The following is a 69,080-nucleotide window of genomic DNA, read 5'->3' as shown; positions in this document are numbered from 1 at the left end:
AACACAACACAGAGAATTGGCTGACTGTTCCCAGATGGAGCGCTGACCCCTGAGAGCGAGAAGCCAACCTCCCAGCTCGCTCTCTCCCAGCCTGCAGGCCTCTGGACTACCGTGGTGCCGGAGGAGGGTCCGCGGGGCTGCTTGCTTGGTTGGGTCCAGTGTCCTGCTTCTCGGTACCTGGTGTAGCAGGACACCCTGGGACCTATTCCTGGGGCTAGAAAACCGAGGGACCCGGGGCGGAACTCCCTGCAGGACTCCCGAGGGGCAGGCGGGAGTCGGTTCTCCTCTCTGGTTCCTTCAGTTTGGGTCCGGGCTGGTTGTCCGGTTGCCTTGGTGAGGGCAGTGCCAGGGCCGGTGGTGTGTTCGGGGGAGGAGGCGGCGCCGGGCCGGGCTCCTCTGGGAAGCTCCGTGTTCGTGAGTTCTCAGCAGACGTGCGGGGTGCTCATTTATGCTTTTTATGCTCCAGAAGATGTCATCCCAGCTTGAGAACAGAAATTAAAATATGTATCCTTCAGGTGCAAAGCCGCCGTGCTTAGTTTTACTGTTTCTCAGCAGGGGGCCTCCATCAATCTTGTAGCAGCCAAATTCCTAAGGAAATTAATTCCCTCCACTTGGGGTAGTTCTCAGCTGGTCTTTGGGGGCGGAGTCTCCTGGAGGAGAGCCGGCCTCCTTCTTGAGGGGCGCGGTTCTTCAAGCCGGGCTTCTGGCCCTCAGAGCCCCCCTCTCATGCTCCCCCTCCCAGGAGCCTCCACGCCTCTCCCTGGCAGGGTTTGCAGTCTCCAGGATCAGCTGGGAGCGCACGGCACCCCAGCTGTGGCCTCTCTGCCCGGCACACCTCCCTCCACCCCAGTCAGTTCAGACTTTTCATCCAGCCGGCAAAGTCCGCCAGCCTTTCAGTTCCCCAGGCCAGCGCCCAAAGGCCCAGGTCTGGTTCCCAGGCTCCTGGCCCCTGAAGGGCCGCCTGATCGTCCCCTCCTTCTCAGGCTGTGCTGTGAGGGACAGGGCACAGGCGGCTGTGAGGGCACTTCCACAAGTGGATGAACCCGCGGGGACCCGGCCGAAGTTGGCCCAGAACCGTGCTTTCCTGTGTCTTTGGGCTTTGGAGAAACCCCAGGGTCAGGAGGGAAAACCAAGTGCAAGAGTTTTCTGTAACAGGCCAGCCCACCGCCTCTGGCAATGACCAGCTCCTCCCACTGTGAGAGCCCAAAGGAGGGGGAGCCCTGCCCAGCACTGGCTGCTGGGGGCGGCTGTGAGATGAGCCGGAGGCAGCAAAGGGGCGGGGGTCCGGGCAGGTTCCTTAGCTCTAAGGTGGGGGTGCGCAGTGATGCACCTCATCAGCCTGGAGGGAGCGGGAGCGCAGAGTGAGGACTGTGGACACTCACGTTGGTGGCCCTGCGTAGACCTGAGCCGCCCAGTCCCGCTGGCCCAGGAGTGTTTGCTGCAGAGCCTAGGAGAGCTGAGAGGTCATTGCTGACTTCTCAGTGGGCTGGGTGTGGCACAGGCAGAGTTGGCCAGGTGTTTTCTTTAAGTAGGGCTCGGGGTGCAACCGCCTGCTACCCCCAGCAGTCAGCGACACCCACTGTGTTGTAACAAACTCACCCTGGCACACTTCTCTCCCGATTTCCAATTTCTCTCTTTTTTTTAATCACAAAGGCGGTCCTCTCTGAACACGTGCACATCTCACAGTATTTAGGCGACAGCGAGCTCCTGTTTTCACTCTGGGGGTGGGACAAGCTCTCCCACTTGGGGAACACCTTCCTGGAGACTGTTGGGGTACAGAAAACAAACCCCCAGGGCAGGCTTCGGCCGCCTCTGAAGCAAGGTTGCTCTCGCCCTTCTGCCCTCCCGGCTCCTGCTCCTCCCTCACCCTGCAGGGCAGGCACAGAAGCTGGAAGTTCTTCCCCCAGGCAGGGCGCAGGAACTAGGAGCTACCTCTCCTCCCCCTCCCCAATCCAACGATAAAGCCTAAAAATATTCCTCTAATCTCCCCGCCCCCAGCTAAGAACTCCTCGACCTAGCTTGTCTGATGGAGCCTGACCTTTAGAGGGGTCTTGCCCCATTACGGGGGCGGGGGGGGGAGCGCTGCAGAGAGGCGGAGGGCGTCTGCCTCACTCCGTCCCATCCTGCCCTTTCTGTGCAGTCACACTTCCACGCTGCCGTTGCTCTGGGCCTTCCGGTCTGCAGGCTGAGGGTGCTCCGTGTTAGACTTTTGTTCACTTGTCTTTGGGTTATAGGAGTGTTGGCCAGGACCCTTGATAAAAATTCTGACATGTACTAAATTGAACGATAAAGGCTGCGGACAGAGAGGAGGCCAGATGGGGCAGTCGGTTAACTTTTACTAGCTGCAAGCCAGAAGAGAGTGTTTCACCTTCTGAACATACTTGCACTCTTCACTCAGAGCCTGCCATGGCCCTGAGGCCACTGCCTTCTGCCTACAGCCCCAGACAATGCAGAAGTCCACAGCGCTGCTCGGTTCAGCTCTGCTAACCTCGACTTCTGGGCATCCCACGCCTCTTGAGTCAACGTGAACAACAGATGCTTTCCTGCCCGGGGTTCTTCTTCTAAAACACTTATTTATTGAAAGGCAGAGTTACACAGAGAGAGACAGCAAAGAGAGAGGTCTTCCATCTGCTGGTTCACTCCCCAAACGGCTGCAATGGCAGGACCTGGGCCAGACTGAATTCAGGAACCAGGATTTTCTTCTGGGTCTCCCACATGGGTGCAGGGGCCCAAGCACTTGGGCCATCTTTTGCTGCTTTCCCAGGTGCATTAGCAGGGAGCTGGATTGGAAGAGGAGCAGTCGGGACTCGAACCGGTGTCCATAAGCGATGCCATTGCTGCAGACAGAGACTTTAACCCACTACGCCACAGTGCTGCACCCCTCCCCCAAGATTCTTATAAAAATACCCTCATCTCTGCGTGGAGTGGACACACTTCTAGACGCTCTCTAGGCCTGCTGCTCTTCTCACAGGAACGTGTCCCCGGGCCTGGGCCTTTTTGGGGTCTAGCATCTGCATCAGCTCAGTAAACCCATGGATCTCAGAGAGGCTTTGGTCTCGTTTTGCTTTAATGCCCTTTATGGTAGGCGGAAGGGCATCACTTCCTTTTCTGTCCCTGTAAGACCTTTTACTACGCTACATATATAATTCAGCTATATATATTTTGTTTACTTATAATTCTATGCTTAAAAACGGTAATAGGCATATACTTGTACATCCAATTTATGGCATGTTTTTTAAAACTAAACTTTTATTTTAAAATAAGTGTAGATTCACATACAGTTGTAAAGAAAAACAACACAGGCCAGCTTTGATGGCACAGCGGCTTAAGCTGCGGTGACACCTGCTTCTGTATGGGCGCCAGTTCGTGTCCCAGCTGCCCCACTTTCGATCCAGCTCTCTGCCATGGCCTGAGAAAGCAGTGGAAGATGGACCACATGCCTGGGCCCCTGCACCCACTTGGAGACCTGGATGAAGCTCCTGGATCCTGGCTTCGGCCTGGCGGTGCCAGGCTGTTTCAGCTACTTGGGGAGTGAACCAGCAGATGGAAGACCTCTTTCTGTCTCTCCATCTCTCAAATAAATAAATCTTAAAAAAAAAAACCAAAAACCAAAAACCAAACAAACCAGGAAGATCCCATGTACATTTTCTCCAATGGTAACATCTTGCACAACGTGTACTGCAGCACCACAACCAGGATGTCAGCATCTCTACACAATCCACCATCTTTTCCAGATTTCCTGCTTTGCTTGTGCTTGTGTGTGTATGTGTGTCAGAGAGAGAGAGAAGAGAGAGCGCATGAGCGAGCCGTGTGCATGCTTAGCTCTATTCAATCATCTTTAGGTTCATGCATCTACCAGCACAGCCAAGGTACAAGATAGTTCTCACCCTCCTGCTGCACTTTTTAAAGGATTACTTTTATTTATTTTTAGATTTATTTATTTGAAAGAGTTACAGATGGAGAGAGACTGACAGAAAATTTTTTTAATAAAAAGATTATTTATTTTATTTGAAAGGCAGAGTTGCAGAGAGAGAGAGAGAGACAGAGAGAATCTTCCATTTGCTGGTTCTCCCCAAATGGCCACAATGGCTGGAGCTGGGCCAGATCAAAGCCAGGAGCCAGGAGCTTCTTCCAGGTTTCCCATGCGGGTGCAGGGGCCCAAGCACTTGGGCCATCTTCTACTGCTTTCCCAGGCACATTAGCAGGAAGCTGGATTGGAAGTGGAGCAGCCAGGACTAGAAAGGGCGCCCACATGGGATGCCTGAGCTGCAGGCAGTGGCTTAACCCGCTGGGCCACAGCGCCACCTGAGGGAATTTCCAACTACTGGTTCACCTCCGAGAAGGCTGCAATGGCTGGGGCTGGGCCAGGCAGAGCCAGCAGCTTTATTTGGGTCTCCCATGTATGCAGCAGAGGCTCAAATACTTGGGCTGGGCTATCTTCCATCAGCAGGGAGCTGGGTCGGAAGTAGTGCAGCTGGGACTTGTCTATGTGATGCGGGTGGCTTTACCTGCCACGCCAGGTAAGGTGTCCGCCGGCCCCTCCTACTGCATTTTAAATAATTTACCATTTTCAGTGACGTCTGTGAACATGAGGCACAGGTACAATGGCTCCTAAAGGCTGATTTTCTTTTCTTTCATTTTTTAAAAAGATTTATTTACTTATTTGAAAGTCAGAGTTACACAGAGAGAGAGAAGGAGAGAGGTCTTCCATCTGCTAGTTCACTCCCCAATTGGCTGCAACGGCTAGAGCTGTGCCGATCCGAAGCCAAGAGACAGGAGCTTCTTCCAGGTCTTCAAGTGGGTGCAGGGGCCCAAGGACTTGGGCCATCTTCCACTGCTTTCCCAGGCCATAGCAGAGAGCTGGATCGGAAGTGGAGCAGCCGGGTCTTGAACCAGCGTCCATATGGGATGCCAGCACTGCAGGCACTGGCCCCAAGGCTGCTTCTCATCACTAGGGCTGGGGAACGGAAGGCGGTGTGGGTTAGCCGTCGTGGCGCAGAGGTCAGACCAGCCTCGGGACGCCCCCATCCCAGTCGGACTGCGGATCCAGCTTCTTTCTAAGCAGCAGATGGTGGCCCGAAGGGCACTGCTCAGGCAGGGAACCCCACTGGATCGTGAGCTCCCGGTCTGGCCTGGCCCCGCCCTGGCTTTAGCAGCCATTTGGGTACTAAACCAATGGAAGGAAGCTCTCTCTCTCTCTCTCTCTCTCTCTCTGTGTCACTCTGCCCTTCAAGTAAAATAAACTTTCAAAAATTTCACAAAAAGAAATGTATCCAAAACAATTCAACATGCAATCCGTGTATAGATTATTAATTTTTTTGGAAGACATCTTTGAAATCCGGCCAGTGCAGTTCCCAGCCAGCCTCCGGCCACTGAGGGGCAGCTCGGTTCTGGTTATCGTCCAGGCATCTGCAGATGCCCTCCTGCCCACCCTGACAGCGGCCTAGGAGACAGGCACAGGAAGAAGCAGCCACGGTGGAGCAAGCACGGGGCACCCCGTGGACCCAGAGCTAGCTGGGGAGGTTCCGTGGGGACCCCTGAGGGCCAGGGACCCCACAGTCAGGAGCCCCGAGGGCCAGGGACCCCACAGTCCGGAGCCCCGAGGGCCAGGGACCCCACAGTCAGGACCCCCCAGGGCCAGGGACCCCACAGTCAGGACCCCCGAGGGCCAGGGACCCCACAGTCAGGACCCCCGAGGGCCAGGGACCCCACAGCCAGGAGCCCCGAGGGCCAGGGACGCCACAGTCAAGAGCCCCGAGGGCCAGGGACCCCACAGTCCGCAGCCCCGAGGGCCAGGGACCCCACAGTCAGGAGCCCCGAGGGCCAGGGACCCCACAGTCCTCAGCCCCGAGGGCCAGGGACCCCACAGTCAGGAGCCCCGAGGGCCAGGGACCCCACAGTCAGGACCCCCGAGGGCCAGGGACCTCACAGTCAGGACCCCCGGGGGCCAGGGACCCCACAGTCAGGACCCCCGAGGGCCAGGGACCCCACAGTCCGCAGCCCCGAGGGCCAGGGACCCCACAGTCAGGACCCCCGAGGGCCAGGGACCCCACAGTCAGGAGCCCCGAGGGCCAGGGACCCCACAGTCAGGACCCCCGAGGGCCAGGGACCCCACAGTCCGCAGCCCCGAGGGCCAGGGACCCCACAGTCAGGAGCCCCGAGGGTCAGGGACCCCACAGTCAGGAGCCCCGAGGGCCAGGGACCCCACAGTCAGGAGCCCCGAGGGCCAGGGACCCCACAGTCCGCAGCCCCGAGGGCCAGGGACCCCACAGTCAGGACCCCCGAGGGCCAGGGACCCCACAGTCAGGAGCCCCGAGGGCCAGGGACCCCACAGTCCGCAGCCCCGAGGGCCAGGGACCCCACAGTCAGGAGCCCCGAGGGCCAGGGACCCCACAGTCAGGAGCCCCGAGGGTCAGGGACCCCACAGTCAGGACCCCCGAGGGTCAGGGACCCCACAGTCAGGAGCCCCGAGGGTCAGGGACCCCACAGTCAGGACCCCCGAGGGTCAGGGACCCCACAGTCAGGAGCCCCGAGGGCCAGGGACCCCACAGTCAGGACCCCCGAGGGCCAGGGACCCCACAGTCAGGAGCCCCGAGGGTCAGGGACCCCACAGTCAGGACCCCCGAGGGCCAGGGACCCCACAGTCCGCAGCCCCGAGGGCCAGGGACCCCACAGTCAGGAGCCCCGAGGGCCAGGGACCCCACAGTCAGGACCCCCGAGGGCCAGGGACCCCACAGTCCGCAGCCCCGAGGGCCAGGGACCCCACAGTCAGGACCCCCGAGGGCCAGGGACCCCACAGTCAGGAGCCCCGAGGGTCAGGGACCCCACAGTCAGGACCCCCGAGGGCCAGGGACCCCACAGTCAGGACCCCCGAGGGCCAGGGACCCCACAGTCCGCAGCCCCGAGGGCCAGGGACCCCACAGTCAGGACCCCCGAGGGCCAGGGACCCCACAGTCCGCAGCCCCGAGGGCCAGGGACCCCACAGTCAGGAGCCCCGAGGGCCAGGGACCCCACAGTCCGCAGCCCCGAGGGCCAGGGACCCCACAGTCAGGAGCCCCGAGGGCCAGGGACCCCACAGTCCGCAGCCCCGAGGGCCAGGGACCCCACAGTCAGGACCCCCGAGGGCCAGGGACCCCACAGTCAGGAGCCCCGAGGGTCAGGGACCCCACAGTCAGGACCCCCGAGGGCCAGGGACCCCACAGTCAGGAGCCCCGAGGGCCAGGGACCCCACAGTCCGCAGCCCCGAGGGCCAGGGACCCCACAGTCAGGACCCCCGAGGGCCAGGGACCCCACAGTCCGCAGCCCCGAGGGCCAGGGACCCCACAGTCAGGACCCCCGAGGGCCAGGGACCCCACAGTCAGGAGCCCCGAGGGTCAGGGACCCCACAGTCAGGACCCCCGAGGGCCAGGGACCCCACAGTCAGGAGCCCCGAGGGCCAGGGACCCCACAGTCCGCAGCCCCGAGGGCCAGGGACCCCACAGTCCGCAGCCCCGAGGGCAAGGGACCCCACAGTCAGGAGCCCTAGGGCCAGGGACCCCACAGTCAGGACCCCCGAGGGCCAGGGACCCCACAGTCCGCAGCCCCGAGGGCCAGGGACCCCACAGTCAGGACCCCCGAGGGCCAGGGACCCCACAGTCAGGAGCCCCGAGGGCCAGGGACCCCACAGTCAGGACCCCCGAGGGCCAGGGACCCCACAGTCAGGAGCCCCGAGGGCCAGGGACCCCACAGTCCGCAGCCCCGAGGGCCAGGGACCCCACAGTCAGGACCCCCGAGGGCCAGGGACCCCACAGTCAGGACCCCCGAGGGCCAGGGACCCCACAGTCCGCAGCCCCGAGGGCCAGGGACCCCACAGTCAGGAGCCCCGAGGGCCAGGGACCCCACAGTCAGGAGCCCCGAGGGTCAGGGACTCCACAGTCAGGACCCCCGAGGGCCAGGGACCCCACAGTCAGGACCCCCGAGGGCCAGGGACCCCACAGTCCGCAGCCCCGAGGGCCAGGGACCCCACAGTCCGCAGCCCCGAGGGCCAGGGACCCCACAGTCCGCAGCCCCGAGGGCCAGGGACCCCACAGTCAGGACCCCCGAGGGCCAGGGACCCCACAGTCAGGAGCCCCGAGGGCCAGGGACCCCACAGTCCGCAGCCCCGAGGGCCAGGGACCCCACAGTCAGGAGCCCCGAGGGCCAGGGACCCCACAGTCCGCAGCCCCGAGGGCCAGGGACCCCACAGTCAGGACCCCCGAGGGCCAGGGACCCCACAGTCCGCAGCCCCGAGGGCCAGGGACCCCACAGTCAGGAGCCCCGAGGGCCAGGGACCCCACAGTCAGGACCCCCGAGGGCCAGGGACCCCACAGTCAGGAGCCCCGAGGGTCAGGGACCCCACAGTCAGGACCCCCGAGGGCCAGGGACCCCACAGTCAGGAGCCCCGAGGGCCAGGGACCCCACAGTCAGGAGCCCCGAGGGCCAGGGACCCCACAGTCCGCAGCCCCGAGGGCCAGGGACCCCACAGTCAGGACCCCCGAGGGCCAGGGACCCCACAGTCAGGACCCCCGAGGGCCAGGGACCCCACAGTCAGGAGCCCCGAGGGTCAGGGACCCCACAGTCAGGAGCCCCGAGGGCCAGGGACCCCACAGTCCGCAGCCCCGAGGGCCAGGGACCCCACAGTCAGGACCCCCGAGGGCCAGGGACCCCACAGTCCGCAGCCCCGAGGGCCAGGGACCCCACAGTCAGGAGCCCCGAGGGCCAGGGACCCCACAGTCAGGACCCCCGAGGGCCAGGGACCCCACAGTCAGGACCCCCGAGGGCCAGGGACCCCACAGTCAGGAGCCCCGAGGGCCAGGGACCCCACAGTCCGCAGCCCCGAGGGCCAGGGACCCCACAGTCAGGACCCCCGAGGGCCAGGGACCCCACAGTCAGGACCCCCGAGGGCCAGGGACCCCACAGTCAGGAGCCCCGAGGGCCAGGGACCCCACAGTCCGCAGCCCCGAGGGCCAGGGACCCCACAGTCAGGACCCCCGAGGGCCAGGGACCCCACAGTCCGGAGTTCAGGGGTCAGGAAGCCCGAGGCCCAGCAGCCCCGGTGCCAGAGCCCAGCGCCCCGAGCCCGCACAGCTCCGCCGCTGGCGCCGCCGCCCATTTCCCAGGCTCCTCAGCCGCCGGCGGGCCGGGGGCGGGGCTTTCGTGCGCGCAGCCGCCTTGGGCGCCGCGGCCCCGCCCCGATCGAGCCGCCCGCCGTCGACTGCTCCTGTCTGGCGGCGGCAGCATGGCGGCGGGGGCGGCCGAGGCGGCCGAGGCGGCGGCGGCGGTGGTGGAGGTCGGCTCTGCCCGGCAGTTTGAGGAGCTGCTGCGCCTCAAAGCCAAGTAAGCGGGGCGGCGGGCGGCGGTGGGCAGTGCGTGCGGGCGCAGAGGGCCGCGCGGCGGGCGGCTCGCCTCGGCCCCGGGGGACGGGCCGGGGTCGCCCGCGGCGCCCCGGAGCCCCCGAGCCCGGCAGCCAGCGAAGCCGCCGGAGCCCGCGCCGCCGCCCGGCGGAGCGGCCCGCAGGCGGGGGGCGCGGCGGGCGGGGGCCGGGGCGGCCTGGACCCTGCGGCCCCGCCCCTGCGGCCCCCGGCCCGGGCGGCGGCGGTGACTCAGCTCTGCGGCGGGCGGGGGTCCCGCGGGCCCGCGGTCGCCTTGGCCTTCGCACCCGCTGCCCGGCTCACGCTGGGTCGCCGCTGCCCGCGGAGGAGGCCGGGCCGGGTCCCGCTGGCGCGGGGGCTCCGTGCCCGTCTGACCTCGGCCCTGGGGCGGGCTCAGGCGGCGCCCTCGTCCCAGAGCTGGCCCGCGGAGGGTCCGTCGGGCTGGGCGCACGTGCTGCTCGCCCTCGGGAGCCGCGGCGGGACCCGTGGGCCCGCGTCTTGCGGGGAGAGGGGCGCTCGCGCAGCCTGCGTGCGCCCAGCGGTTGCCCGAGCCGCGCGCTTGGCGGTTGGGTGGGCGCTCGCTCTGGTGTCCGGGGGCCACCCGGGGCCAGCCCGCAGCCCCGCCGCCTGCTGGCCACGTGACCGAGCCTCGGCGTGCCCCACGGCTCCCGCATACGCTGCTGCGCGTGGCCTGCGGGAGGCGCCCCGAGCGGGCCGTGTGGGGCTCGCAGGCGGAATCGCGCGCCCGGGCCTGGGGCCGGGGGGCCCGCTGCTTGGAAGCCGCGAGGGTGGAGTGTTTAGCAGGCAGCCCCTTGGGCATTCGGGTCTCCTTGGGATGTGCGAGCGAGCGAGCGAGGCGAGGGCGGGCGGTGCGCTGCGCTGCGCTCCCGGGTGGAAGCTGGGATCTGCTCGTCCCGGACTGGCAGGAGCAGAGCAGTGGGGAGGCCCCGCAGGGCGCAGGGCTCGTGTGGACCTCGCCTTGCTGGCCGGCTTGCAGCTCGCTGAGGGTAACTGCGTGCTTCACTGTGTTTGGTGCCTGTTTGAGCCGTCCTGACAGGTTCCTGACAGGTCAAAGTTCACATAGAAAAGCCACTCGGATGTATTTCGGGCCCTGGTCAGGGAGCCGTGTGCCCTGCGCGGTGGCTGATGGGGGTCTGAGGGCCGAGCAGGTGCAGACGGAAGCACTGACTGCTTGGCCAGGCCTCCAGTCAGACCCCTACTCACTGACCCTCGCTGCCCCGCGGGCCCTGGGAGTGTGGGTGCGCTCTGGGTGGGAGCGGGGTCGCCTGCGGGGCAGTGGCTGGACGGAACCGTGCTAGCAGGAGGCCGTGTGGGGCGCCGCTCACTTTCCTGATGCGGACCTGGGTTAATGAGGTCCTCCACCTTGGTCCGATCTCCTCCTCCTCTTCTCTGGAGGCTCCCTCCAGCAGTGCCTCAGTGTTGGGCTGCCCTGCTGGTGGGGGGAGGCTGTCCCCTGAATCCCAGAGGGTGGCCCATGGGTGTTTGCTCCAGGTGTGTCTCGATCGGGGGCGTGTGTGCTGAATTGAAAAATGGAGGTTAGGACATGGAAACATGGGTGTGTCGTGGCTAGGGCAGAACAGCCATCAAAGCTGCTAGAATGTCAGGTGTTCGAGGCCTTTTTGTGTGTTTGGTCTTTCCGCCATCCCGAGGTGGTAGGCGTTGCCGTTTTACAAGTGTGGAGTTACTGTTCAAAACTGCATTGGGGCCGGCGCCGCGGCTCACTAGGCTAATCCTCCGCCTTGCGGCGCCGGCACACCGGGTTCTAGTCCCGGTCGGGGCACCGATCCTGTCCCGGTTGCTCCTCTTCCAGGCCAGCTCTCTGCTGTGGCCAGGGAGTGCAGTGGAGGATGGCCCAAGTGCTTGGGCCCTGCACCCCCTGGGAGACCAGGAGAAGCACCTGGCTCCTGGCTTCGGATCAGCGTGGTGCGCTGGCCGCAGCGGCCATTGGAGGGTGAACCAACGGCAAAAAGGAAGACCTTTCTCTCTGTCTCTCTCTCACTGTCCACTCTGCCTGTCAAAAAACAAAAAACAAAACAAAACAAAACAAAACAAAAAAACACTGCATTGGTAGTAATGGAACTGAAACTGGAATCCAGATTCTACCCATATGCTTTTTTCTTTTTTACGTATTTGCACTCATACTGTTACAAAGCTTGATAATTTATCTTAATTTTTAAAACATGTAATCATATTTTGAACATTTTACTGTGGCATTAACAATTCTTTTAAAACTTGATTTTTAGTGGCTTTACATATATTTTAATGGCCGTTAAAAATCTGTATTGTTAGATGTTCCCAGCTATTTGCTTTGTAAAATAGTGGTGAAATATCCACATACATAAATCTTTACCACTTTAGTTACTTTTTCAGGATATTTTCATATTTTAAGAAATTTCTGAAGGATCCCAATTTAAACCAGCAGGATATGGTGCTTCTCACCATCTTATCATTAAATATCATGATTTAAATAATCCTTTGTGAATTTGATGAAAAGTGATTGTCTAGCTTTTTAAAAAGTTGAGATTGATTACATACATTAATGAAATGCACAAGTCTTGATTCTCTGATAGATGAGTTTTTAAAATTTATTTATTTGAAAGACAGAGTGACAGAGGGAAATGGTGGCGGGGGGGCGGTGGAGAGAAAGAGAGAGAGAAATCTTCCATTCACTGGTTCATGCCTCAGATGCCCACAACAGCCAGGGCTGGGCTAGTCTGTTTTCACAAACTCCATCCTGGTCTCCTATGTGGGTACAGGAATTCGAGTACTTGGGCCATCATCTGCTGTCTCCCAGGCACATGAGCAGGAAACTGGGTTGGAAGAGCTGGGACTGTACCCAGGCTGTCTGATATGGGATGTGGGCCTGCCAAGTGGCAGCTTCACCTCTGTGCCATAGTGCCTTCTCCAAGACAGGGTGAATTTTTTTCTTTTTAAAATTTATGCACTTGAAAGGCAGAGGTACAGAGAGAGGTGGGGAGAGAGAGTGAGCTTCTGTCTGCTAGTTTAATCCCCAAATGGCTGCAATGGTCTGGCCCAGCCTAAGCTGAAGCCAGGAGCTTGTAACTCCATCCAGGTCTCCCATGTGGGTGACGGGCCAAAGCAGTTGGGCCATCTTCCTCTGCCTTCCCAGGCACATTAGCAGGGAGCTGGATCTAAAGTGGAGCAGCCAGGACTGGAACCAGTGCTCACAGGGGATGCCGGCCTTGTAGGTGGCAAGCTTAACCCTCTGCGCCACAGCGGCACTCCTGGCAGGGATGTTTAAAGCTGTATGCATACCAGTAACCAGCATTCAGAAGAGAATTGGGCCCCGGAAAGTTCTTGGGCCCTTGCCTTGACCGCTGATCTGTGGTTGCTGTAGTTGAGCTTTCCCTGTTCTTGGACTTGATGTAATAGTGTCATGTGGTTTCTTTTGTGTTTGGCACCTTTTGCTCAGCGTTTCAAGATTGATCCATGGTGTGTGTGTCTGCAGTTGGTCCCTTTGCTGCATGAGTGTGTGACATTGTGCGAGTGTACACTGCTTTCAGCCACGTGTAGGTGTCGTGAGACTGTTATGTGTGAGGCTGCCCTGAGCGTCTTGCACAGGCCTCTCTGGACTTCTCTGCGACCCTCCTTGCCGTCATTAGGCCTCGGAGACCCCTAGGTACTGCTGGCCGGTGAGGCTTGAATAGGCGCAGGTTCATTACGGGGCAAGGAGGGGGACGCGGTTTAGGGGTCAGGCCTGGATCCCACTGGCCAGAACTCACTTCCAGGCTCCCAGACACACAAACCTGCAGTGTGGCTGAATGCCCTGGAGGAAGCGCAGTGTGGTCTCTGCCTAGAACGCAGCAGGCTTGCTCGCTGGAGCGCTGGACTTTGCGGGTGCCGGCTCCTCGGCTGCGGCCCTGCTGCTTTCCCGTTGTTTCTTGCACAGCTCTCCCCTCGTCCTTCCTCCGTCTGGGATCTCTGTTCTCCATCTCCTTGGTTTCAGCGAATGACTTGAGAAAGCAGGACTTCGGGTTGCCTTCCTGAGTCCCCTTGACCGCTCTGCCAGTCCCTTTCCCTCCCTTGGCTCCTGACCGGAGAAGCTGCCGTCTTGTGCAAGCCGAGTTCTCAGCTGAGATTCACCCTCTGCTGCCTTCAGAGGCCTGGCGTCCACTGCTGTCTTCTGGGTCTTCAGCTTCTGCCTCTCCATTTGCACTGTGAAGAGTCTCTTGTATTCAAAACAGAAGCGGCGCGTCCCTTGGTCCTGTCTTTTCCTCTGGCTGGACAGGATTTCTAGCAGTCCCTGCTCGGCCCTCAGCTCAGCCCTCCGGTGCGCTTGCACCTGCGCTTCGCCGCTTCCCACTGCGGTTGGTGTTGCCGCTGCTTTCTTCTCGTGACCTCTGTGAAGCGCTCTGCCTGTCCCGGGCCCCAGGACCTTCTCTCTGCTGCAGGATCTGCGCTCCTTGTCCTGCCTGTCTTAACGTGGGTGAGCTCCTCGGACGCTGCACGCGAGGGTCTCCTCTTGGTCCCCTGCGGCACGGTGCCAGTGCTGTCTGGATTCCAGAATCTGGAGATGGAGCGCAGACTTCCTTCACTGGGGCACCAGCGGACAGCACACTGGACCCCCTTTCCTCTCAGGTCGGCAGCTTCTGTGCCAGGGCTGGAGGGGAGTGCCACCCGACCCGGCAGTCTCTAAGCCAGAACTTGGGGTCCCATGTCCTGCCTCTGACTTCCTCCCAGAGCTTCTCTCACTGCACTTCCTGTTCTTTGTTGGGAGTCCCGCCCCCGCCCCCCCCCATGCTGTTTTATACTTTCCCATCCGCTTGCTTGCCACAGTCTAGTTGTCCTTAATTTTTCATGTAACTTTTTCTGATTTTTCTTTGGAGGGGAGATTGTATATAAACTTAAAAACCTATAAAGTTGAAGCTCTTTTCAGTTGTATGTGAGGATAGACTTACAGTTACCTTTCACAGGGTAGTTTTCTATGGAAATAGTAAAGACAGATAAATACTGAGATCCTTAAGAATTTAATCAATAATTTATTTATTTATTTTATTTGAAAGAGTTACAGGGAGAGGTAGAGAGAGAGAGATCTTCCATCTGCTGGTTCACTCCCCAAATGTCTACAACGGCTGGAACTGAGCTCGATCCAAAGTCAGGAGCCAGGAGCTGCTTCTGGGTCTCCCACATGGGTGCAGGGGCCCAAGGACTTGGGCCATCCTCCACTGCTTTCCCAGGCCACAGCAGAGAGCTGGATCAGAAGAGGAGCAGCCGGGACTCGAACCGGCGCCCATATGGGATTGCAGTGCTTCAGACCAGGGCTTTAACCTGCTGTGCCACAGTGCCGGCCCCCGTGTAGTCAATAATTTATCAAACTATTTTTTAAAAATTATTTTCATTTTATTTGGAAGGCAGAGAGACAGAGATCTTCTATTTGCTGTTTCAGTTAGCAAATGTCTACAATCGTCAGGCTGAATCTAGGAGCTCAGAACTCAGTTGGGGTCTCCCATGGGTAGCAGGGACCCAGGTCCTCAAGTTACCACTGCTGCCTCCCAGGGTGTGTGTTAGTAGGAAGTTGGAATGGGGAGCATAATCGGTACTTGAACCTGGTGTTCTGGTCTGTGATGTGGGTGCTTTAACCAGTGGCTTAACCACTAGGCCAAATGCCCACTGTGCAGTATCTTTATATTCCATTTTCCCATGAACTTTCTGACATCTCTCCATACATGTTTAGAAGATCTTTTACAGCATAAGATAAAAGGGTGTCTTTGTAAAGAGCGTTAGCATTTTCCCTGTGTTTCTGGTGGCGTGTCTTGTCTTGAACATCTTACTGCTGATCCTGTGGTCATGGTCATGTTCTTCATCACAGTACCATTTTTAAAAAGTAAATTCTGACTCTGGCAGGAATCCTGCAGCCGATACCATTCTCACAAGCATCGTGCCTCCTAACTCCCCTGCTTTCCTCTGGGGTCTGAAAATACGGCTGATTTGCATACCTTAGTGGAGATGGATGAATATTCAGAACCACCTCATATGCACTAAATGTTGACTCAGAAAATATCATTAACTTGAAAATGCATCCGTGAGGGTCTCGAAACCTCACCGTGTTCAATACAACAAAATCTAGCAGAACACAGTTCACGCAAGTCTTGGAGATTTCTTGGTAGTAGAATTTATATCATATTCACTCGTTTCCAGAGTTAATATATTTTTAAAAAATGTGTTTTGTTGATGGACAGATCCCTCCTTGTGGTCCACTTCTGGGCACCATGGGCTCCCCAGTGCGCGCAGATGAACGACGTCATGGCAGAGCTGGCTAAAGAGCACCTGCAGGTGTCATTTGTCAAGGTGAGACGTTCTCAGGGTCGTCTTCTTACACTTAATTCTGATTTACGTGTTAGGCTCGAGTTTATTAACTGATTTAAGGGGAGAGTGGTGTGAGGCTTCAAGTGTTTATTGTTGTTGCTGGGATTTGTTATTTTTGCAGATTTAACTTAGAGACCCTGACGTAGTTTTGCATTTCTTAAGTAGTGTAAAAATCACCACACTTTTCCTTGAGATCCTTGGGTGGGAGGACAGAGCCATGAATATGCGCATGGGCAGAGCAGAAGCAGACTGGACCACTGGCTGTGGGTGATTGATTTTAAGACCCTTGTGATATTGACGAGATTGCTTCAGCGGGAAGCTGGGTGTCAGGTGGAGGATCCTGGGTCGAGAAAGGGTGTAGCCGCAGCCAAGGACAGGGCGTGGGAGGAAGCTGCTGTCTGGAGTTGGATAAATGCACACCTGCAGGTAACATGGAAATCCTCCCGACCTGTTCGGGATGCGGAGAAGGGAAGCGGAGAAGTCTTGCTGGCTGCCGCCGCGGCTCTCTCCTGTTTGTGTGTTTCTCAGTCCTCATCTCTCCTGAGTGCGTAGGTACTAGGAGAGTGTGGCCCTAGGTGAGCTCACTTGGCCTAGCACATTTACTGTCATCATTCAGGACTTAGCTCTGGCTTGAGCAAAAAGCCAAGAGTTGAGATTGATACATTATTGGGAAGGGGGGCACATCTTTACTCAAAAGCCTGAATTCCTAGAAATGAACAAAAACTCAAAGCCTTATTTTTTTTATTTTTTTTGGGGGGGGGGGACAGGCAGAGTGGACAGTGAGAGAGAGAGACAGAGAGAAAGGTCTTCCTTTGCCGTTGGTTCACCCTCCAATGGCCGGCGCGCTGCGCTGATCCGAAGGCAGGAGCCAGGTGCTTATTCTGGTCTCCCATGGGGTGCAGGGCCCAAGCACTTGGGCCATCCTCCACTGCACTCCCTGGCCACAGCAGAGAGCTGGCCTGGAAGAAGGGCAACCGGGACAGAATCTGGTGCCCCAACCGGGACTAGAGCCCGGTGTGCTGGTGCCGCAAGGCGGAGGATTAGTCTATTGAGCCACGGCGCTGGCCTCAAAGCCTTATTTTTTAAAACCAGAATTTGAGTTCAGAGTACATGTTAGCAAGTATACCCATATATATCGTTGAACAGGACATCAGCTGTATTTGTGAGTGTGCTCTCTGGGTAAACAGCAGAATGCCGGCAGGCTGTATATTTGAATTGTAACTGATAACAGTTTCAGGTGACTTCTGACTAGGAAGTTTGCTGTGACTTCCTAGGCTGTTAGTACTCACGTGGCTCACAAGTGCAGTGTAGGAGGTGTTTACCGTGGAGGCTCCCTCCTCCAGTCAGCCCTGTCACCCTGCTCCCTAGGTAGCGGCTTACGTCAATTTTGTATGAATCTTTCCTGTTTCTTTGTGCAGATAGAGTAAATACAAATATAATAGTTAGCTTTTTAAAGTTTAAGAGCTTATTAAAATACCAGTGAAAGTATAATGTAACTTTAGGCTAACCCTAAAATGTCCGATATAAATAATGGAAAGGGGACATTAAAGCTGCATGTTTGTTCAGTGATAAAAGATAGCGATTACAAGTGAAATGAATGATTAAACATTTCAGTTCTAAGATTAATTAAGATGATGGTAATTGTTCTCAGTCTGCTTTGTGTGTACTGTGTGACTGGTTTAGGTGACATGTTGTTCTCAGCTGCCATCTGAATGATTTATTTAAAGTGACTCTAGAATTACTTCTCACAATGAGATTTCGGGCTCAGTGAGCCAAGGGCGGCAAGCCCTCCGTGCACTTGGGTTGGGGACGCCTAGCTTGGTTACCTGGGACTTTGTTGGGCGTGACCGCAGTGTCAGATTGGTTATTGTTCAGAGAAACTCCCCGAGGCACAGCTTCTCTTTCCTTGTCTATCTGCCATCAAGGGCAAAGTTGCGTGGAGTCTGTGAGGTGGTGACTCAGGCACTTGCTGGACAGTGTCGAGCAAAGCAGTGAAAGACCGGAGAGATTGTTGGCGTCTCCAGTAGGAGGCGTGCAGTTCGTTTCAAGACCTTTTGTTAATGAGGCTTCTGGGAATTTCTAGAATATAGAACTAACATTCTACTACCCCATGTATGTCTTTTAATTTGATTTCTTTCTTAAGTTTATTTTTATTTTTTGAATGATGCAATGGTTGGCCATTTTTGATTTGTGGAATATAGGGATTAGTCCATTTTTTTGTGACTGAGACTTGGAAAATCATTTAAGTCAGAGATCTTAAATGAGGTATTTTAGCACATTGTAAGGCTTTATGATGAGCAACCATTTCTTATTTTGTAGGAGACGATAAAATACCACTTTAGAAACATTGGTGGTAGGTTTTTGATTGGAGTAGTTAGAGCTCGTTGGAACTGAATGCTTCAAGACCAGCTCTTTGCATTTGCTGTGCCTGGGTCCTGCGTCTGCTGGGCTGGCGATGGGCTGTCAAGGCCGTCCCTGCTCCTCTGTGGGCCACACCTGTGGCAGGTGGTGTTCCGCCCGCCTGAATCACCACACATGTAGTCACATCCTGAGGCCCCTGTACCTCCCAGAGCCCGGAGATGAGTTATTTGTGCTGGCTAAGAGTCTCATAGAAGCCGTGGGTTGATTCAGAATAAAATATTGAGTTAAAAATGCCAGGTGCCTTTGCTTTTCAGATTACGTGGTTTGTTAGTACTTAATTTTGTGCTGATCCTGTTAATATGTCATTCCCTAAAATACGAATATGCTGTTACTGTTGGATTGTTTGACAGAACCTCCAAGGCACAATGTCTGTGCAGGGAGTGGGAAGAGGAAGCGTGGTAAGGCGCTGTTGTGATGAGAAAGTTGGGTGCCTCTGGCACTGTCTGAGGCCGGAGCCCCATCTGTTTTGCTAAAATCTCCTTTTGTTCTTGTGGCTTTTTTCCTTTGAACTTAGTCTGTGCCATTGGGTGGCCGTTGTTCAGGAGTGGCCTGCGTCTGTCTGTGACGTGATTCCTGTAGTTCTCACTTTCTTTGTTGCTGTCCTTTGTCAGGTGGCTCTTACCTCCCAGGCCAGCCTCCTCCCACCCCACCCAGCCTGGCCCTGGTCACTTTACTGTGTAATTCCTGCCAGTGTGGAAGTTCTCGGACTTGGGGCCGGCTGGCTGTGAGAGTTCATGCCGTTGTGCTTCCTTTGGTAGGAATCCTTCATTTGTAGCTACTGTACTTGCATTTTATTTCCATTGCAATTTGAGATGCAAGGTCAAGAGTATGGAGCAGGTATATATTTAAATTTGCATTTTTTTATTTCTTGAAAAATAGGAATCTTCATAGTTTGATTTATTCTGAAATATGCAACTGTCTTAAAGATACAGTTCCCATGGTTTGATTTCTAGAGGTCTATACATTAGTGTGAACAGTCACAAGAGAGACAGCGCTCATGCACTGGTACAGTCTCCGAATGCCCGCACCAACACCATGCTGGGGCCAAAGCCTGGGGCTGGAGCACAGTCCAGGGCTTCTGTCACGTGGGTGACAGGAAGCCAACCGCTGAGCCATCATCGTGGCCTCTCGTTGTCGGCGTTAGCAGGAAGCTGCATTCAGAATGGAGCCTGGTATTCAACCCAGGCACTCAGATGTGGGACGATGGGCAACTGAGCCACTAGGAGAAGTATTTGGCATCTTAGTACATGTAGGATTCTGTTTTATAGGAACTGTAAAAATTCCTCTTAGATAATTCTAGTAGAATGGTTGAATCATTTTATTAACCTAGATTTGACCTATGTTGTCTTGGTAATGAAAAAATACTGACCCACAAGTAATATGGTTTATTAGCTATTTTGGGTCTAAGTTTGGCAAGCATTTTTAAAAAGTTATGAACGATGTTACTTTAAATATCCTTTGAAATTGAGCAAGCACAGGTGTTGCAGGTGCTGGTGGCAGGGAAGGAGGGAGGGTGACTTGAGGTTGGATTGGTGGCAGGGGCCATGTGGCCTGTGGACAGTGGAGAAGAGTTCAGGTCTTGCTCCAGGTCGAGTAGGGGTGGCACTATCCCATTCCAGCTTTAAGTTAGTTAGGGCTAGGGGGCCATTTACTTCCTTAGGTCAGGGAGAAGTGTGCTGGGCCCTGGGGAGTGAGAATGCTGAAATGGATATCATGGTTTACATTTTGGAGGGAAGCTCAGAAAACCTTGGTGGATTGGGTACAAGGGCTGAAGGAAATGGATTGGTCAAGGTTGTCTCCTTTGTAGATTTTGTGGACAGAGAGGCTGAGAGAGGAACAGGTTTACTGGGAGCTGCTCAGCAAAGCTTGGGTGCAGGTGTTGAGAGCATTCTGGAGGGAAGAGGCCGGGCTGGGAAGTGTTGTCAGGACTCAGAACCCCCGGAGCGCAATGCCTGGCCGAGGCCTAGGGCCTATTCTTTTTTTTTTTTTTTTTAAATTTTTTTTAAAGATTTGTTTATTTATTTGAGAGGCAGAGTTACAGAGAGAGAGAGAGAGAGACAGAGAGACAGAGAGAAAGGTCTTCCATCCACTGGTTTGCTCCCAAATGGCTGTAGCAGCCGGAGCTGGGCCGATGCAGAGCCAGGAGCTTCTTCTAGGTCTCCCACGCCGATGCAGGGGCCAAAGCACTTGAGCCATCTTCTGTGCTTTCTCAGGCCACAGCAGGGAGCTGGATCAGAAGTGTGTGGGAAGCAAGTAATTTCTACTGAAGGCATTCTGTCTGGATTCCATCATGGTTATGTTTATGTTGGTCCGAAAATCATGTATAAATCCTATCTTTGAAATATAATCTTTTTTGCTTGTGGTAATAGAAAACTTAACCATGGTATAGTGAGAAAAGCCCAGGTTTGGTAGTCAAACTTGGATACCATGTCTTTGGGCAAGTTACTCAAGTGACCTCCTGTGTTCCTCCAGAGAGGCAGAACCAACAGGCCAGCCGAAGAGATGGGACAGGGGGATTGATTATGAGGTCAGTTCACACCGCGAAGCCCCCTGTCTGGAGCCAGCACAGCTGGTGGCAGTCTCCGCCCGAGAACCTGGAGATGGGATGTTCCGGTGCAGAAGGGGGGGGGACTGAAGTTGCTTTTCTTCCTTCTTGTTCTGTTTTAGTCCTCGTCCCATTGGATGGTACCCACCTGGGTGGGTGAGGATGGATCTTCTTCAACCCACTGATTCATATCTCAATTTTTTTCTGGAAAACCTTCATAGACACACGCAGGAAAAATGTTTCACCAACTATGTGGTTGTTCCTTAACCATCTCAAGCTGACACCTAAAATTAATCTTCACACCTCTTTTTTACATAGCTGTCCTCTGAAGTTGAAGTGGCATCACGCTACCTGCCAGTCAAAGTTGTAAGTAGGCGAGGCAGTTTTATGGAAAGGACCTATGGAGGTTTATGGCATGGAGTAAGCTGCCTATTTAGGGTACTGCTTTATTTATTTATTTTTAATTGGAGTAGTCACTCTTCCTATACCACCTTTTTTTTTTTTTTTTTTGAGAGGCAGAGTGGATAGTGAGAGACAGAGAGAAAGATCTTCTTTTTTGCCGTTGGTTCACCCTCCGATGGCCGCTGCGGCTGGCGCATCTCGCCGATCGGAAGCCAGGAGCCAGGTGCTTCTCCTGGTCTCCCATGCGGGTGCAGGGCCATCCTCCACTGCCTTCCTGGGCCATAGCAGAGAGCTGGCCTGGAAGAGGGGCAACCGGGATAGAATCCGGCGCCCCAACCGGGACTAGAACCCGGTGTGCCAGCACCGCAAGGTGGAGGATTAGCCTGTTAAGCCACGGTGCCGGCCCTATACCTTCTTAAAATAAGATTTATTTATTTTCAAGGCAGTCAAACACACACACGCACATCGCAGAGGGAGAGAAAGAGAGCGAGATGGACCTTCTGTCTGCTGGGTCACTCCCCCAGTGGCAGCAACAACTGGGTCTGGGCCAGGGTGAAGCCAAGAACTCCTTTCGGTTCTCTCATGTGGGTGACAGGGACTCAAATACCTGAGTTGTCATCTGCTGCTTCCCGGGTGCACTAGCAGGGAGCTGGATTGGAAGTGGATTGAACTAGCACTCTGATGTACAATGTGAGTATCCCAAGCAGCGGTTTAACCCTCTGTGCCACAGTCCTGGCCCATTTTAATTAAAAAAAAAAAAATTCATTTCATTTGAAAGGCAGAGAAACAGATACACATGGAGAGACATGTTCCATCTGCTGGTTCGCTCCTAAGTGCCTGCTGTAGTTGGAACCATCAGGCTGAAGTTAGGCGCCTGGAACTCACCCTGGGTCTCCCAGGTGGCTGGCAGGGACCCGAGTACTTGAGCATCACTTGCTGCCTCCTGGGCTGCTCATTACCAGGAAGCTGGGTTGGAAGCCGAGAAGCTGGGACTCCAGCTGGACACTTCTTTATGGGATATGGCATCTTAACCACTGTGCCAGACTCCCAGCCTGAAGGTACTTATGGCATCTTAACCACTGTGCCAGACTCCAGCCTGAAGGTACTTATGGCATCTTAACCACTGTGCCAGACTCCCAGCCTGAAGGTACTTACGGCATCTTAACCACTGTGCCAGACTCCCAGCCTGAAGGTACTTACGGCATCTTAACCACTGTGCCAGACTCCCAGCCTGAAGGTACTTATGGCATCTTAACCACTGTGCCAGACTCCCAGCCTGAAGGTACTTACGGCATCTTAACCACTGTGCCAGACTCCCAGCCTGAAGGTACTTACGGCATCTTAACCACTGTGCCAGACTCCCAGCCTGAAGGTACTTATTGCTGATCATCTTTAAGTTCTGAATGCAGACCATTTAAAAGTATTTGTTGGGGCCAGTGTTGTGGCGCATGGACCACCATCTGTGATGTGTGTCCCAGGAGCAGCGTCCTGGCTGCTGCATTTCCAGTCCAGCTCCCTGCTGAAAAAAGCAGGGAGAAAGCAGTGGAGGATGACCCAGGTGCTGGGGCCCCTGCACCCGTGTGGGAGACCAGGATGGAGCTCCAGGCTCCTGGCTTCAGCCTGGCCCTTGACAGCTATTTAGGGAGTGAACCAGCAGGTGGAAGGTCTTTCCCTCTCACTCTTTCCCTCTCTCTCTCCCTGTGACATTTCAAATATGTAAATCTTATTTTCATTTTCATTTTGGTAACTGTGTTAGATCTGACAAGAATGTTTACAAAGAATTTGAATCAAGATTTTGGAACTGGGAGTGTCCTGGAGTTCTGGAGGAGCAGTGCTGTTCCTCTGTGGCTCTCCTGTCCCTTGTGAGAGGGACTCTGTCACTCTTCCGAGTCTTCTAGGAGTCGGGGAAAAGGGGCCCTGCTGGACACCCACAGCAGTGTGGACAGACTGGCTATGTAGGAGTTTGTCTTTTTTTTTTTTTTTTTTAAGATTTATTTGTTTATTTGAAAGTCAGAGTTACACAGAGAGAGAGAGAGAGAAAGAGGTCTTCATCCGCTGGTTCACTCCCCAGATGGCCTCAATGGCCGAAACTCAGCTGATCCGAAGCCAGGAGCCGGGAGCTTCTTTCATGTCTTCCCGTGCAGGGGCCCCAGCACTTGGGCCATCTTCTACTGCTTTCCCGGGCCACAGCAGAGAGCTGGATCAGAGGTGAAGCAGCTGGGACTAGAACCAGTGCCCATTTGGGATGCTGGCACTGCAGGCGGAGGCTTTACCTGCTACGCCACAGCTTCGGCCCCAGGACTTTGTCTTTATGAGTCAGGGCGCTACCCATTTGGCTCTGGTTTAAGACCATATTACCTTGCATCTGTTATAGTATGACCTTTTTGGATTTGTATTCGTCTTATGTTTAGAATCTGGTAGTGCTTGGCCGGCGCCATGGCTTAACAGGCTAATCCTCCGCCTTGTGGCGCCGGCACACCGGGTTCTAGTCCCGGTTGGGGCGCCGGATTCTATCCCGGTTGCCCCTCTTCCAGGCCAGCTCTCTGCTGCGGCCCGGGAAGGCAGTGGAGGATGGCCCAAGTGCTTGGGCCCTGCACCCGCATGGGAGACCAGGAGAAGCACCTGGCTCCTGGCTTCGGATCAGCGTGGTGCGCCAGCCGCAGCGGCCATTGGAGGGTGAACCAACGGCAAAAAGGAAGACCTTTCTCTCTGTCTCTCTCTCTCTCACTATCCACTCTGCCTCTCAAAAAAAAAAAAAAAAAAAAAGGTAGTGCTAATGTAGCCTGGTCCAGTGCCCAAGGTGAGGTGGCCCTCGGGAGGGTCAGGGTGTAGGCGTGCCCTTGCTGTGAGCTTCTCTGGACACGAGCATTCTGGTGTGGAGTTGTGTGCGTGGCAGCTCGCAGGGCTTTAGACAGTCTGTGCGGAACAGCGTCTCAGACGGCTTTGTCTGCCGCCTTTTCTTCCTGCGCTATTGGACAGTGAATGTCGAATTAACATTTATAGAAATTTCACGTAAAATACATTTAAAAATGAAATAATTAAAAATACTGTTGCCAAAAGGTGTTCTAGAAAATAAAAAATAAGATAGCAAAAGCATCTGAGAATACGTGACAGAAGATACAAACCAGAGACACACGGCTCTGCTTCCCTCCTGACTGTCAAGCTGGGTAAAACGCCTGATGAAAATGGTGTTTCAGGCCCAGTGGAGACCTTTGGTTCCTGGGAAATACAGCATAGGCGTTTTAACAATCTTAACAATATGATTTATCAGTACGTGTTATTTCCTACAGGTATAATGTGAATACAGATTTTTATTGGTTTCAAAAAGTGTATATTAAATTGACAGTCCTTTGAGGAAAAATATATTTTAGCTTTTCTCAAAGTGTATTGTTTATAAAGACCTACATAAATAGCTTATAATAATTGTATTCTAACTATTTAGAACTTGTGCTGCTATGTTTGAGTCCTGTGTCAGATATCCCAGCATAGCTTGTTGAGGGCCTCAGGGTATCGGACCATGCAGTCGTTCACACTCCTGAACAGACTCCAGGAGGGACCTGCCCGGAGCCCTGCTTACTGTCCAGCAGCCTTGCAGGGGTTAAAAGAAAAATTTATCAGACATCAATAGTTTATTGAAGAAATACTCCTTTTGCTTCATAATTTGCGGAAGGCTGCAGCTGTCAGTCATGATGTACTGCCTCCTGAAATTAGTCAATAGAGCAAACAGCCAGAACTGCTGTGGGCAGAAAATAAGCACTGTAATCATGACATAACTGGGGTCAGTGATTTATGGATTTCAATATAGTAGTCGCTGCATATGATTGAAAATTTACTAGGTCACTAGTGCACCAGAAATTTTATTCACAGCCTCCAGGCATCTTGAAATGTGCAACCAAATAAAAACCTCTGAGCCTGTTCCCATGCTGCAGGCTCGTGGGTGACACGCCAGCCAGCCCAGTGAGCCTCATTTACATGTAAACGTGTCAGAGGCTTGGTGCTGCCTCTCCAGTGCTTGAAGGGGTAATGCGTGTGAAACTGATTCCATCTTGAGTAGTGAAAAGTCATCTTTTAATAATCCAGCTTGAATTCTTTTGTTTTACAGTTGGAAGCTGAAGCTGTTCCTGAAGTGTCTGAGAAATACGAGATTAGTTCTGTTCCCACCTTTCTGTTTTTCAAGGTAGGGACAAAGGTTGGGGAAGAGACCCTCCGTCTGCAGTGGGCCCTGGGCAGAAGGCGTTGGTTGTTCCAGGCCTTGCTGCTTTCTCTGGTAGTCTCGTTCCTGGCCCTGGTGCTGAAGAGCAGTGCTGAGCTGGGTGCCTGCTGTGGCCCTGGGATGTCCTCCGCTGGAGAGCCCACAGCCAGAAGTGGGACATTTTGGTCACTCCAGATCCTGGCTGTAGACCCCCATTGTCTGCGAGTTGGGTCACATGCTGGTTGTTCAGGGCATGTGCCTGGGCATAATGAAACATCTGGCTGGTTCTGGTTTGATTAATGACTCTTTATGAAGTGGGTGCAGATCTGTGCTTCAGGGCACTGGTGGGTGTTGCCATTGTTGGCCTGAACCTCATTTCTACTTAATAATAGATTCCTCCCAAGGAGGGCGGAGAGGTCCTTTCTGTTTTAGGTTAGGCTCTGATCTGGTTTCACTTTGAGGTGTTAGTGTGTTTTCCCAGAATGTTCCCAAGGGAAAAAAAATTATGTATTTCTCAAATTGATGTGCAGTGCAGACAATTGATAATCCGATTTCTCTGATAAGTAGCATTTGTTAATTTAAAAAATCAGCTATAACTGTGTACTGGTTACGGTTTTGGAGAGTAAAATGTGGAGATAATGAGGGAATGCACATGTGTTCTAAATGGCTTTTAAACTTCAGAATTCTCAGAAAATTGACCGGTTAGATGGCGCACATGCTCCAGAACTGACCAGAAAAGTTCAGCGGCATGCGGCCAGCGGCTCCTTCCCACCCAGCACTAGTGAGCAGCCCAAGGAAGAGCTCAGTGTTCGCCTGAAGAAGTTGACTCATGCTGCCCCCTGCATGCTGTTCATGAAAGGAACCCCGCAAGAACCACGCTGTGGTAAGAGGCTGCCTCTATGATCACCTGAGCCGGGTAGGCCCGACGCCAGCGCAGCGTGCGGTTGAACTGGGTTTGCTCTCACTGTGTGCCTTAGGCTTGGATTCACTACCTCCAGAAAATCAGGAAGGGGTAGTGAGCTTGCGCTGCACATGTAGAGAATGTCAGAACCAGGGGAGTTCTGAAAAATTATTAATTCAGGATCTTTGTTTTATGCACGAGTATTCAGACTTCAAGATACACAGAGGACTGCCCTGGGTCACCTAGTGGCAGAGTTGGGGTTAGGTTCCAGTTGTCATTTTACGTTTTGCCTGTTTAGCTTTTTTTTTTTTTTTTAAAGATTTATTTATCTTACTTGAAAGTTACACAGAGAAGAGGAGAGGCACAAAGAGAGAGAGAGAGAGAGATCGATCTTCCATCCATTGGTTCACTCCCTAGATGGCTGCAACTGGCTGGAGCTGAGAGAGAGACAGACAGAGAGAGAGAGAGAGAGAGGTCTTCCATCTACTGGTTCACTCCCTAGATGGCTGCAACTGGCTGGCGCTGTGCCAATGTGAAGCCAGGAGCTACTTCTGGGTCTCCCATGCGGGTGCAGGGGCCCTAGGGCTTGGACCATCTTCCACTGCTTTCCCAGTCCATAGCAGAGAGCTGGATCAGAAGTGGAGCAGCCGGGACTCAAACCGGCACCCATTTGGGATGCCAGCACTTCTGGCGATGGTTTTACCCGCTACGCCACAGTGCTGGCCCCGTGCCTGTTTAGCTTTGCTCTTGCAGTTTCCTTTCTTTCTTGACCACCTTCCTTGGTGCCTGCCAGTGTCTGGTGATTGTGTTTTTACCCTCTGCTATCATTTCCAATTTATAGCAGCTAGTAATTTAAAGATTCCTAATTCTTGGCTTAGAATCTCTCATTTTTTTGTACATATGGATGCTTGTAATTTTGTCCTTAAGTAAGTTTTAGAGTTATTTGACCCCTCTGGTATTGAGTTTATGTTGTTTTCTTTTTGCTGTGCCTAGTACAACATTATTATGCTGCATAATTGAGCATTTAATTCCTTTGGATGATGCTGCTGAGATCCTGAGAGTGTTTGTTTCAACTACACAGGAGGGAAGTGAGTAAGACAGGTGGCAGGAAAGTCCCGGAAGCTGTTGCTGTGATTCCTGGATGTCCAGTGTGACTTTATAAAAACAGCCACGCTTCCAAAATAGACTTAATTCTAAATTCTTCCCTATGTGGTTATTAAATTATATATCAAGTTATGAAAAATGTAGTTTAAAAATAAAGTTTCATGATGATACATTTTATCTTCAAAGAGAAAAAAAATCATTCCTCCCTCTCAGTCCTGCGTGGAAAACTCCATGCCAGTGTAAATAAGCAGAGGAGGGTGCCTGCCACCTGCTGAAGAGCTGTCTGCCTTCGCCAGGCTGCACTATCACTCAGCGCAGCAGGCGGCCTCAGGGCCGGGCTGTGCTGCAGTCCACACTCACCTCCCCTTGGCGTGAAGTCACTCCTGGCCCGTTTGGTGGTGGCTTCTTTGAGGAAGATTTCCCATCTCTGAAGGCTGAAGTGCAGCAAAAGATGGGTGAGCCTGGATGGCAGCTCACACGTAGCAAACCACAGTGAAACCAGCACCAGTGCTCAGTGTTCTCTCTCTCTCCCTCTCTCTCTTTTTTTTTTAATTTATTTATTTGAAAGGTGGAATTACAGAAAGGCAGAGGCAGAGAGAGAGAGAGAGAGAGAGATCGCCCATCTGCTGGTTCACTCTCCAAATGTCCGCAACAGTCAGAGCTGGGCCAGTCTGAAGCCAGGAGCCAGGAGCTTCTTCCGGGTCTCCCATGTGGGTGCAGGGGCCCAGGGACTTGGGTCATCTTCCACTGTTTTCCCAGGTGCATTAGCAGAGAGCTGGATGGGAAGTGGAACAGCCAGGACTTGAACCAGTGCCCACATGGGATACTCGTGCTGCAGGCAGTGGCGTAACCTCTGCCTCCCAGCACTGGCCCCGGGTGTTGATTCTTGAGTACAATATCTAAGAAAACTAACTGGGAAATATTTTTATTGTGCGCACGCCTGCCGCGTCCTTGATTCTCTGCTAGATTCTCTTCCCCCTTTGTGTGCACAGCAGCCTGGCTGTCTGGTCTCTAGACCTGGGTGGAGTAACGTGGAAGCTTCAGCTCTGCCGCTCCTTTCTGGCCGCGTGGTGGAGAGGCTGGCATTTCTGCGCAGACGTGCAGTGGCGCCCTTCATGCGGCAGTGTTGTCCTCTCTGCTTGATTTGTGCGCAGCTCCCTGCCAAGGAGGTCCTGGCTCTGTGGAGCTCCCGTGTGGAGTTGTGGCCCTCACGTTGTGTTAGAACACGACTGAGGAAGGCTGGCATTTCTGGGACACCTGGCAAGACACTTCTGGGGTCTGCCCAGCTCCTGCATAGGCTGCACCTCCCTCTCCTCCTCCTCTAGGCGCCACCTCCAGGATTCTGGGGTGTCATCAGAGAGCCAGGTTATCCTTGCTGTGTCTGCCTCGTGAGGATGGGGAGGGAGAGGTGCCTGCGTTTTGGGAAGAGTGCTAGAAGCTTGCGTATCTTGTTAAGCTGAGTGTTAAATCCTGGAGCAGGCTAATCAAGTTATTTGGGAATTCTTGGAATTAGTTCAGTTAACAAAGCTTTAACAAAGCAAATGCTATTTGAACCCCAGAAATTTCTCCTTCAGTGAGAATCATCTGTGCTTTTTACTTTTTAAATCAGACTGAAAAACATAGCAAGGTCAAAAGTGTTCTTTAGGATTTTTTTGTTAGATATTGATTTTTTTTTGTTAGATACACATAGATATAGATAAATGTGGCCTGTTATTCATATCCTGAGTAGAAATGACTACAGATAGAGTGACCCTGTGGCTGCTAAACACCATTTTTCTACATTTACATGTTTTTATTGCATGCATGTGTTTTTTTTTTAAAATGAAAAGTGTGTAAATATTTTGTTTTTGGGTAAAACCTTCTTACTGTTTTATCCTTCAGCATAACATTTCCAACCATTTTAACCCTTAAAAATGAAACTTTCAGTTCATCTTTCTAGTCTGCATGTAATTGCCTAAAGCCAAAGTAAAGCTTTTTCTCAGCCGGTTCCAGTAGAAATGAGTTAATGTGTTGGTACAGGATAACCATCAGCAATCAGCCCTCAGCTGTTTACTAATGAATTCCCAGATGAATGGAAGAATTTCAGAATCAGTGTTTTACTTGAGGCTGTACATGAACTTAACACTTGGGTTGTAGCAAAAGCAACTTATTATATGCTGCACAGATAAACCCTAGTGCTTGATCTGGACAGACTGTGGGCCGCGGAGATGCTGGGCGCTCAGTTGTAGGTCCATGTTTTAGTGGTAAACCTGCTTTTGGGTGACATCTAGAAAAGCCTGTTCTTGCAATTAATCTTGTGCTGAATTTTAGAATTTGATTTCATTTCAAAACAAAGAGATGATGCTGTTAAGTCCTCTAGGATTTTTTGAATCTGAAGATTAGGTTATTTTCCAGGGAATCATGACTGCATTCGAAAAGAATGATGACGTGTGAAAGAGGAGGGTAGTTCAAAGTATTGGGGGAAAATTGGGAAGAATTAGCTTATGGAAAGAAAAATATCCTATTTCCAGACTAGACTAATAAGATTATGAAAGACTGATCCTCACCCTCTTACTCTGCAATACTGATGTTATAATGAGATGATGTCAAAAACATGTAGAACAAAAATGTGTCACAAAAGTATAATAAAATCATGGAACATAAAATTGTCACAACAGTGTAGTAAAAAAATCACATTACATACATTGGGGAATGCAGATAGTTTTAGGAAAGGAACTGTCAGGTTGATGCCGCGAGATGAGAGAGCGCCGTTAGGCTGTAGACTGCTGATAGCCAGCAGCAGAGAAGTTCGCTCTGGGAGTCAGCGTGCGCTTCTTCCTGATTTGCGGTTTCTCCTGCTTAGAGACGGGAAGGGTCAGCACGCTGAAGCGGGCTCCCAGGAAGTAGTAAAACGTCGATGGAAACGAGGCAGGACTGGGTTCTGAGCTTCAAATGATGGTTAAAATAACTGTGGCAGAGTTTTCTCCTTCCACCCAGAATTGACCCAGGAGAGCAGGTCCGTCCCCACTCAAGGCCACTTCCAGTGTCGGCTGGAGGGGTGGATGGAGCAGGTGCCACGGCCTCAGGGCTCTGCTTTTTTGGCCAGTATGGTTTCTTTTACAACAAAAAATGTTCTCATATTGAAGGAGAACCTTGATATGTACACACACACACCCACACCACCGCTCTCTTTATCTCCCTCACAGATCTTATCTGCAGGCCTAGGACGTATGGCCCTCAGTCAGATGCCGTTTTCTTGGAGTGTTCTCTTCACTCAGTAGTCAGCCGTGCTGACTGAATCACCAGCGAGGCCGAGGCCGAGCTGACATCCAGGCTGAATTAATATCCAGTTGTGTATGCGTCTGAGGGAAAGAGCGCGGCTCAGTTCTCCATTTCTTCTACCGTGTGCAGGTTTCAGCAAGCAGATGGTGGAGATCCTTCACAAACACAACATTCAGTTTAGCAGTTTCGATATCTTCTCGGACGAAGAAGTGCGGCAGGGCCTCAAAGCCTACTCCAACTGGCCTACGTATCCTCAGCTCTACGTTTCCGGGGAGCTCATAGGAGGGCTGGATATAATTAAGGTGAGAGCCACTGAGAGCATGCTTTCCAAAGCGTTGCAATAAATCTCAAATACAGTTTCTTTTGAATCTTAACTACCATGAACCTAAAGTTGACATGCAGTGTTTCAGGTTAGGTGATGTCTCGGTGTTCTGGTGGGTGTGATTTGGGAATTTATATCAGAATCACTTCTCAGACTGACACATATGCTCGTTTCAGGAGCTAGAAGCGTCAAATGAACTAGATACAATTTGCCCAAAAGCTCCCAAGTTAGAGGAAAGGTAAGTGTTTTAAAAGTTTCAAATAGTCTGTCGTTCGTTATCTGAACAATATTCTAATCATCAGTTTGGTGTTGTCTGTGTGGCAATCGAGAATTCGGTGTTTGTGTGCCAGTCGTAGCTGTTTGCAGTTAGACCAGTCGTGCAGCCTTGGGAAGATCAGTTTGCACTGCAGAAATCTTAGCGCCTGTTTTGTGGTGATGTGTTTGGACGCCAGGCTCTCGCTGTCCTGGGGACGCTGTGTTGGGACGCTGGTGTGGCCGTCCTGGGGACGCCGTGTTGGGACGCTGGTGTGGCAAGTACCGAGCAGGAGCGTGTGTGCCCTCCAGCAGACCGTGGGCTTCTCGTTGCCCTTCCAGCCACGGCAGGTGAAGATCCAGGCTGATTTCATTTCTTTCTTTTTTTTTTTTTTTGACAGACAGAGAGAGAGAGAGAGAGAGAAAGGTCTTCCTTTTTTCCGTTGGTTCACCCCCCAAATAGCTGCTACGGTTGGTGCACTGCGGCCGCGCTGCGCCGATCCGAAGCCAGGAGCTCCCTCCCGTCCAGGCCGATTTCAGAGCTGTGCAGTCTCTGCTGTGTTTTTGGGAGGATCTTAACCAGCTTTGGAGAAGCTGTCTTATAGGCATTTGGACTTCAGGAAAGACTTAATGGGCTTTTTATCAAAGTAAATATGATGTGGAGGTTTAAACAGGAATTTATTTTGAAATAGACCAGCACATGACCCTTGGTGTGCTTGGGGCTTGCGTGTGAGGTCAGCCTTCCTGTTGTCATTTTCTTGCCACTGAATGGGTTGAGGATTTCTAATGTTTAGCAGTGAACTCCTCAGGTATCCTTAGTCCTCCTAGGTCCTGCTTCACGTCTGGCAGACCGACTGTCTTGGCAGGTTTCCACAGAGTGGCACTGGGGTGTCCCTGGGGTTCTCTGGTCACAGAGACTGTGCAGCCTGCAGGGGCTGGGGCTGTGCTCCCCATAGCCCTGCGTTTCCTTCACCCCCGCTGTGTAGCTCCTGGGTCCCTTGGCCGTGCCTGTTGTCTCAGTGTGCTGCTCTACGTCTCCTGTGCTTTCAGGCACCCAAAGGGAGCTGGCTCGAGTTAGGTGGAAGTGAGGCAAGTGCCCAGTGAGCAGAGGGCAGGGGTTGGCTTTGGCGGCTGGGACCGTCTTTGAGCTCAGAGTGGCCTGTGGCTCCGTGAGGTCTGGGCAGCAGCATGTTTCTGCATCTCCTATCTGAGAAGTGAATCCTGCTGTACCGGATGTGTCAGGGGTAGAGCCGTGTGTGTTTGCTTTGGGACAGCTTCATTCCGTAGGGGACACGAACCACAAACCATCTGCTTCAGCGGTGGGAGGAGAGAGTGGTGGTGTGACCCTTGTCCCCACACTGACTCTTCCCGGGGTTGCTGTGTATGTGGATGGTCAGTTAGGGTGTTTGGAAGATGCTGTGAAATGCAAGCAGGACGTTACAGTGGGGATTTTCACAGTTGGTTTGGGTGATGTCCGTGCCTTCCAGGTGGCCTTGTGAGCCTGAAGGTGGAGCTGTGCATGGGCGTCACCACAGGTCTGGTTCTGGACGTGCTGGGTGGGCTGGAAGCATATTTAGAGCAGTTCCTTACTGATTGGTTATTATTATTACTTTCCTAAGTGCTGTGAGTTGATGGGCTTAAATTGCAACTTGAAGGAACATTCGTTGCCTTAAAAGCCATATTGTGTTTTACAGTGGCTTAGGGAGAGAATGAAATAAAGGAAAATGTCAGTGCGTATGCTTGTTCAGTACCACGTGTGGCTGTGAACTGTCACGCTGCCGTCCCTCAGATGTGCACGTGACTCGTGAAGCAGAGAAGAGTGGTGTTTAATAATTGAGCTGGGCCATTTTATATCAATTTTCTCTCTTTAGGCTCAAAGTGCTGACAAATAAAGCTGCTGTGATGCTCTTTATGAAAGGAAACAAACAGGTAAAGAACTCAAAAATGGTTTTCTTTGTAATTTCTTCCGATGTTCACATCTGCACCAAGGGGACAGTTAAATCTTTTTTCCTGGCTTTGGCTAGTGAAGCTGCAGTGGTACCAGGAGTTAGCCAGCCTTCAGTGCTGCTTATGGAGATCAGGCACAGTCATCTGCATTTTGCTGGGCTGTGTCGTCAGCATCTCAGTGGGGTGTGCTTCTCTGCTGCCAAACTCTCAGCTCTCCTGTCCCCTCAGCCCTCCTCTGACCGAGGGTGCAGTCTGTCCCCGTGTGTCCTGAGTGTTGGGGGCCTGAGCGCGCTCAGGTTTGCCCCGGCTCGTCCTGTGCAGGTGTCCACCATGGAGAAATAAACCTGTGGATGTTTGCTGAATAGGCGAGACAGTCGGCAGTTGTTACTCAGAGTGATGTGGTTCTTGTCGCTTTCTTGATGAAAGCACATAATGATTCCGCTTTATTTTGAATAGCAAGATTGATAGGTCACTCACTGTTAGTTTGAGCAACACTAATTATATTTTGTATTCGAATGACAATAATTTCCAAACCTGGCCATGTAACATTTATATGTGTGTGTGATAGGTGTGTGTGTGTGTGTTTTGCAGTTTTCATAGGAATTGAACCTGTTAATTCATGACCAGGTGTGGAGGTAGAAAGGCTGGACAGCTTGGCCTGTTTCGAGATAAGGAGACTGAAGTTGTGGAAAGTGAGGTGATGGGATAGACACTGCCCAGCTTGTTACCCAGGATGCACTGGGCAGGCGACTTCACCACAGGGACTTCATGTCCCCTTTTCTCAATGGGCTCTTTTTTTTTTAATTATTATTTTATTTTTTTATTTGATAGAGAGACAGAGAGAAAGGTCTTCCTTCTGTTGGTTCACCCCTCAAATGGCCACTACAGCCGGCTCCGTGCTGATCTGAAGCCAGGAGCCAGGTGCTTCCTCCTGGTCTCCCATGCAGGTGCAGGGCTCAAGCACCTGGGCCATCCTCCACTGTCTTCCTGGGCCACAGCAGAGCAGGACTGGAAGAGGAGCAGCCGGGACTAGAACCCAGTGCCCATATGGGATGCCGGCGCCGCAGGCGGAGGATTAGCCTAGTGAGCCACAGTGCCGGCCCTCAGTGGGCTCTTTGAGAATTAGGTTCTGTAGGTAGTGTGGGTCTTCATGTAAGTAATTGAGTGAAACTAATGAGTGTAACTTTAATGTGACCAGTGTCGTGGAGGTGATGGGGGAACATAAAAGGTTTTCAAAAAAATTGAGAAGCACAGAGAGAGATGGAGATGGAGATCTTCCTTCTGCTGGTTCCCTCACTGACTGCCTGCCACAGCCGGGGCTGGGCCAGGTGGAAGCCAGCGGTCGGGAGCTCAGTGTGGGTCTCTGTGGGTGACAGGAACCCGAGGACTTGAGTCAGTACCTGCCGCCTCCCAGGGTGTGGGTCAGCAGGAAGCTGGAGCAGTAGAGCCAGGGCTTGACTCCAGTGCCTTTGAAATGGGGTGCGGACATCCAGAGTGGCTGAGCTCCTGCCCCAGCAGGGAGTTAGGTAGACTTGAGCTTGTTGGAATCACTAGGTAAGGGCCTAAGCTTTTGACTGGTCTAGTATGTTTATTAAAATGTAGGAAGTTACTAATTCCCCATAATGATAAAGTATCTTTTTTTCCTTTGTAGTGATGGTTTAAAGCCGATTTTTTATTCTCAGTAGCTTTTAAAAACCAGCGTACTAGAGCTATTACGATATTTAGTTCATGCATTGTGGAAACAGTATTGTTAGAACTATTAAAAATGTTCATGTGGTTGCACATCTTTTCTGCAGGGTAGGGTATTTGGTGTCCTGTGGAATGAAAAAAACTTAATTTCTTTAACGTCAAGGAAACTTGGTATCCTGTAACGTGATGATAAAAAATGGGGGCCAAAGCCCAGCTGGGAACAGGATGAGGGTTACCATGGGCACTTACGGGACTTAAGATCATTTTGTGTGAATTATATAAAAAATGAACAGAAGTCTCTGTAGAAATCTAGGTTGGATGTGATGAACTTGACTGTAGAGAGTCTAAACTGCTGGACACGTGCTGTCCCAGGTGGGTTCTGGGTCAGCAGTGGTGTCCAGGTGGTGTCAGTTCTTGAAGGGGTGGGCTGTGAAGACGCGCCAGGAGGTTAGTCTGTGTAGTGGGGTGGCTGCCTCAGACAGGCGCCAGGTTTGTCAGGCCGGTTAGGTACAGGCGGCATGCTGGGTGACAGCACGAGCTGTAGGTTCCATTGGACAGGTGCTGTATTGGGTGACAGCATGACATATAGCCATGCCAGTTCGGTTATGTAAAATATGTAATCTTTGTGATTTTTGTTTTTAAACTCTAGGAAGCAAAATGTGGATTCAGCAAACAAATTCTGGAAATACTAAATAGTACTGGGTATGTAAGTCTCGTTCTTGTGTGTTAGACTTAAAAATTCTAGCTTAACATTTCTGCCAGTGATAATTTTTTTTAGTTGTAATGTCTACATTTGGGTATTCTTATCTGTTTCTTTTGCTATGGTGTTTGGAGTACTCTACCAAAGTCTTTCTATTCAGACATACAGGGGTTGTCTACCCTGAGTTCTTCCCATGTAAAGATCTAATAGGGGCACCATGTTATGGGAGCTGCAGAATTTTCTTTGAAAAAAATTTGTACTTTTCAATAGTATGTGAAACAGGTGGGCACACTTTCAGCTCCATTGCTTGTGTTTGAGAGGTAGGGCGGCTGAGCCACAGCTTTTGGGCTTTTGATTTGCTTGGTGAGGGAGCTGTTGGGATTTTTTTTTTAAGCACATGTTCTGTGGGGTTTAATCACATGTTATTTTCTTACTTTCTCTTATTTCAAAATTGCTTTTATTTTATTTTTTTTAAAGAAACCTATAATATGTATCCTAACTGCACCTTTAAATAGATTGCACAACCCCATGAGGTGACAGGGAAAGTAGGCTTAGGGCTCTTTCACCATTTGTGGGCAGGATTGAAGGTGAGTTGAGTAGCACAGGTTGAATACAGCCTTGAGGACATAACAAGAGACAGTTGATTTCTCCAAAGTCTGTGGCTTTTTACAGAGGCGAGCACAGTCAAGGAACTGAATTTACGTCCCATGCCTGCTCCCTTTTCCGCAGAGGGGAGGCTGGCTGAGTTTTGGTCATTTCTATGGACCTCCCTGTGCCATGGCGTGTGGGGAGACACACTCAGCCCTCTCTCGCCAGCAGGCTCCTTCAGGGCGAGGTCATCGTCTTCTCGCCGGACCGCCCGCGCCAGCCCTGCAGGGTCAGAGAATGGCCTCTTACTGGGCTTTCTGCCGGAGTGTCTAACCCTGGGTGGGTGGGATGTGCCAGCCACCGTGAGCTCACGATGCAGGGCTCATGAGCAGGTCCTCATCTTGCTGGGAGTAAGTGTGGGGAGAAAGCTGCATTTTATGATTTCTCATCTGTTCTTATCCTTGTCTCCAGTAGCTAGAGTGTGTGGGGGGGATAGAGGAGCAAGTGTAAGGCGTGTGAAACACTGCCTTTGCACAGAGCGTGTGGAGGTGCCGGCTGGGGTGCCGCCCACCGCAGTCCTGGCCTTCCCAGGCAGGCCGGAGCTCAGAATTTTCACCAGTGGTAGAAGGTACTTGCCACCTGTGCTTTGACTGGAATAAAGACTTCACCCGTCTTTTTTTCTTTGATTTTTTTTTTTTTTTTTTGCTCTTTCAAACATTCCTTTGTTGGTACTTGCTGCTTGTTTATACTATCACCAGTGCTTTTTGTTTTGTTTTGTTTTGAGTGTTCCTGTACCGTGGGCAGTTTTCTTGGGAACTTGTTTACTGAATAAACAGGATTTCCTTATGAATGCAGTTTCCCTTTTCTGGGAAGTCTAGTTATTTTTTATACGTGGGTGCCACTTCCCCACCCTGCTCTGTGAGCATTAAACAGCAACTGCGTAGGAGGGCTGGGGCCAGGAGTGGCTGAGCGTGCTCAGTGCTGGGCTCCAGAGGTCGGTAGGCTGCAGCTGGCCGCAGGCTTTGTGACTCGGGTGGTGTGGGAACACGCATGCACCCTGCAAGTGGGCGCTGTGGCTGTGGCCGTGGCCGTGGCTGTGGCTGTTCTGCACCCTGTAGCAGAACCGAGGAGCTGCAGAGTCTGGAATGTTCACCGTTGGCCTGTGAGAGCATGTTGCCAGCTCCTGATCTAACCATAACCCCCGTACGAGGGAACTTCAGAGAGTTCAAGGAAAAAATGGGAAGTCCGTGCATTTTTTACAATGTGCATTTTCTGTGAACCTTTTAAACACTTTTTTTTTGGTAAAGATTTATTTATTTGAGAGGCAGAGTTACAGACAGACACAGAAAGGTCTTCCATCCACTGGTTCACTCCCTAAATGGCCGCAACGGCTGGAGCTGAGCCAATCCGAAGCCAGGAGCCAGGAGCTTCTTCAGGTCTCTTACGTGGCTGCAGGGGCCCAAGCAGTTGGACCATCTTCCACTGCCTTCCCAGGCCATCAGGAGAGCTGGATTGGAAGAGGAGCAGCTGGGACACGAACTGGCGCCCATATGGGATGCTGCTGCCACAGGTGGAGGCTTAGCCTACTATACCATAGCTCCAGTCCTTTGACCACTTCTTGTATGCATGAATTTCAGAATTTTTAACATCAAAATTATCTTTTAATTCTATTTTCGACGAGCTTTTTGAAGTACCCTTGTATTATCTAGAGCAAAATCCAGATCAGTTTGAATCTTGGGGTGATTTGATTTACTCTGTGGGAGCAGACAGACGAGAAGTCATTCTGTCGGTCTGTGGTACATGTTGTTAGTGGAAAAGTTGATCTGCTTTTCTGGACTGTGTTAATAACATCAATGGTTTTTAGAGTTTTTGTGTAAAACTATTTCCTGTTGAAATGTTTTTCCTTTTTTGCAGTATTGAATATGAAACCTTCGACATACTGGAGGATGAAGAAGTAAGTTCTGTATTTTGTATTTTGTCCTTAGTCTTGTTTTTAACAATAAGGGTATGACAGGAAGGCTTCAGGGTCCCTGTTGTCTGTTTAGGTTCGGCAAGGGTTGAAAGCGTACTCCAACTGGCCGACGTACCCTCAGCTCTACGTGAAGGGAGAGCTTGTGGGAGGACTGGATATTGTTAAGGTAAGCTCCTCACCTGCTGTCCTGAGAACTGGAGCTCTGGGCGTGTTTGAAATCCACGCTTCGCACTGCATGTGGACCCTGGGCCGGTCTCTCTGGGTGCGGACCCTGGGCCCGTCTCTATGGGCGCATACCCTTGGCCCGTCTCACTGAGTGTGGACCCTGGGCCCGTCTCACTGGGTGCGGACCCTGGGCCCGTCTCACTGGGTGCGGACCCTGGGCCCGTCTCACTGGGTGCGGACCCTAGGCCCATCTCACTGGGTATGGACCCTGGGCCCGTCTGTCTGGGTGCGGACCCTGGGCCCGTCTCACAGGTGCAGACCCTGGGCCCGTCTGTCTGGGTGCGGACCCTGGGCTCGTCTGTCTGGGTGCGGACCCTGGGCCCGTCTCTCTGGGTGCGGACCCTGGGCCCGTCTCTGGGTGCGGACCCTGGGCCTGTCTGTCTGGGTATGGACCCTGGGCCCGTCTCACTGGTGCGGACCCTGGGCTCGGACTCTGGGCTCGTCTCTCTGGGTGCAGACCCTGGGCCCGTCTGTTCTCTAGCTGCTTGTTCAGTCCCTTCTAGCCCAGGGTGGGCGTCCCTGTGTGCACAGTATCGTGTCCTCTCTGCACTTGCCCTGCCAGACCTTCCCAGGCCCTCCTCCCTGCCCCCGGCTCCTCATCACCACCTGCCGGCCGGAGTCCACTCTGCCAAGTTACGTGATTTTAGTTTCCCTTGTGCTGTACTCGGCCAGGCACAGGTTCCTGTCGTATTTTCTTGTTTTTCGGCATTCCTCCACCATCCCCTTGGCTTTGGATTTTCTTACAAATTCTATATTTAAATCTCTTCTCTGTGTCTTTCAAGGCCCAGCCTGTCAGCGAATCTGAGACTCTTGCAGCCAGAAGCATTGCTCCTGCTGTTGACGTTGCCTGTCCTTTTATTGCTTTGTTGTTAGCATCCTGGTTATCAGAATGACTGAGTGCATGGAGCCAGAGGAGGAGCAGGAAGCGCGGGCTGCAGGCTGCTGGAGGCCTGGAGCTGGCTTGGCCCCGCCTGCCACACCCCAGAGGCCATGGGTCGCTGGGCTTGGTCGCCTGGGGGAAAGATGCAGATCCCTCTTTGCTTTTCAGATGCCAGGGAATCTTGGCGTCAGAGAGAGTGTGCGTTCTGAATTCTCCTGTTGTCCTGCCTCTTCTGGGGGGATGAAAGGCTTTACCTTGCTCTACGGGAACTCAGGAATCTTAAGTGGACATGGCTTTGCTTACATTTCGTGTCTAGGATGTAGGACAGCCCAGCTTCTTCCCACCTGTGTGCATCACAGCAACACTGGTTTGTGCAAGCCCAAGTGGTAGGAGCATCTCCCTGCCCAGGCCCGCCCTGGACACTTGGGGATGAGGAGGAGGGCGGCAAGGGGCGGCGGCTGAGTGGGAGGTTGGGCTTTTCTGGAGAGGCGTGAGCCAGCGGTCACAGGTGAAAGTGGGTGGCAGCTCCCCAGGGCCCGGCTGGGAGACTGCGTCCTGGGCGTCCCCCTGGCTGCTTGCTTAGCCGGTTTCCTCCGAAGTGGAAAACAGGTGGAGCAGGCTGTGCCACCTCTGGCTATGTCAGGAGAAGCAGCCGCCCTGTGCTTCCTGAACGCGCAGCTCAAGCCGTTTGCGTCGTGGCTGCTCCTGTGCAGCTTTGTCTCCGAATTCCAGGTCTGATGTGATGCTTCTTAAAAAGGCCAGTGAGGCATTTCCTGTTTTCCTAGTAAACCGTCTCACTCCTGGAGGGAGAACTGTACCTTCTTAATGGCCCCGAAGCAACAAAAATAGATGTGCATTGGGTATTTTATGTATGTGTGTCCTTTGTAAGACAGTCTTCAGACCCCAGATTCTCCCGAGCATGTTCTTGTCTGAGTGTTTTATAGCCTGTACCTTAGCCATGGTAACTCTTGGGAAGACACAATCAATAAATCTCATTTAACTGTAAAAGCTGAGCTGCGTGGGATTCAGTCGGGTGATGGGGCTTCTTGTTTACTTGGGAGAACATGAACATTTGGAAATTTGTGATGTTGTTAACATTTTTCCTCGAGCAGATGTGGGGATGTCTCACAGGACGCCGTGCTGTTCGGTTCCTGGCGTCAAGGGCAGTGTGCGTCCTGCGTCCAGCACGTTCTGGGTGGGCTGAGTCCAGCTGGCCCTGTGGAGCCCTGAGCACTGTTTCTGTTGGATGAGTCAGTGGAGACAGCAGGAGCTACTCCAGGGCCTCAGTGTCCCCAGGCGTGCGCCTGGCGGCTGCTCGCCCTGCTGCTGCCCCCGTGGAGAGGGGTTGAGAATGCGAGGGTCAGACTGCAGTGTCCACTCTGGCTCCTGGCGCCTGCCTGGCTGCTCTGGTTCTCGTTCTCAGGCGGTGGACGAGGAGACGCTTCCCCAGGCCACGCAGCCTCCCGCCGCTCGGGAAGTACTGCTGCGTCACAGGGCCGGAGGAGGGCCCAGACGCCACTGAGGGTTGGCCTGTGTGTGTGCAGAGTCACACAGGTTGGCGTTAGCCCAGAGAGGAGGTCGTGTGGACTTCGGGGGTTCCACTGGTTGATGCTCACGCTACTTGGGGACAACCTGAAATGTCACATCAAATTAAATGTCGATTTTAAACTAGAAAATCTTACTTGTCTTTTCCCTGTGAGAGGAGCCGCAGGAGCGGGCGTGGGTCTGAGTGGGCTTTCTCATCACATCGCTCCTCTCTCCCCTCGGTGCTTGCTGTAATTCAAGTAGGGCGCTGCCGTTTATCCCACGGCTGTATTAGCTTCTGCTGGACGGTCTGGTTTCTGGTTGGGCGTACATTTGTAACTTGTCCTCCGATCATGTGTGCACCTTCTGTGTGCAGTATTGAGGGTGCTGGAAGACGAGTTTCAGTTCCCTAGGGTCTGTGCTCCCTTCGGCAGCACATACACAGTTCCATAGGGTGTTTCCTTGGGTCCAGACCCAGATGCAAGCCTGATGGCATGGATGTTTTCATTTCTTATATATGCATATATATTCTACTTTTTTTTTTTTAATTTTATTTTTAGGAACTGAAAGAAAATGGTGAATTGCTGCCTATCCTGAGAGGAGAGAACTGACAGGCGAAGCTGATGTCCGATGGTGCCAGGAGTCTACGGTGGAGCAGTTCATGACTTAGTCCTCAGAAGTGGACTAGGAACAAGAAGACGCTGCTTACCCAGTTACACTTTGTGTATTCCACAGGGCCATGCTAAAGAAATGTATGTTACGTTTTTTCCACCAAAAATAGAACGCAATAAACATCTTCAGATTCAGTTAAAAGGATTGTTGGTGTGAGTTTGCACAGTGGAGGGAAGCACAGTTGCTGTCATTGACTCACTTGAAATCTCTTCTTCATACCGGCCTCTTGCAGCGTTTCAGGACAGGCAGCAGAGCGTGCCCACGCCAGCCCAATGGCTCCCCTTGCTGGCCAAAGATCTCTCTACACTTTGAAGGCTCCTGGAAATCTGTGGGTGGCACTGCCGAGCGGGGCTGGTAAAGCTGCCGAGGCAGCGTAGAGGTCTGCGAGCACGCCAGGAGCGTCACCCAGAGCGTCTCCGGACGCCACGCAGGCGCATTTGTCAGAGAGCTGTGAGACACGGTCGCAGGACGGTCCCTGTGCTGTAAGCATCAGGATTTGTCTTAATCATGGGGATGGACATATTTTCAGCTGAGGACATTCTGAGTCCGTGAAAATTTCTGAAGTGCTTTTGGTCCTGAATCTGCTGTTTGAAGCTGGTGGCCGCCGGGGGTCTCTGCGGTGCGGGCTTTCAGCGGGACAGCTGAGCCCCCTCATGTTCGCGGCAGAGGCCGACCTCACGGACTCATCCAGCTGTTGATGGGGGCAGCAGAGGCTCAGGGCTGGCCCCGGTGTGTCCTGTACTTGTCCTGTACATTCTGAGCCAACCTGTAGTCTTACCTTATCCTGGGCAAGATTTGATAACCTGCCTGGCTTTTTTCTTTTTCTTTTTTTTAAAATTTATTTGAAAGGGTTTTGGGGCCAGTGCTGTGGCGTAGCAGGTAAAGCCACCGCCTGCAGTGCCGGCATCCCATATGGGCACTGGTTCGTGTCCCGGCTGCTCCACTTCCGATCCAGCTCTCTGCTGTGGCCTGGGATAGCAGTGAGGGTGGCCCAAGTCCTTGGGCCCCTGTACCCATGTGGGAGACTCAGAAGAGGCTCCTGGCTTTGGAGTGGCCCAGCTCTGGCCATTGCAGCCATTTGGAGAGTGAACCAGCGGATGGAAGACTTCTCTCTGCCTTCCAAATAAATAAATAAATAAATATTTTTAAAAAAAGTTAGATTGAGCTTCCATCCAAAGCCAGGATCCAGGAGTTTCCTTCGTGTCTCCCACACGGGCTCAGGAGTCTAAGCACTTGGGCCATCCTCCACTGCTTTCCCAGGTGCATGAGCAGGGAGCTGGATCAGAAGAGGAGCAGCCGGGACTTGAACTGAAGCCCAAATGGGATGCTGGCGCCACAGGCACAGGCTGAGCCCACTACCCCACAGCACCAGCCCCCTGGCTTGCTTTCCTGGGCACAGTCAGAGAAAACGCATCCCATTTCACAGACACCCACCTCCAGTGTGGGATACACGTCTTTGGCCAAAGGCTGTTGCTGTGGTCACATCACACGGTGTGTATTTCAGGATGACGCCCCTTACCGTGGCCCAGACAGAAGTAACCTCTTTCCCGGGCCACCACGTTGAGTCCGAGTGAGTGTGGAGTGTGCCGAGAGCTGCCGCCGTGTGCTTCCTGTGTCTTGGTTCCGGTAGCTGTTGGCTGCTCTGTGGGTTGTGGGCCGGGGGCGTGTCCGTGCACACGGATGAGTGGCCGATCCTTGGCTGATCTCAGCAGCTGTGTGTTGTGAAGTCGCCTGTCACATTTTTCTCACGAGTGGGTTTTTCATTGAGTCCGTCCCTGTAGAAAGCGTGTTGTCAGTCCTTGCTCTGGTCTTGAGTCCTGGGACAGGAGTTCACAGCAGAGGGGACGGTGGTGTTTGGGTGGTGTGGTGCTCCTTGGGTGCCTGGGGTGGGAGGGGCCTTCCTGACAGGCGCCTGGTGGAGGGTCGGGGCAGCCCTGGCTGTGCCTGGCTCCACCGTGCCGTGGGCAGCAGCGTCCTGGGGCTCCCCTGAGGGCAGGTCCGCCAGCTTCTCCAGCTCCTAGTCCTGTGGGGATCGAGCTTGCCGGCGCTGCCCGAGGCCTTGGGGAGCGGGAGAGGGAGGTCGGCGTGGGGCGGGGCAGGGCGCAGGCGCTCTGAGGCCGGCTGCTGGAGGGCCGTGGCTGCCTATCCACCTTTGGAAGCCAACCTCACGTGGTCAGCACTGCCTTTTACAAAGGCTCCTGCCGGGAGCCCGTGAGACGTCGTGTGTGTGTTTTTACCTGGAAGTAACCCCTACAGACGTGGTGTCCGCTTAGGGCAAATAAACCTTGCAGGGGTAGACTTTAAAATTCCGGTTCCACTTTGAAATCAAAGATGGAAAGGGAACACCAACGCAAGAGGCCAGCAAGATGGTGAACGTCTTGGCAGGTGAGGAGCATGGCTTAGAGCTGGGGCTTCATCCAGGGCCGGGTGGCCCCCGACCTCGGGGTGCCTCTCCCACAAGGCCACCCGTCAGACGTGTGGTGCGTGCTGGCTGGAGCTTGTGCCCTCTCCACGCCTCCGAGACTGGCTTATCCTGCGAGAGCAGCCGAGGGCCCGCTCCTGGAGACGGGCTCCCCGCGTCCTGTTGGCTGGGACCAGCCCCGACCCTGCTCATGGCCTCCCTGTGAACTCCAGGCCCTCTTGGGCCATCTGGACTGATCGTTCACTCGCTCAAGAAGTTAAAAAGGCCTCCGGGCTGTTTTCATCTTCAAAAAACAGGAGTTTGTGGCTGAGACTGGTTTTAAGGCAGCGTGTTTGTGCAGCTGGAGCTCTCGCCTGAGGTGGGCAGTGAAGACCCGTGTGCCCTGTGTCCAGACTGCATTTTCCCGGGGGCAGCAGAGGCGGCTCCAGCAGTTGGGTCCCTGCCACCCTCGGGCGAGGGCCAGGCTGAGTTCCAAGCCCCTGGCTTTGTCCTGGCCCAGCCCAGGCTGGTGGAGACGTAGTGAACCAGCAGATGGGAGATTTTTCTCTGTCTCTTGTCTCTTCGCACCCCCCCCCCCCCAAAAAAAAAAAAAAAAAAAAAAACCCTGAAAGTAAAAGTTAAAAGAATCGGGAGTGTAAGTCTGATAGCCCTGAAGCAGCCGCAGTGCGCCCTGTGTTTGCCCCCGGGAGCCTGACCGGCTGAGTGGGTGAGAGCGCTCTGGGGCCTGCGCTGTGGCATAGGTTAGACCTCCTGCGGTGCCTGCATCCCATATGGGCGCCAGCTGTGAGACCCAGCCACTACTTCCAATCCAGCTCCCTGCTAATGGCCTGGGAAAGCAGTGGAAGACGGCCCAAGTGCTTGGGCCCCTGCACCCACATGGGGGACCTGGAAGAAGCTCCTGGCTCTGGTTCCAGCTCTTGGCTTCTGGTCGGCCCAGCCCTGGCCGTTGCAGCCATTTGGGGAGTGAACCAATGGATGGAAGATCTCTCTGTCTCTCCCGCTCTTGTAACTACCCTTCAAATAAATAAATCCTTAAAGATGGCCGGCACCGCGGCTCACTAGGCTAATCCTCTGCCTGCAGCACCAGCACCCCAGGTTCTAGTCCCAGTTGGGGCACCGGATTCTGTCCCAGTTGCTCCTCTTCCAGTCCAGCTCTCTGCTGTGGCCCGGGAAGGCAGTGGAGGATGGCCCAAGTGCTTGGGCCCTGCACCCGCATTGGAGACCAGGAGGAAGCACCTGGCTCCTGGCTTCAGATTGGCACAGTGCGCTGGCCGTAGCAGCCATTTGGGGGGTGAACCAACAGAAGGAAGGCCTTTCTGTCTCTCTAAAAAAAATCCTTAAGGAAAAAAAAAAGCTGCCCCCTGGCAGAGAAGCCTGGAACTGCAGGTGACAGCTGGTGCCTCTTAGCAAAGTTCAAGCCTTTTTTTCTAAGTAAGATCTAACTCTTTGCAGGTAAGTTTGTTTTTTTTTTTCTTTTTTTTTTTTTTTTTTTGACAGGCAGAGTGGACAGTGAGAGACAGAGACAGAGAGAAAGGTCTTCCTTTTGCCGTTGGTTCACCCTCCAATGGCCGCCGCGGTAGCGCGCTGCGGCCGGCGCACCGCGCTGATCCGATGGCAGGAGCCAGGTGTTTATCCTGGTCTCCCATGGGGTGCAGGGCCCAAGGGCTTGGGCCATCCTCCACTGCACTCCCTGGCCACAGCAGAGAGCTGGCCTGGAAGAGGGGCAACCGGGACAGGATCGGTGCCCCGACCGGGACTAGAACCCGGTGTGCCGGCGCCGCTAGGCGGAGGATTAGCCTATTGAGCCGCGGCGCCAGCCGGTAAGTTTGTTTTTAAAACTTACCTGATGGGGCCAGTGCTGTGGTGTAGTGGGTAAAGCCGCCAACTGAAGTGTGGGCAACCCATATGGATGCCGATTCGAGTCCCAGCTGCTCCACTTCGGACACAGCTCTCTGCTATGGCTTAGGAAAGCAGCAGAAGGTGGCCCAAGTGCTTGGGCCCCTGCACTCACGTGGGAGACCCGGAAGAAGCTCCTGGCTCCTGGCTTCAGATGGGTGCAGCTCCAGCTGTTGCGGCCATCTGGGGAATGAACCAGCGGATGGAAAACCTCGCTCTCTCTGCCTCTCTCTAACTCTGCCTTTCAAAAAATAAATCTTAAAAAAAAAAAAAAATCTGCATGCTGGGAGTGGACCCTCTCTAGAAGACTTAGGGATTTTCGGAATGGGCTCTGTCTCCGACAAGCTTGTGTGAGTGGCGTCATCCCGGCGCAGACCCTAGGGGCACTCCCTTCACGGCCTTGTCGGGTGGACTTGGGGGACAGCAGGCGCTGGGCAGGGTGCAGGTCCCCTGGGCCCGGATTCAAAACCCTGGGAGCTGGGGCCATGTAGATGGAGCCGTGGTGCAGTAGCTCAGGTGCACGGCTGGGGCTGGGGCTGGCCGCACAGCAGCCCGGGGCAGGCACCTGCAGGGGGGCTTTGAAGTGGCCGCGGCTGCACGTCTCGGTCAGCGCTGTGCCTCTCCCCGGCCTGCGCCTGGGGTAGGCCCTGCTGGAACAGCTCCTCGGGGAGCGCCTCCCCTGCAACTGGCGCTGTCCCCTGGTGAAGGCCAGTGCAGAACACGGGCGGCGTCCACGCGGGGAGAAGGGGCGCTCGGTATTTCTGTAGGAATTCAGTTTTCTATGCCCGTGTTTTGTGCTTAGGAGAAAGGCAGAGGGGTGTGGGGTCCAGCTTCCCATGGGACTGACTCCTGGCTGCAGCCCCAGCATAGCCCGGGCCCTTGGGGAGTGGACAGCGGCTGGCGGTGTGGGCGGCTCACCCCCAAGTCCCTTAGGCCAGGAGTTCCCATGTCCTCAGAGCCCTCCCTCCCAGCTCTGTCTCTGACCTAGAAGGTTCCAGAGCATTCGGCCTCGGGTGCCGGACGGCAGGGGCCTCCCCGGTTTCGGGGTGACCTGGGCGCCTGGCGCTCGGCTTGCTCACGTCGTGAGGGTCTTGTCCCAGGGTCGCAAAGCGGCCAGTGGACAGGACGTCACCTCGCACCTCCCGCTTGACCTGGCTGCCCCGGGCTCTGCAGGTCAGCACCGCGCCCCTCCGGGGTCGCCCGTCTGAGTGTGCCCGTGGGGCAGGTGCAGCCCCGCTCCGCTGGGGGCCGCGCTGGCCGCCTCCCCCGACCCGCCGTGCGGCCCGCGCGCAGAGGGGCTCCCGGTGGACAGGCGCCCACGTCCCCACACCGGGCCCCGACACCACGCCTGGCTCTGCGAAGTCTCCGCGGGGCCCGGGCCCGCCCGGCCGTCCGTGTCCTCCCCTTAGGCGCAGCCAAGACCCGGCCTTTCAGTGCCCCGGGCCTGCTCCACGCGGGGTCTCCGGCCCCGCTCCCGCTCGGCCGACCCGGGGGCCCCGGGGCGCTGACCGCAGGGCCGCTGCCGCGCGGCGGACACAAAGTAGACCCGCAGTCCTGGCCGAAGCCCCGCGCCCGCGCCTTGCCCGACCCCGCGTTCTCCGACGGGGAGCCCCGGGCGCGGCGGCAGGCGGACACTCGGGTCCCCCGGGCCGGCGGGGACGCGGGCGCGAGCGTGGGGGCGGCAGGGGGGAGGGCGGGGCGTTTCCCCGGGCCGGGAGACGGCTGGTGAGCCCGGCCACGCACCGACACCGGCGTTTCCCGGCTGACCCGGGCCGGGGTCCCGCGGCTCGGCCGGCCCCTCGCCCGCGCGTGCGCTCTGGGGCCGGGGCCGGCGCACTCGCCGGGTGGCGTCCCTGTCCCTGACCCTGACCGTGTAGCCGCGGGCCTGGGAACCCGCAGAGACGCCCCGCTGCCTCGGGTCCCTTCCTGTCGCGAGGGACCAGGCCGGGCGTCTGTGGCCCCGGCCGCGGGCCTCGCGCTCGGTCCAAGGCTGGACTCCCAGGTCAGCGCGCAGCACGCGGGGGCGGCCACGGTGGCTGCGGCGGCCGCGCGTGTCCACACGAGGGCGCTGCGCACTGCGTTCCTACCCGGCCTCTCGCCTGCAGAGGCGACCTCTGGGCGCCAGAGGGCGCGCGAGGACCGAGGAGAGCGCAGGGGCCGGGGACAGGGTGGGTCCAGGGCGCGCGATCCTCTGTCCTGGCCTCTTCTGCAGATTTTCTGCCTGAACGTTGTCCAGAGGGCGCCGGCCAGGGGTGCGGATGCCACCTGTCGCCTGTAGCCCAGCCAGGGCGTTGCCTGTTAGATCATGGGGCGGGAGGCTGGCGCCCGTCCATCTGGCCCTGGGTGTGTGGGTTTCCATCTGGCCTGGGCTGTGGCTGGGCCTTCCTGCGTGGCCCGGGGCCTCCGGCAGCCCCAGGGACTCCAACACATGGGCCATGGGGGCACGGCCTCGCCCGGACCTTGGCTCTCTCTGGGCTCCCGCAGGCCCCTGTGGAGCTGGGTAGGCCCGGGCCTGGGCTGTGAGTGACAGGGCTGCCTCTTCAGGGACGGCCTCCGCCTCTCCCTCCCCCTCCCCAGTGGACTGAAGGTAGAGATAATGGTGGTTTAAAAGATTAATAGGCTGTTGTTTCTAGAATAGTCCTAGGCTTATAGGAGGCCTGGGTGGGGGGTCCGGGGCTCCATTGCGTTCTGCCTGTTTCTCTCGGCGTCTCCAAGTCGCCTGCGGTTGCCAGTGGGATGCATCACGGCAGCAGTGGCTCTCGCCCTGGCTCTCGCCTGCCCGTGCCGGGACCCCACATGGCTGTTGGTCGTCTCGAGGCCCCAATGGGCTGCGTAGTGTCCCAGGCCCAGGCCTTGGTGAGCTTGACGGTGGGGTGCTGGTCAGGGAGGAAGCCTCTTGGTGGGCCCTGCCCGAGGTCTTCCTCGTGGCCAGGCGGGGGTCCCGGGTTTGGTGGAAGTCCACGGGGTCAAGGGCCATGTCATTGTTCACATGCAGGCTAAATGCTGTCCACGTGAGTGGTCACAGGGTGGTGTCCTTGGCCACCTGGGCTGAAGCAGGCTCACTAGAGCCACCCCCAGTGGCCGGAGAGGCTGGGCCTGGGCGGGGCCTGCTCCCTGTGGGTGCTAATGACTCCTGGGGCACAGGTGTGGCTCCTGTGGGCATCCTGTGGCCTCGCTGAGTGGACAGGGACTGATAGACCGAGCTGGAGACCCCCCGGGCCAGAGCCCTGCCCACCCAGCCGGAGGGCATCGTGGCCCCCCGTGATGATGTCATGCAGGCCTGCAGGGCATCAGCTGGGGGCCACAGGGACCTTCTGACAGCCAGTCTGTGCCCCAGATGGCCCATCCCGCACACCAGGGACAGGCACCTGTGGGGCCCGGTCCCCCTCTCCCGAGAGCACCCCAGGCTCTCTGGACGGCCGCCTGCCAGGACAGGTGCCAGTGGCCTCATTAGCATGTCTGTCCCTGGGAAGGCATCGGCTTGGCAGTTAATAAAAGATTTTAATTAAAGAGCGAAGAGGCGTTGCTGGCAAACTAGCCTTGTCCCCGAACTTGAGCGACCCGTCAGAGTTAAGCGCTGGCTTAATGTCCACGCATGCCTCGCTGTTTGGGGGCGACTCAGCCCAGTCTCGGGGAGCCCTGAGCACCCTGGGGGAAGTCGTCTTCCCTGTCTCCCCTCCCCCACCTGAAGCCCCCAGCAGTCACCACTGCGCCTGCTTCTCAGTCTGCCCCATTGGCCACCGTGCCAGCCGCAGGTCCCGGTGCTGCTGGACGCACCCCGGGCTGGCTGCCTGCAGAGCCGCCTGGCACCGAGGGCCTGCACTTGGGCTGTTCTGTGCCGTTCTCCGTGTGCCCGTCAGTGTGCCGGCCGAGAGCTGTAGCAGCTTGCAACTGAGAAGTGACACGGACCTCCCCGTACCTCGGGGCCGGCTCCCCGCTGCTGGTTGGCGTGGCGAGGGGGGTGCACCAGCCGAGGAGCAGCCAGGAGCTGGCTCCGGCAGACGTGCTAGTGGTTGCTGAAGTGAGGTGTGTGACTGCTGTGGCTCAGGCCACTGACAGGGACAGAGTGGCAGATGACCCCGAGGGACCCGGTGATGGGCAGGCTCAGCCCTCGCCGCACTCTGGGGCTGCACGGCCTGGCTGTTTCTCACTGAGCCCCTCCCTGCCTGCTGTGACTCGAAGCAGCCCGAGGACCTGGCTGCACCCACTTGCCCCTTCCCGGGCGGGGGCCCTGAAGCAGAAGCAGGGACTTCCCTGGACCCCAGGAAACTGGCTGCGTGCGGGGGGTTGTCGCGCTGTTCCCGGGAAGGGAAAGGTGGCCCTGGCCTCCCCGTCTGTCCTGACCCCCGGGGCTGCTGCCTGGGGGCTCTGTCTGCTCTGCAGATCAGGGTTAGGGAGCGGTGGCAGGCTGGGTCTGTGCTGGTGTCCCCTGGCCACTCGGCACCCTCGGGCTGGGCCTTTGCTTCCACTGTGCCTGCTGGCATCCCTTTCCCCCAGGGCTGGCTCTACCCAGGCCCGAGGCTCCGCCCTGCCCATGAATGCCAGCATCTGCACTGGTCAGTCGGCCACGCAGGAGCCAACAGTATGGCTCTGGGGCCTCGGGGCTGAGGTCCAGCTGTAGTCCACATGGGCTGGACCTCAGCCCCACAGTGATGGGAACCCTGTGGGCTCCTGGCAAGGGAGGGGTGATGGCACCAAGAACTGGCCTGGGCCACGGGGGTGGGGCTGCCGCAGAGTTGGCCTTGAGAGGCTGGGCAGAGCCCAGGGGCAGGCCGGCTGGACAGACGATGGCTGAGCTGGGGCAGGAGTGACAGAAGCGACAAAGAGGCTGGATCTCAGGTAGGGGCCCGGGGCGGCACTCCGGGCTGTGCCAGCGAGGGGTGGGGAGGGGGCGTCAGCAGCCCTGAGGTCACCCTCATCCTGTGTCCTGCCAATGGTCTGGAGGGGCCGGTGTGGGCCAGGCCTTCTCTGCTGTCTGGGGTCCCCTGTCACCAGGCCACACCTGCATGGTGTCACCGTCCTGGTGGCCACCGCAGGGATTCTGGGCCAGGGTTGCCCTGTTGCTTCTGCTGTGCTGGCTGCTCATGGAGCTGACAGCTGGGACTGTCACTCCTGGATGGGGGGGGGACAGGGGTCCTGCAGGACACCATGGGGACAGGGGACATGGCCGGTGGCAAAAGGGCCCTGAGGCTGTGCTCATCTGGCATTGTCCTGCCCCACCCTCCCCTCCTGACAGCAGTGCTGTGGGGTGGGCTGAGCACCAGCCGACCCTGGAGGGGGTCACATGGACCCGGAAGAGGAGGGGGTGTCCACTGTCCCCCACATTCCTTTGTGTCCCCTGGAATTGAGGTCAGTGTAGCATTCTTCTCCAGGTGTCAGCCACGTAAGGTGTGAGCAGAGAGAATCCTTCGTTAGCAAATGACAACGGGGCCTGCCTGCCCGCCCGGGGATGAGACCTTTCTTGGGAGAGATTATCCCACTGGGAAAGGGGTAAGGCTGCTGCCAGCTCCTCCACAGATGGTGGTAGTGGGCAGTGGTCTCCGAGCTGTACTGGGGCTCTTCTGCTGAGTAGAGGCTGGGGAGGGGCCTCACCTGGCAGAGGGGCCTCACCTGGTGCAGGTGCCTCACCTGGTACAGGGGTCTCACCTGGTACAGGTGCCTCACCTGGTGCAGGTGTCTCACCTGGTACAGGGGTCTCACCTGGTACAGGTGCCTCACCTGGTACAGGGGCCTCACCTGGTGCAGGGGTCTCACCTGGTACAGGTGCCTCACCTGGTACAGGATCTCACCTGGTACAGGGGTCTCACCTGGCGGAGGTGCCTCACCTGGTACAGGGGTCTCCCTGGTGCAGGTGCCTCACCTGGTGGAGGTGCCGCACCTGGTACAGGGGTCTCACCTGGTGGAGGTGCCTCACCTGGTACAGGGGTCTCACCTGGTGGAGGTGCCTCACCTGGTGGAGGTGCCGCACCTGGTACAGGGGTCTCACCTGGTGGAGGTGCCGCACCTGGTACAGGGGTCTCATCTGGTACAGGGGCCTCACCTGGTACAGGGGTCTCACCTGGTACAGGGGTCTCACCTGGTGGAGGGGCCTCACCTGGTACAGGGGTCTCACCTGGTACAGGGGTCTCACCTGGTACAGTGGTCTCACCTGGTGGAGGTGCTGCACCTGGTACAGGGGTCTCACCTGGTGGAGGTGCCGCACCTGGTGGAGGGGTCTCACCTGGTACAGGGGTCTCACCTGGTGCAGGGGTCTCACCTGGTACAGGGGTCTCACCTGGCGGAGGTGCCTCACCTGGTACAGGGGTCTCACCTGGTACAGGGGTCTCACCTGGTACAGGGGTCTCACCTGGTGGAGGTGCCGCACCTGGTACAGGTGCCTCACCTGGTGGAGGTGCCGCACCTGGTGGAGGGGTCTCACCTGGTACAGGGGTCTCACCTGGTACAGGGGTCTCACCTGGTGGAGGTGCCGCACCTGGTACAGGTGCCTCACCTGGTGGAGGTGCCGCACCTGGTGGAGGGGTCTCACCTGGTACAGGGGTCTCACCTGGCGGAGGTGCCTCACCTGGTGGAGGGGTCTCACCTGGTACAGGGGTCTCACCTGGCGGAGGTGCCTCACCTGGTGGAGGTGCCGCACCTGGTACAGGGGTCTCACCTGGTGGAGGTGCCGCACCTGGTGGAGGGGTCTCACCTGGTACAGGGGTCTCACCTGGTGCAGGGGTCTCACCTGGCGGAGGTGCCTCACCTGGTACAGGGGTCTCACCTGGTACAGGGGTCTCACCTGGTACAGTGGTCTCACCTGGTGGAGGTGCCGCACCTGGTACAGGGGTCTCACCTGGTGGAGGTGCCGCACCTGGTGGAGGGGTCTCACCTGGTACAGGGGTCTCACCTGGTGGAGGTGCCGCACCTGGTGGAGGGGTCTCACCTGGTACAGGGGTCTCACCTGGTACAGGTGTCTCACCTGGTGGAGGTGCCGCACCTGGTACAGGTGCCTCACCTGGCGGAGGTGCCGCACCTGGTGGAGGGGTCTCACCTGGTACAGGGGTCTCACCTGGTGGAGGTGCCGCACCTGGTGGAGGGGTCTCACCTGGTACAGGGGTCTCACCTGGTACAGGGGTCTCACCTGGTGGAGGTGCCGCACCTGGTACAGGTGCCTCACCTGGCGGAGGTGCCGCACCTGGTGGAGGGGTCTCACCTGGTACAGGGGTCTCACCTGGCGGAGGTGCCTCACCTGGTGGAGGGGTCTCACCTGGTACAGGGGTCTCACCTGGTAGAGGGGTCTCACCTGGTACAGAGTCTCACCTGGCGGAGGGTTCTCACCTGGTACAGGTGCCTCACCTGGTGGAGGTGCCGCACCTGGTGGAGGTGCCTCACCTGGTACAGGGGTCTCACCTGGTACAGGTGCCTCACCTGGTGCAGGGGTCTCACCTGGTACAGGGGTCTCACCTGGCGGAGGTGCCTCACCTGGTGGAGGTGCTGCACCTGGTACAGGGGTCTCACCTGGCGGAGGTGCCTCACCTGGTGGAGGTGCCGCACCTGGTACAGGGGTCTCACCTGGTACAGGTGCCTCACCTGGTGGAGGTGCCGCACCTGGTGGAGGGGTCTCACCTGGTACAGGGGTCTCACCTGGCGGAGGTGCCTCACCTGGTACAGGGGTCTCACCTGGTACAGGGGTCTCACCTGGTACAGTGGTCTCACCTGGTGGAGGTGCCGCACCTGGTACAGGGGTCTCACCTGGTGGAGGTGCCGCACCTGGTGGAGGGGTCTCACCTGGTACAGGGGTCTCACCTGGTGGAGGTGCCGCACCTGGTGGAGGGGTCTCACCTGGTACAGGGGTCTCACCTGGTACAGGTGTCTCACCTGGTGGAGGTGCCGCACCTGGTACAGGGGTCTCACCTGGTGGAGGTGCCGCACCTGGTGGAGGGGTCTCACCTGGTACAGGGGTCTCACCTGGTGCAGGGGTCTCACCTGGCGGAGGTGCCTCACCTGGTACAGGGGTCTCACCTGGTACAGGGGTCTCACCTGGTACAGTGGTCTCACCTGGTGGAGGTGCCGCACCTGGTACAGGGGTCTCACCTGGTGGAGGTGCCGCACCTGGTGGAGGGGTCTCACCTGGTACAGGGGTCTCACCTGGTGGAGGTGCCGCACCTGGTGGAGGGGTCTCACCTGGTACAGGGGTCTCACCTGGTACAGGTGTCTCACCTGGTGGAGGTGCCGCACCTGGTACAGGTGCCTCACCTGGCGGAGGTGCCGCACCTGGTGGAGGGGTCTCACCTGGTACAGGGGTCTCACCTGGTGGAGGTGCCGCACCTGGTGGAGGGGTCTCACCTGGTACAGGGGTCTCACCTGGTACAGGGGTCTCACCTGGTGGAGGTGCCGCACCTGGTACAGGTGCCTCACCTGGCGGAGGTGCCGCACCTGGTGGAGGGGTCTCACCTGGTACAGGGGTCTCACCTGGCGGAGGTGCCTCACCTGGTGGAGGGGTCTCACCTGGTACAGGGGTCTCACCTGGTAGAGGGGTCTCACCTGGTACAGAGTCTCACCTGGCGGAGGGTTCTCACCTGGTACAGGTGCCTCACCTGGTGGAGGTGCCGCACCTGGTGGAGGTGCCTCACCTGGTACAGGGGTCTCACCTGGTACAGGTGCCTCACCTGGTGCAGGGGTCTCACCTGGTACAGGGGTCTCACCTGGCGGAGGTGCCTCACCTGGTGGAGGTGCTGCACCTGGTACAGGGGTCTCACCTGGCGGAGGTGCCTCACCTGGTGGAGGTGCCGCACCTGGTACAGGGGTCTCACCTGGTGGAGGTGCCGCACCTGGTACAGGGGTCTCATCTGGTACAGGGGCCTCACCTGGTACAGGGGTCTCACCTGGTACAGGGGTCTCACCTGGTGGAGGGGCCTCACCTGGTACAGGGGTCTCACCTGGTACAGGGGTCTCACCTGGTACAGTGGTCTCACCTGGTGGAGGTGCTGCACCTGGTACAGGGGTCTCACCTGGTGGAGGTGCCGCACCTGGTGGAGGGGTCTCACCTGGTACAGGGGTCTCACCTGGTGCAGGGGTCTCACCTGGTACAGGGGTCTCACCTGGCGGAGGTGCCTCACCTGGTACAGGGGTCTCACCTGGTACAGGGGTCTCACCTGGTACAGGGGTCTCACCTGGTGGAGGTGCCGCACCTGGTACAGGTGCCTCACCTGGTGGAGGTGCCGCACCTGGTGGAGGGGTCTCACCTGGTACAGGGGTCTCACCTGGTACAGGGGTCTCACCTGGTGGAGGTGCCGCACCTGGTACAGGTGCCTCACCTGGTGGAGGTGCCGCACCTGGTGGAGGGGTCTCACCTGGTACAGGGGTCTCACCTGGCGGAGGTGCCTCACCTGGTGGAGGGGTCTCACCTGGTACAGGGGTCTCACCTGGCGGAGGTGCCTCACCTGGTGGAGGTGCCGCACCTGGTACAGGGGTCTCACCTGGTGGAGGTGCCGCACCTGGTGGAGGGGTCTCACCTGGTACAGGGGTCTCACCTGGTGCAGGGGTCTCACCTGGCGGAGGTGCCTCACCTGGTACAGGGGTCTCACCTGGTACAGGGGTCTCACCTGGTACAGTGGTCTCACCTGGTGGAGGTGCCGCACCTGGTACAGGGGTCTCACCTGGTGGAGGTGCCGCACCTGGTGGAGGGGTCTCACCTGGTACAGGGGTCTCACCTGGTGGAGGTGCCGCACCTGGTGGAGGGGTCTCACCTGGTACAGGGGTCTCACCTGGTACAGGTGTCTCACCTGGTGGAGGTGCCGCACCTGGTACAGGTGCCTCACCTGGCGGAGGTGCCGCACCTGGTGGAGGGGTCTCACCTGGTACAGGGGTCTCACCTGGTGGAGGTGCCGCACCTGGTGGAGGGGTCTCACCTGGTACAGGGGTCTCACCTGGCGGAGGTGCCTCACCTGGTACAGGGGTCTCACCTGGTACAGGGGTCTCACCTGGCGGAGGTGCCTCACCTGGTACAGGGGTCTCACCTGGCGGAGGTGCCTCACCTGGTGGAGGTGCCGCACCTGGTACAGGGGTCTCACCTGGTGGAGGTGCCGCACCTGGTACAGGGGTCTCATCTGGTACAGGGGCCTCACCTGGTACAGGGGTCTCACCTGGTACAGGGGTCTCACCTGGTGGAGGGGCCTCACCTGGTACAGGGGTCTCACCTGGTACAGGGGTCTCACCTGGTACAGTGGTCTCACCTGGTGGAGGTGCTGCACCTGGTACAGGGGTCTCACCTGGTGGAGGTGCCGCACCTGGTGGAGGGGTCTCACCTGGTACAGGGGTCTCACCTGGTGCAGGGGTCTCACCTGGTACAGGGGTCTCACCTGGCGGAGGTGCCTCACCTGGTACAGGGGTCTCACCTGGTACAGGGGTCTCACCTGGTACAGGGGTCTCACCTGGTGGAGGTGCCGCACCTGGTACAGGTGCCTCACCTGGTGGAGGTGCCGCACCTGGTGGAGGGGTCTCACCTGGTACAGGGGTCTCACCTGGTACAGGGGTCTCACCTGGTGGAGGTGCCGCACCTGGTACAGGTGCCTCACCTGGTGGAGGTGCCGCACCTGGTGGAGGGGTCTCACCTGGTACAGGGGTCTCACCTGGCGGAGGTGCCTCACCTGGTGGAGGGGTCTCACCTGGTACAGGGGTCTCACCTGGCGGAGGTGCCTCACCTGGTGGAGGTGCCGCACCTGGTACAGGGGTCTCACCTGGTGGAGGTGCCGCACCTGGTGGAGGGGTCTCACCTGGTACAGGGGTCTCACCTGGTGCAGGGGTCTCACCTGGCGGAGGTGCCTCACCTGGTACAGGGGTCTCACCTGGTACAGGGGTCTCACCTGGTACAGTGGTCTCACCTGGTGGAGGTGCCGCACCTGGTACAGGGGTCTCACCTGGTGGAGGTGCCGCACCTGGTGGAGGGGTCTCACCTGGTACAGGGGTCTCACCTGGTGGAGGTGCCGCACCTGGTGGAGGGGTCTCACCTGGTACAGGGGTCTCACCTGGTACAGGTGTCTCACCTGGTGGAGGTGCCGCACCTGGTACAGGTGCCTCACCTGGCGGAGGTGCCGCACCTGGTGGAGGGGTCTCACCTGGTACAGGGGTCTCACCTGGTGGAGGTGCCGCACCTGGTGGAGGGGTCTCACCTGGTACAGGGGTCTCACCTGGTACAGGGGTCTCACCTGGTGGAGGTGCCGCACCTGGTACAGGTGCCTCACCTGGCGGAGGTGCCGCACCTGGTGGAGGGGTCTCACCTGGTACAGGGGTCTCACCTGGCGGAGGTGCCTCACCTGGTGGAGGGGTCTCACCTGGTACAGGGGTCTCACCTGGTAGAGGGGTCTCACCTGGTACAGAGTCTCACCTGGCGGAGGGTTCTCACCTGGTACAGGTGCCTCACCTGGTGGAGGTGCCGCACCTGGTGGAGGTGCCTCACCTGGTACAGGGGTCTCACCTGGTACAGGTGCCTCACCTGGTGCAGGGGTCTCACCTGGTACAGGGGTCTCACCTGGCGGAGGTGCCTCACCTGGTGGAGGTGCTGCACCTGGTACAGGGGTCTCACCTGGCGGAGGTGCCTCACCTGGTGGAGGTGCCGCACCTGGTACAGGGGTCTCACCTGGTACAGGTGCCTCACCTGGTGGAGGTGCCGCACCTGGTGGAGGGGTCTCACCTGGTACAGGGGTCTCACCTGGCGGAGGTGCCTCACCTGGTACAGGGGTCTCACCTGGTACAGGGGTCTCACCTGGCAGAGGTGCCTCACCTGGTACAGGGGTCTCACCTGGCGGAGGTGCCTCACCTGGTGGAGGTGCCGCACCTGGTACAGGGGTCTCACCTGGTACAGGGGTCTCACCTGGTGGAGGTGCCGCACCTGGTGGAGGGGTCTCACCTGGTACAGGGGCCTCACCTGGCGGAGGTGCCGCACCTGGTACAGGGGTCTCACCTGGTGGAGGTGCCGCACCTGGTACAGGGTTCTCACCTGGTGGAGGTGCCGCACCTGGTACAGGGGTCTCACCTGGTACAGGGGTCTCACCTGGTAGAGGGGTCTCACCTGGTACAGGGGTCTCACCTGGCGGAGGGTTCTCACCTGGTACAGGGGTCTCACCTGGTGGAGGTGCCGCACCTGGTGGAGGGGTCTCACCTGGTACAGGGGTCTCACCTGGTAGAGGGGTCTCACCTGGTACAGGGTCTCACCTGGCGGAGGGTTCTCACCTGGTACAGGTGCCTCACCTGGTGGAGGTGCCGCACCTGGTGGAGGTGCCTCACCTGGTACAGGGGTCTCACCTGGCGGAGGTGCCGCACCTGGTGGAGGTGCCGCACCTGGTACAGAGGTCTCACCTGGCGGAGGGGCCTCACCTGGTGGAGGTATCTCACCTCACATAGGTGCATTACTGGGCAGGTGCTGGGCTGTCCTTTCCAGCCAAGGGTGGTGGGGTGTCTTTCCCCCCAACCCCAAGGTCAGTGTCATGAGGTCAAGTTGCTCATTAAGAATTGTGCTGGGAGCAAGTTTGCCACCTGGGTAAGAATGTGAGTCGTTGACTCAGACCTGGCTGAAATGGTAGAAATGTGTGTGTCCTTTCCCAGCAGCCCTTGCAACCCTCCCAGAAATGAGTTCTGCTTTCTCCTTAACCCAGAGATGGGGAAAGGAAATCCTGGTCAGGAGGACGCCGCCCCCGTGAGGCGCTCACTGGCGCTGGACGCGGCCTGAGGAGCAGTCTGGCTTCATTAGCAATGAGAGCTGAGCAGTGTGGAGGAGGAGTTTATGGAAATGGCTCTTGGGGGGTGCGTTCCACAGTGCGTTTTCATACACAGGAATCCAGGAATCCTGGTGCTCCCACACACCCCCTTCACTGTTGGCTGTGGATTCTGGGAGGCCAGGTCACGGCGAAGCGCTGCCACCCAGGCCCAGGCTTCGGCGTGGGGGCTGGGTCTTCGTGCGCGGTCTGACCGCCAGGCGGTGGCCGGGGACTGCAGATGGCCACTCGGACGCTCACCGTGGCTTTGTGTCTCAGAGGCAGAGGATCTCAGTGTGGACCTCACTGAGGAGCGAGACTGCAGGACCGCGGGGGGTGCCCGCAGGCGCAGGCAGCCGCCTGGACAGCGTGCTGACCGCTGCCTTGCTCCGCACCTGCGGGGATGGCGAGTTTCAAAACAGCTGCATGGGGAGTAGGCTCATGGCGCCACCTTCGGGCCTGCCAGAGTTCCCACTCGCCCTCCTCCAAGCAGGTAGCTGCCTCCAATGGCCCCGGGGGATGTCCAACAGGAAGGAGGCGAAGGTGGGGAGTCTCTGGCTTCCTGGGTCGTGGCCCGGGGTGGTGGTGGATTGAGGGGGGCAGGAGAAGGGAAGAGGGGGAGAGGGCCTCTCCTGCTACATAGGATCCTTGGTGATGGAAGAGGGAGGCAACCAGGGATCCCCTAGATGGTCTGGATGGTGGAGGACCCCAAGGAGATGGGAGTGGTTGGACCCCAGGCAGAAAGAGTGCTGTGGGCACAGCAGGGGCACCCCAGGAATGCTGAGATGCTGAGGGGTGCCTTCCTGCCGACATCGGGCTCCGTGAGGCAGGGACGCCCCAGGAGCGCAGGAGGAAACGTTCCATCCAGAGCCACAAATTCTCATGAGTGCATGTGCGACTGCACATCGACATCTCGCCTCTTCTGGCCAGGGCTGGGGCTGGGCCTGGGGCTGGGGCCGGGGCCGCTGCTCTGCCTAGGTGAGGTCCCGGCTGTACCTGTGCCACCAGGTGGTCCCTGGAAAGTGGAGCTGGTGTCCCCGGCAGCACTGCGGTGAGCCTGGGCCACCCTGATGGGCTTGGGAACAGGGAGTGGGGGAGGAGGTTTGTGCCCACCCCCACAGGGAGAGAGGGGACACACAGGGGAGGAGGCCCTGGGCTGAGAAGGAGCCAGGGGCCCACAAAGAGGCCTGGGGCTGCCGTGGGCACAGGGGTAGCCCGTGGGGCCTGGCGGCCAGGGTGGGGGCAGCACGAGGGCCAGCTCCCTCATAGGGTCCCCAGAGACCGAGGTCGTCTTCCCCGCGAGCAGCCGGAGTCTCCCGGTTTCATCAGGAGAATCTCGAACTCCGTCTGCTTGGTTCAGCTCAGAAGCTGCTCTTGGCTGTGTGCGTGGCCCCAGAGGATCCACGCCTGGGGCTGTGCCACCAGGCCTGGCACGCGCCCCAGAGCAGCCCTTCCTGTCCGGGTGCTTCGCACCTTGCCGCAGCCTTGCTGGCTCAGGGCTGCTTCCGTTTGTCAAAATCTGTTTGCCTGTGGTGCTATGTGGCCCTAAAGGCAGGGCTGTGACAGGTGCACAGTCAAACAGGCCGTGCACAAGGACCAGTCCCATTGGGTCCCACTTAGGTGAGCTTCCTGGAGGCGTCAGCCACAGAAACAGAAATAGAGTTGGGGGGTGGGAGGCTGAGGGCAGGGAGATGGGGAGCGGGTGTTTCGTGGGGACAGAGTTTCAGCACGGGGGCGGAAGCTCTGAGGATGGTGGGATCCATAGGTCCACTGTTCATAGCCGGCTGAAGTGCACAGGACGGCGGGGCTTTCCCAAGGGGCAGTGAGGCGGGTGCCGAAGGCCCTGCCCAGAGGGGCGGCCAGCTGGGCGTGCTGGGTCCTGAGACCTACGAGAGGTCAGGAGGCCGGGCAGGCAGGCTGGGCCCTGGCGCCAGAGCTGTGCCTTCGCTGCTGCCCGCCACGCTGGGTTCTGGGGTAAGGGGGGCCTGGCCCCGGTTTGATGTTAGGGAGCCTTCCAGGCTGAGCCGGGGTCTACCCAGCAGTGCTGAGGGCATCGGCGGAGGCCCCAGTGTCCTCCTGGGAGCTGTCCCTGTCCCGCTGCAGGGGAGGAGGGCAGGCCCATGCCTGGGCAGAGCAAGCGTGTGGCTCTTTGGGACCACTCACTCAGGGGAGAGAGGACGGAGGGGCCAGAACCCAAGGGTGGGGGCTGCCGCACGGACCACAGCAGAAAAAGTGGAGCAGCCAGGACTAGAACCAGCGCCCAGACGAGATGCTGGCGTCACAGGCGGTGGCTTTCCCTGCTGCCCCACAAAGCCAGCCCTGAGGACTGTGGGTTTGTACCCAGAAGTCTTAGGTACTTCTCTCCAAATCATGCCTGGGTCTCTGTGGTCATGACGTCTCACTTTTTCCTGGTGTTTCCGTTCGTCTCAGGAGTGACGGGGTGGGCGGGGGTCGCCCAGGGCCAGCCGGAGGCTTCCTCGGGCATCTGGCACCAGTGAGGTCTCCAGTGGCTCACAAACCGCTGGAACTCAGGGCTGGGTTTGTTGTTTGTTTGTTTCGATTTATTTGTTTGTTTGAAAGGCAGAGTGAGAAAGAGAGAGAGAGGGAAAGACAATGATATCTTCCGTCCTCTGGCTCACTTCCCAAATGGCCACCACGGCCAGGGCTGGGAGCCTGGCACTCCATCTGGGTCTCCCAGGCATGTGGTGGGACCCACGTGTCAGGGACCTGCGGGACAAGTCTGCTTTGGACGGCAGGAAAGAGGCTGTTCTGCCCTCTGTCGCGGTTCCTGTCTGATGGTGGCGTCTGCCCTCTGTGGTGGTTCCTGTCTGACGGTGGCGTCTGCCCTCTGTGGTGGTTCTTGTCTAACGGTGGCGTCTGCCCTCTGTGGTGGTTCTTGTCTAACGGTGGCGTCTGCCCTCTGTCGTGGTTCCTGTCTGATGGTGGCGTCTGCCCTCTGTGGTGGTTCCTGTCTGATGGTGGCGTCTGCCCTCTGTCGCAGTTCCTGTCTGATGGTGGCGTCTGCCCTCTGTCGCGGTTCCTGTCTGATGGTGGTGGCGTCTGCCCTCTGTGGTGGTTCCTGTCTGATGGTGGCGTCTGCCCTCTGTCGCGGTTCCTGTCTGATGGTGGTGTCTGCCCTCTGTTGCGGTTCCTGTCTGATGGTGGCGTCTGCCCTCTGTCGCAGTTCCTGTCTGATGGTGGTGGTGGCTGCCCTCTGTGGTGGTTCCTGTCTGATGGTGGCGTCTGCCCTCTGTGGTCGTTCCTGTCTGATGGTGGTGGCGTCTGAGCCCTTTGTGGTGGTTCCTGTCTGATGGTGGTGGCGTCTGCCCTCTGTCGCGGTTCCTGTCTGATGGTGGTGGTGTCTGCCCTCTGTCGTGGTTCCTGTCTGATGGTGGCGTCTGCCCTCTGTGGTCGTTCCTGTCTGATGGTGGTGGTGTCTGCCCTCTGTCGCGGTTCCTGTCTGATGGTGGTGGTGTCTGCCCTCTGTCGTGGTTCCTGTCTGATGGTGGCGTCTGCCCTCTGTCGCGGTTCCTGTCTGATGGTGGTGGTGTCTGCCCTCTGTCGCGGTTCCTGTCTGTTGGTGGTGGCGTCTGCCCTCTGTCGCGGTTCCTGTCTGATGGTGGTGGCGTCTGCCCTCTGTGGTGGTTCCTGTCTGATGGTGGTGTCTGCCCTCTGTGGTGGTTCCTGTCTGATGGTGGTGTCTGCCCTCTGTCGCAGTTCCTGTCTGATGGTGGCGTCTGAGCCCTCTGTCGCGGTTCCTGTCTGATGGTGGTGGCGTCTGAGCCCTCTGTGGTGGTTCCTGTCTGATGGTGGTGGCATCTGCCCTCTGTGGTGGTTCCTGTCTGATGGTGGCGTCTGCCCTCTGTGGTGGTTCCTGTCTGACGGTGGCGGTGTCTGCCCTCTGTGGTGGTTCCTGTCTGATGGTGGCGTCTGCCCTCTGTGGTGGTTCCTGTCTGATGGTGGCGTCTGCCCTCTGTCGCAGTTCCTGTCTGATGGTGGCGTCTGCCCTCTGTGGTCGTTCCTGTCTGATGGTGGTGGCGTCTGAGCCCTCTGTGGTGGTTCCTGTCTGATGGTGGTGGCGTCGGTTCCTGTCTGATGGTGGTGGTGTCTGCCCTCTGTGGTGGTTCCTGTCTGATGGTGGTGGCGTCTGCCCTCTGTGGTGGTTCCTGTCTGATGGTGGCGTCTGCCCTCTGTGGTGGTTCCTGTCTGATGGTGGTGGCGTTGAGCCCTCCTCCCAGTGCATCTCCTGCTGACTTACACGTCTTCACATTTGGGCGTCCACCATCTGTGGTTCTTGGCGGCCAGATTCCATAGCTTGTTCCCGCTGGCTCCCGCTGGCTCCCGCTGACTGCTTGTCCCCTGTGAGGTTTGCAGTTTAGTTCCGTGGGCTTTGTGAATCCTGGGTTTAGGCGAATCCCTCACACTGGCTTCTGCAGTGCCCTGGGCACCCCGACCTGGGGCTGCTCTGTGTGGGTTTCCCAGAGCCCGCAGCAGTGCAGCTGAAGTCCCGAGCCCCTCAGTTCTCACCGGAAACCTTTCCCCGCCCGAGTCCGGCCTCCCTTCCTCCCCCCACCCCGATTCTGAGGACCTCTCCCCAGCATTGCACCAGGGAGGCTGGAGGAGACCCAGGTGCTGCCTCCCCTCCTCAGAGACCCGAGGACCCTCTCTGTGAGTCTCTGGCTCCCTGGACATCCGCCTTAGCTTCCCGGGAGCTCGGTGCGTGTCTGAGGGAGATCTGTGTGTGCACTCAGCCCCTGTGGGCTCTCGGCTGGGAGACCCCCGGAGCTGCCTGGCACACTGCCTCACCCGTTTCCAAGGCCTTGTTACTGCTGCCATGCCCTCCACAGCTCACCAAGACGCTCCCCACGCCGTGAACGCACCGCCTCCATGGAAGGACAGCATGGGCTGTTCATCCTCCCGTCCCCCAGGGGAGAAAACGGGTCGCAGCAGGTAGGTGGTCACCCGAGACCCCAGTCGCTGCTGTGCTGCGGACCCTGTGGCCTGTTGGAGGGATTGGGGTCAGCAGAGGTTCCCGATCAGTGTGAGCTTTGGGAAAGTGCTGTCGCCACTCCCACCTCCGTGGAGGCAGTGAGGTTGCGACCAGGCTGATGCCGGGGTCCTGGGGTCCTGTCTGACTGTGTGCAGGCAGCTGAGGGTCCTGGGGTCCTGTCTGACTGTGTGCAGGCAGCTGAGGGTCCTGGGGTCCTGTCTGACTGTGTGCAGGCAGCTGAGGGTCCTGGGGTCCTGTCTGACTGTGTGCAGGCAGCTGAGGGTCCTGGGGTCCTGTCTGACTGTGTGCAGGCAGCTGAGGGTCCTGGGGTCCTGTCTGACTGTGTGCAGGCAGCCGGCCCCTCCTGGATGTGGACAGCCCAGGCCGGCTGAGGAAGCACCTGCCCTGCCAAGACCCTGCAGTTTTCACTCAGGTCTGTGTGGATCCCAAGCCTGGGTTCTTAACCCCGTGGGCCAGGTGGTCCTCGGAGGCTTCTGCGAGCCTTAGGTTGTTCTTTCTCTTTGCTGGGTCGTTTCAAAGACGGACCACAGCCACCTCCTCTCCCTCGCTCCCTGCTGCCTCCCTCCCTGGGGACGAGCACTTTCGGCCTCCAGGTGTCAGGTCGGTGATGCAGTGGCTGTCGTGTGATTCTATCCCGTGTCCAGTGCTCAGGTGGCAGAGGTCACCCGATGTCCTCTGTGGTGCATGCCTGGTTGGAAGGTGCTGGGCCGTCTCGTGCCCACCAGGGTCAGATCTGCGCGTGGGCTCCTGGTGCCTGGCTGTCGGGACGAGGCCCACACCCTGTGCCCCTGGGTTGCCAAGCTTGCTCAGAGTGGTCACCGGCTGAGAGAGCCTTGTCCAGCTGGAGGGGCCAGGCGTCCAGTGGCCTTGAGCTGGCCGGGGCTGTCACCTGGTCTGTGCCCTCCGCAGTGGGTGGGGTAGGAGGCGTCCTTTCCTTCGTTAGAGGCTGAGGGGTCCCAGCTACTGTCTATCGGCCAGCCCAGGCGCGTGGCCGGGGCGGGCACAGCCGCTGCTCGCGGCGGCTGGCTCTCCGCAGACTCCCGGCGGGCACGGCTGGGCATCGTCCTCCTCTGCCGTGTGACCGTCTGACCTTGGCAGTCCATGCTGTGGAAACATGTTGAGAATCTGATACGGTAGCGTCCTTAAACACTGTTATTTCACGTCAAGATGCTGGCCGGGGGATAAGCTGCATTCTTGAAGGTCAGAAAGGCCGTAGGATGCCGGAGGAGGGCAGCCCTGCTGTGAGCACAAACTCAGGGCCGCGGCTCTGCTGCCCGGATTTTGCCTGCGCGGGGCCGGGAGATTCATCTCTTCTCGGCCCTCGCTGCTGGCAGCGGCAGCCGCCCCGTGCGCTCGGCACGCTGCCTTCTTCCTCTGCTCCTTGACTTTGACAACGTGGAGGTTTATAAATAAGAGCAATAAAAGCGGACTCTGTAGATGGATCTAATTGCGTCTGTTAATCTTGCCCGCGTCTTCATTAGGGGCCAGGATATGGGAAAGATGCATCAGCGCTGGCGGCCGCGGCACCTCCAGCGTGGGTCCCATGCCCCTCCCTGCAGCGGCCGGCTGCGGGCAGCACGTGCTGGGGAGACAGCTCCCGCCAGCCCCGCCTCCACGCGTGCAGACCGTGGCCAGTGTCCCGTGTAGGGATGTGCTGATCTGGCCACAGGGGGCGCTGCAGGGCGTCCCAGGGCGAGGTGGCAGTTTGGCCCCACAGCAAAGCTGCAGCCAGGATCGCGGGTCTGGAGGCACGGACAGGCGCAGATTCCAGCGCCCCCTGGGTTTTCCTTCAAAGCCTGGGCCTTGCTGAGCCTCGGGGGTGCGGGCCGGCTTGGGCGGGTGTCGGGCGAGGCTGGGGGATAATGTGGTTTATGAACGCGTTAGTCCCGTCCTGCCATCCCCCCAAGCCCTGGCGGTGGCCCTGCGAGCCTGGACTCTTGTGTCGTGGGGCTCACGGTCCCCGCTGTCCCCGGCCACCTGCCAGATCCACACCACAGACAGGAGAGGGGTGGGGCAGGTGTGGGAGGGGGCCAGGGAGAGGGTCCAAACCCCCCACCTGGCCTGGGGAGGCTTCCCAACACAGGCATTTGGTTTGAAGAGCTGAGATGGGGGCGTTAGGAAAACTTTGAAGAGAAATGCACTTAAAGCAGCAGTTTATTAGTCTAATTGAGGGAGGAATTATGGAAATTGATTTTCCAGAGGCAGGGGGGTATTTAATGGCACTGACAAACAGGTGCGCGCGTGTCTTACCCAGAACTTCCAAGGGCTTTGCTTTGCTCTCGCTGCTGCCGTGGTGAGCAGCGTTGGTTTGTTTTGTTTGTGCCATTGTTTTCGTTGTGTTAATTTTTAAAAAAGATATATTTTATTTATTTGAAAGGGAAAGTTACAGAGAGAGGGGAAGGGGGGTGGGGGGAGAGAGAGAGGTTCAGCTCCTCCCTCCACCCACTGGTTCATTCCCCGGTTGGCCACAATTGCCAGATTTGGGCAAGGCTGAAGCCAGGAGCCAGGAGCCTCTTCTGGGCCTCTCCTGAGGGGCAAAGACTCGGGCCATCCTCTGCTGCTTCCCTGGGGGCGCTAACAGGAGCTGGGTTGGAAGTGGAGCAGCAGGGACTCGAACCGTTGCTCATATGGGATGATGGGATGCCGGCACTGCAGGCTGGGGCTTTAACCCGCGGTGCCACAGTGCCGAGCCCCTCTTTTAACTCGGCCAGCAGGTGGAAGGTTCTGTGCAAGACGAGGCCTCATGTCCACCTGCAAAGGGGCCTCACGTTTGCTTTGAGAGGCGACACTGGGAGGAGCAGGTGGGGGGGCCTCAGCTGGGCCAGCGCCTCTGCCCCAGAGTGGGGGTCCCAGGCCCAGCCTTGGGGCTGGAGGGCAGGTGGAGGCTGAGGCCAGGAACCTCCGGCCGTCTGCGTCTGGCCTGAGCTTGGCCTCTGTCTTGAGTCACAGTGGGCAGAGCAGATGAGGCCCGTGTTTAATGACCAGAGGAAGCTTCCAGCTGTAGGCTCACTGGCCTGACCGCCAGTGGGGCCCTGGGAGAGCCCTGGTGGCGGCTGCTTTGGGGAGCTGAGCTTCGGGCTCCTGCCACTAGATGGCAGTGACACTTCACGAGGTCCCAACCCCTGACACCAGTGGGTGCCTCAGGCCGCAGCTCCCTTGGCCCCGTGCTCTGCCTTCCCGCAGGGTCCGCTGCCGGTTAAGCCTCAGAACCACTTAGCCGGGGGTTCCTGGCGTTTGAGAGAAGATAGACTCAAGGAATTGAAGGTTCTCTATCACAGCCACAGGTTTGTGAGCAGCAGGAGTTCCTAACACCGGGCTCAGCATGTACTGCATGTGCAGCACTTTAGAACATTCCAGAATGTGGGCTTGTTGTGGGTGCTTTGTGCTGGGTTCCACGCGCAAGGACGAGCCCCCCCTCCCTCAGGGCCCAGGCGAAGCCAGCGTGGTGGGGGTGGGCTCACGACTGGCTCCTCCTCTGCTCTGGTACTGAGGGTAAAATGTGTCGGTAGGATTCAGGCTGGGGACACACAGGGCAGGGGCTGGAGTGCGGGCCATGGGTGGACAGCCCGTGGGCCAGCGCCGTCCTGCGCTCTCCCTGGAGTGGGGGCTGCAGGTGGACAGCCCGTGGGCCAGCGCCGTCCTGTGCTCTCCCTGGAGTGTGGGCTGCAGGTGGACAGCCCGTGGGCCAGCGCCGTCCTGTGCTCTCCCTGGAGTGTGGGCCGCAGGTGGACAGCCCGTGGGCCAGCGCTGTCCTGCGCTCTCCCTGGAGTGGGGGCCGCGGGTGGACAGCCCGTGGGCCAGCGCCGTCCTGCGCTCTCCCTGGAGTGGGGGCTGCGGGTGGACAGCCCGTGGGCCGGCGCCATCCTGCGCTCTCCCTGCTGTGTGGCTCTCTGTGCGTCTGTTGGCAGTGGGTTTGGTTCAATGAAGGCAGAAACCAACATGCTGGGTGCCGGTCTCGTGCCCTGAGAACCGGCCGGCCCCGTCCTCCTCTGTGGGCCCCTGGGGGCTGCTGCTGGGCCGTGGCTCGCAACCTTTGCCTGTGGAAGCGCTCTGGCGAGGAAGCGAGGAGTCTAAATAGACTTGTCCAAGGCAAAAGCAAATAGAACCGAGAATTAAATATTAACTGACAAACGGGGGGCACCCAGGGAAGGATTTCCGGGACGCTGAGTTTTCAGAACTGTGTTAGGCAGAGCAGGGGACGGTGTGGTGACCCTGGTCATCGCATGCTGGAGGGGACATCCCAAGGGGGCAGAGAAGTCTAGTGATAAATGCAACTGACAGGCTGATTTCAACCAGACGCATCTGTCTGCCGGAGGCGGGGCTGGACTTCCAGCCGCGTCGGGGGCGTGGCTGCAGAAGCAACCCTCTCCCCTGTGCTCCTGACAGGGGCTCCAAGGAGGACTCTGTTCCAAAAAGCAGCAGGAGCAGCCGCATTCCAAAGAGGCCAACTCCAGCGCCCTGGTTGGGGGGAGCCCACAGCAGTGAGGGAGGCTGAGCAGCAGGCTTGGGGGAGGGGCCAGGCAGAGCTGAGGAGCTGTGGGCGGAGCTGGGGCTCACATCCCTGCCTGCAGGAACAGGGCGAGGTCGTCTCAAAGGCAGACAAGGACGGTGTCCGTGCAGGAAGCTGCAAATGAAAGTAGGAGGTCACTGGAAGAATCAGAGACACACCCACTCGGAGAAGGGCACCCCTGAGGATGCAGGACCCCCCCAGAGAAAGGCACCCCTGAGGATGCAGCCCCCCCAGAGAAAGGCACCCCTGAGGATGCAGCCCCCCCAGAGAAATCCACACCAGAGGGTGCAGGACCCTCCACCCAGAGAAAGGTACCCCTGAGGATGTAGCCCCCCACCCAGAGAAAGGCACCCCTGAGGATGTAGCCCCCCCCAGAGAAAGGCACACCGGAGGGTGCAGGACCCCCACCCAGAGAAATCCACACCAGAGGGTGCAGGACCCTCCACCCAGAGAAAGGCACCCCTGAGGATGTAGCCCCCCACCCAGAGAAAGGCACCCCTGAGGATGTAGCCCCCCCCAGAGAAAGGCACCCCTGAGGATGCAGTCTCCCCCAGAGAAAGGCACACTGGAGGGTGCAGGACCCCCCACCCAGAGAAATCCACACCGGAGGGTGCAGGACCCTCCACCCAGAGAAAGGCACACTGGAGGGTGCAGGACCCCCCATCCAGAGAAAGGCACACCTGAGGATGTAGTAGCCCCCCCCCCCCCACACCTGAAAACAGGTGGGAAGACTCCAGGAGGGCGCTCATGAGAGGAGGGGGAGGCAGGGCACAGGGTGGCCACAGAGCCCGCAGGTGCGCCCACGAGGTGTTCAGAGCTGTCCCCCGAGACGCAGGGGACATCTGTGTCCCCCCCCCCCCCAGCAGGAGCACTGTCTTCAGCCCGGCTTGGGGCCGGGGCCCCGCTTGGACAGTGGTTCTGCTGCAGCGTCACCGTGTGTGTCCGGGGCCTGGCCACCCCATTTTCTTGTTGATGAACACAGTGCTGTTTCCGGGCCCGGATGTGGCTGTTGGATTTGTGCTTTCTGTAAATGTTGTTTCTCTTGTATTAAGACCTAATCAAATGGCTCCCAGCAACAACCCTTTGAAACAGTTCTTGTAACAAGGAAGACCTTTTTTTTCCCCCAGCTAAAAAGCCAGGCACAGCAATGTTCATGTATATTTCATCACTGCTTTT

The 69,080-nt window shown here is 57.1% G+C and overlaps 1 protein-coding gene across 1 annotated transcript; it reads left to right on the top strand.

Moving 5' to 3' along the window:
* The first annotated feature begins 9,224 nt into the window (after window positions 1-9,224).
* GLRX3 (glutaredoxin 3) lies at window positions 9,225-41,475 on the top strand. Its single transcript, XM_062214401.1, has 11 exons — window positions 9,225-9,354; window positions 15,611-15,719; window positions 25,208-25,282; window positions 25,979-26,180; window positions 30,693-30,865; window positions 31,062-31,123; window positions 33,009-33,066; window positions 35,423-35,475; window positions 37,976-38,015; window positions 38,107-38,199; window positions 41,223-41,475. Exons 1-11 carry the CDS (start codon window positions 9,257-9,259, stop codon window positions 41,271-41,273), a joined length of 1,014 nt encoding a protein of 337 aa, XP_062070385.1. The 5' UTR covers window positions 9,225-9,256; the 3' UTR covers window positions 41,274-41,475.
* Window positions 41,476-69,080: the final 27,605 nt, after the last annotated feature.

The sequence above is a fragment of the Lepus europaeus genome, chromosome 17, assembly GCF_033115175.1.
Source record: "Lepus europaeus isolate LE1 chromosome 17, mLepTim1.pri, whole genome shotgun sequence".
NCBI classification, from domain to species: Eukaryota; Metazoa; Chordata; class Mammalia; order Lagomorpha; family Leporidae; genus Lepus; species Lepus europaeus.
The sequence above is the reverse complement of the archived record's forward strand: the minus strand, read 5'-3'. Positions and strand labels throughout refer to the sequence as shown.

Excerpts from the sequence above, each read along its gene's own strand:
- GLRX3 (XM_062214401.1), top strand. The coding sequence starts at position 9,257 with ATGGCGGCGGGGGCGGCCGAGGCGGCCGAGGCGGCGGCGGCGGTGGTG. Across the intron at positions 25,283-25,978 it reads CCACCTTTCTGTTTTTCAAG|AATTCTCAGAAAATTGACCG; the intron begins GTAGGGACAAAG and ends TTTAAACTTCAG. Across the intron at positions 38,200-41,222 it reads GAGGACTGGATATTGTTAAG|GAACTGAAAGAAAATGGTGA; the intron begins GTAAGCTCCTCA and ends TTTTATTTTTAG.